This window comes from Lactuca saligna, chromosome 5 (assembly GCF_052625555.1).
Source record: "Lactuca saligna cultivar CGN05327 chromosome 5, ASM5262555v1, whole genome shotgun sequence".
NCBI lineage: Eukaryota > Viridiplantae > Streptophyta > Magnoliopsida > Asterales > Asteraceae > Lactuca > Lactuca saligna.
In genome coordinates, this window is record NC_136421.1 from 88,881,232 (window position 1) to 88,953,320 (window position 72,089).

Consider the following 72,089-nt stretch of genomic DNA (forward strand, 5'->3'; position numbering starts at 1 on the left):
GCTACTACTTGGAGTTAGAATAGATTGTTAAGAAATATGTAATAACATAGTTTTTCAATTGAATTACATTGTAAGGACAAATTTTTTCCGCAATAAAATGAATTTTGATTTTATCTTATTTATTTATCCTTGCAATGGCATGTATGAAAAATTAATGTTTGAATGCTTCTATTATTAGCAATAATGGATTTGATTCTTAATTGTATTATTTGTGGAAGTGTCAAGAATTTACCAAGTAAGGAGAGTTTCTCATCACCCAAGTTTCAATTTGACAGAAACTTGGAATCATGCAATGTGTATTGTATGATGAATGAAAAACTTTCACATTTGGGAAACTTAGACTAATTCTTTGGCAAAGTGTCAATTAAAGGACAAGGAGATCAAGTACACAAGGTTGTGTGTTGATCAAGTCCACCACAAGAGTGACAAAGATATTCGTCATGATTTACTAAAGCTTAGTAAATATGATTATACTTATAAGATTAAGTATAATTCTGAGTTGATTGAAAAAGTTTCAATGAATAGTAGAACGAATAAAGAAGAATCAAGTAGGCAAAAAGATAAAAGTTTCTCTATTCTAAGAAGAAGGGAGAGTAACTTTTATTGTGTTTTATGATAAGTCTTAATGATTAAGAACCATATCTCAATTGATCCTCTAAGTGAGTCTTAGTGCATTTGCATGTCTAAGAAGAGGTATCAAGTATTGTAGAAATGGATATATCAATAAGTCAATCATACTTCGTTCCAATATCAAGTCTTAGAGTCAAGATTGTGACATTGAGTGAAAAGTCTTAAGTAGGTTTATAACACTCATCAAATGTGGAATTTGGAAAAGTTTTCTTATTCTTGCACATTTGAAACTGGTAAGTTGTGCTGTCTTGGATAAGACAAAGACCAACTAGGACCAATTGTGTGAAGTGTTTTGTCTTGATAAAGGCTTCACTAACTCTTGAATATTTGTTTGTCAAGAAATGTTTCTTGAAAAGAGAATCTTATATGTCAAGAAGTCAGTGTGAGTCTTAATGGTCTTGAAAAGTTTCAAGAACAAATCAAGAATAAACCTTATCGATCATCACTAGCACACGACTTGAGGTTTACAACCTATCGTGCTGACATTGTTTTGTTTCTGTGCCATTCCAATTGAGTTAATTGTGTATATGAGTTCTATGAGTTCTCATTTGAATACACACTAAAGCCTTAGTCGATGGAAAGTAAATTGATATGTAAGGACAAGTTACTAAACTACTTGGAAGGCATGGTGGGCACTCGTGTTACCATAGGGCAAGAAATCAAGATTAAGAAAGTTCAGTCCATATGAGTTTGGATTTGTCGCAAACCTTGGTTTTGGCAAATTCACATGGATAGGAACTCATACACCATAAAATCTAAGTGTCATAAGATTCCCTCTTCATGAAAATGACTGTGAGGAAATGCTTTCACTAAGAGAGATTTTAAGAAGATAGCAATTGTGAAAATTGTATTCTCAAATTCGATTATGGTTACGACATCCCTTTCCATAGTTCGAATTGTGAGCTTTGGCAATTAGTTTCAACATTTGGAACTTAGTAACATAAGTTATGAATTGTTTAAACACACATATGAGCTATCTAAGGCAAAGATGTATAAGGTTAAGAAGCTTAGATAAAGGCTTATCGAAGCATCTGGTATTAGAAATATGAATTTCAGAAATTCAATAGGCATTGTTTTCTGGAAGTTCATTTGTTTTCTGAATACATGTCAAAGCTAGTGGGAGCATAAATGTTATGCTTATATGATAATCATCATGATAGTGGGAGCATAAGTGTTATGCTTGTATGATTGTTATGGCGAGTATTGCAAGTTAGCAATATTAATTATAGAAAAACAAAGATTCCATTTGCAAAGTTGCATGGGTTGAAAAGTTGTTTTGCTATAATTAAGGGAGAGAATATTATACTCCATTTCAAAATCTAAAGCTTAGATTAAGAAATTTTAATATTTTCAGTCAAAGGATACATTGTGTGTTCTTAAAATTCGATTATGATTACGGCATCCCTCTTCATAGTTCGAATTGTGAGAACATGACACATAAAATATTATGGCAAAAGATTGGTAAAGTATCATATCTTTATGTAAGACATTATGCATCGTGTCCCATACGCTTCGGGTATAGGATCGATTGTAAATGCTATAGTATTTTACCATTCTAAAATTTTCCAAATGTCTAGCGCATTAAGAGGGAAAAAGGAATAGATATGGTTTTGACTGAAAGAATTTAACAACTATCAAAGGACGATCCAAAGTTCGCTGAGGATTGATCGCTTGTAAGTAGTTGGAAGTATGGTATTGGATGGACCATATCGACATTATTATGAATAGATAAGATTCTATTAAGAATGAGTTGTCATATGGCAAATGTGGAAATGTTTCCATATTAGGAGTTGGATATTGAGAGTCTATGCCTAGATTAGAAACTTTTATGCAAGAAGGATGTTCAAAGGAATGTACTTTGAATGTGAGACTTCACATCTATGGAATTGTCTTGTAACAATTTCTAAGAAAGTACTTTGTAATTTCATTAGCTACGTCTTGGTGACTTTTGTGCTATGATTTTGCAAAGGGATAGTTGCATAAAATGTTAGAATCTAGCATATTCTAGTAGTGGCAAGAACCTTGTGTTCTTACACTAATAATTAGGATTAAGGAATTATGAAATGAGCATCATTGGAAAAGTTTTTAGGTGATCTATTTCACAAAGCATGGACCATAGGAAACAAAGTGTGCATGTTTAGAGCATGGGACAATTGTTGGTATAATTCAAGTAATGAGTTGATTATCCGAAACATTAAATGATAAATAATGAGTAATCAATATGGTGGATAAATAGAAGGGTTTTATTTACTCTCACAAGATTGGGGCCATATAGGATTAAGTATTGTTGTTATGTTTCACTTTGCATGTTTTGACTTCCAGAATAACTAGGTTATTCAAACATCCACAGTCGGTTATACGTTGGGAGTAGGTATGAAGAAAGACTGTCATGAATGTGTCTGTAGATTGTTTGAAGTGTTTAGACATTGCACAAGTTTGCTGCAGAGTTCATGAGTGCTTTGATAAGATTAGAGTATTGGATTAAACCCACGCTCACTTGGATCACTTCATGGTTTTATCACGAGTGATTAGTGAGACGATAATATTGTATATTCTTGAAACCGAGACATGTGAGTTGTTATTTGTTGGTCGGTTGCACATTGATAATAAGTAAACGCACCAGTAACTTGGTGTTATAAAACTTATTGTTGTGTGTGATTCGATCAGTAAATGCAAGCGAACATTTGAGTCAAAGTTTATCCATTCCTTTTACCCAAAGTGGGATAAAAGCGATATTTGTGGGCCTCTCGATGATTTAGTGATGACACCTAAGCGCTTGCCCAAGCCGGGACTAAGTTGATGTGTTCAATTGTAGTCTGTTGTCAGTCGTCATAAATCGGAAGTCGGGAAACAGTATAGAGAGAATGATTGAAATTCATGTCTTTTGTCTATACGATATCTTGAGAATGGAGGAATATATAATCCCTTATCTAGAGGACACGCTATCTGATAAGATTAGAGTTGACAGCGGCTTTTGAAAGCTACGATTGCTGATTAGGTTCTGAAGTCATACGGAAAATAGTTATTAGACTTATCCAAGTGGGAGACTGTTGGATTAGTGTCTAAGTCCATAACTATTTTGGTATGTACTTGACCCGATTATGAGCATGGTCCTTTTGGGTTGCCTTCACCATAGCAATATGTAGGATGATTTAAGGAGAGAAAGGTTTAAATATGATTTATTAATATATTATGAGAATAATATATTAAAGGAGAAATCATATTGTTTAATTAATATTAGTCAAGAATTAATTAAGAATTAATTTTGTGGCTAAAAGAGATTAATTAAATATAGGGGACTGGACTGCAATTATTGGATAATTGAGTTATTGGGCTAAGGAATGCTAAAGGAATAAGGGGTGAACGAAATTATGATGGAAGCCCATCATATTTTCGTCCATAGCCTTGTCCAGAAGGTTCCATGGACTGCTTAGAGTTTAAGTTGTCCATTAGGGTTTTGACTGAAACCCTAACAGCCCACACTAGTATATAAAGGACCCCTTAGGCCCCAAAAACGTGGACAACTGATTCTCATTAGGGTTTCCAGCCGTTTTGGTGCCTCTTTTTCTTCTCCTCTTCATCCAAGTTGCATATGGTGTTTGTGACTCCATTAGAGGTACTACACTTGTGGTACTTGCTTTCAAGAGCTAAGGAAATTCAAGGAACTAGTTGTTATTGCTATATAACAACAAAAGGTATGTATTCTAGCTTTTATATATGAATTTCGAAAATTATAGTAGCATGCCAGGTTTCTTTTTGTGTTCATAAAGCTGTATAACTAATAGTGAAAACATAGATCCAATACTAGGGTTGCATGCACACATAGGATTGTTTGTATAAGACTCATCAAAAACAAACAAACTGAAAACAATATTATAGGCCTGTCAATTGGGTTGGGTTCGGGTTGAATATATTGACCCAACACAATCCATATAATATATGGGTTGGTGGGTTGGCGGGTCGTGTGTTAGGGGGTTGAAAACATCATCCCAACTCAACCCATATAACCTGTATAAGTATATTGGTTCATGGGTTCGTGGGTCGACCCTAACCCGTATAACCTATTTCATAAGCAATACATTTTAAAATAAAATTACAAAATAAAAATAAAATGAATTCATAAAGTCTTAAATATTCAACATAGAGTCATAAACAGGAGTGACGACGACAAGTGGTGTGCGACAGCCAGAGGACGAGACGATGAATGCTGTGCGTGCGACACTGTGACAGTCAATGACTCGACGCCTCAATCGATGGAGACGGGAGACACGAAGTCATGAGTTTGGAGACTGAATATTGAATTTCTTTTTGATTAGGGGCTAGGGCATGCTATGTCGACTCGAAGATCTTTTGCAGTTTTGGAATTCGGAAAACGATTAAACGATAATGAAATATTCAAAACTGATAAATAATTAAATATATTTTTTAAACATAATATATATATATATATATATATATATATATATATATATATATGTATATATATATATATATATATATATATATATATATATATATATATATATATATATATATATAATCGGGTTGGCGAGTTGACTCGCGAATCCAAACAGGTAACTCAACCCAACCCATGAAATAAACGGGTTGGCAGGTCAAAAATCTCAACCCAAACCCGTTTATTTTCGTGTTGGGTCAGTATCGGGTTATGGGTTGGGTTGAGGATTATTACCCTACATACATATAATTACTAATGTCAACTTTATAATATTAATCGCAAAACAGTTATTTATTCATTACATTTGACTGTTTGCGGTATAGACTTCATCATCATTGATTTTTTTTTCCAGACTTCACTAATATATTTGTATTACCACGTGATGTCTCTCTTGTTAATGCAAAATAAAGTTGCCTATGCGAGAATACAGGGGTAGATATATACCTATATTAGAAATTGTTTATCCATAAGCTTTATTAGTTGCCATCGAAAAACATAATCGAATAGAAAATTGTTTTCTTTTCAACTTAAATGAACATCCTCATCCTTATGTGAATAGTTAATATTTATTTTAAGTCATATATGCAAGTCTATCCAATATCCTAAAGTAGCTATAACATATGTGTTTAGTATTGTGGTTGTAGGGTGTGTGTTCAAAATTAATGGAGATGATGTAACAAATTGTTTTTTTAGGGTATGTTTAATGACTTTTTACCTTTTGGACCAAATAATTTTTCTGAATTAATGTAAATAAATATTTATCGATTGATAGATTTTGATTTTGAACAAGTAATATGTTGAAAATTGGTTAATAGATGATGGTTTTTTACACCATTTACGTTTTTATAATTTATTCTTTTTTACTATTCTAGCAAATTAGTGTATTTTCGGTTAAAATATGTGAACATCAAATCCGATTACTGAAAACAAAAATATGTATGAAGTATATCATCGATCAAAGTACAACCAATTAGTATAATCGTTATTCTTATGTCGAACTTTTATCATGACATATACTTATGTTGTTTATTAAATTATCATAAATAATTATTAAATATTAAAAATATCATTTTACTGCACAACACCAAACACTACTAGAAAATTTGTGCAATAGCTACAACACAATCCGTAGTTATTTCGTAGCTATAAGCAGATAGCTACAGAAATGCTACGAAAAATTGGCTACAATCGTTATTCCGTAGCTATAAGCGGATACACATACATACATACATACATACATAAATTCATAAATACACATACACATACACATACATACATACATATTTCCATTTATTATAATCATTTTTCGTTATTTATAAATTAAACATAGATTATTTCACCTTATTGATGTGTTAAACGTAGTTTTTTTTTCGTTTAATCGTTTGTTTGTGTGTTAAACACATTTGTTACAATTATTATATATTATTTTGATGTTTATAAATATTATTAGTAATAGTATTATTAATATGATTTTTAATTGTTTGTGTCTTAAATATGTAAGAAAAAATGATCCAAAAAAAATGAAGATTCGAATAATGAAAATGATAATAATAGGAGTAATAATAATAATAATGGGAAATTATAAATCAGTAGCTATTTCGTAGCTATTCTGCAACTACTTTCTTCCGTCGCTAGCCCGTAGCTATTCTGTAGCTAATTAGCTACATAATAGCTACGAATTTGCATCTATAGCTATTCCGTAGCCATTTCGTAGCTAATGAGCTACAAGATAGATATGGACTAGCATCAATAGCTATTCCATTGCTAAATTAGGGCATTTTATTATGTAGCTAATCTATAGCTAATTAGCTACGGAACTTTTCCGTAGCTATTTTCCGTAGAAAAACCGTATGTATGTTGTGTTCAAAATTTTATGTATACTTTCAAGTTCTCTTTTCACACACTATATATAGAGGACTTGTTAGTAAAATATGCAAGCTGTTCTTAGGATGTAACGCCCCCAAACCAACGATGACAGAAATGTCCGGGGGGTGGAGGACTTCATGTGTTGTATCATAACAACAATTACAATAGTCTAAAAGTATAGACAACCAACATAAATATAATTGAAAAAGTTACATCAAAGTATACGTTTACATGTTTCCAAATCAATTACATTATGTTGACAAAAAGAAATGAAACGTTTGACGCCTTAGCGTTCCAACCTCAAAAGCGGCCGATTTCCTGTTTTATTTATTCCCTGAGAATACAAGTAGTTTTGAAAAGTGTCAACAATTAATTTGGTGAGTTCATAAGTTTTTGAAAGTGATACTAAGATCCTCTTCTTGTAAAAGTGATGTTTGTTTGACAAAAATCCAATATTTTCCTTATGTAATGCATTGTAATCTTAAAAGTCAAGATCGAAATGTATAAGTATTTTACCATACTTAGGAAGTTTATGCAAGTTTGAATGGACATAAAATCGTTAAATTTAGAAGTAGAACCCGTAAATCTTATGTTTTGTTAATACCCCAAGTGAGTTATTATAACCATACTATGAACCAGTCGGCCTCGTAATACAACGTTCTTCAGGCGTCGCCAGTTAAATGACACTTGTCACCACAGACCTGCCGGTCTAGCTGTTGCATGTAACTCAGGTGCGGGTTGGTCAGAACCAATATAGATCTATCCACAACTATCACGTTCTCCCTACAAGAGAATCTAGTTACAATTTACAGGATTTTTGATATCGTTACTTTAGATGTAACGCGAAGCGAATGTCTCACAAATTTATTGATGAACAGATTTACCTGAACTGAACTGAAAACCTCTTTTTGTATAAACACAGTACTTTCTGTTCGTACCCCATTTATATAAACTGGATACCTTTGGTAATGAGTTTGATATGTAATTGAAACATAAACTATACCTATTATAGTTTATCCAAAACGTTTGTAATGCAAATGAACCCCATTTTATGTGAGTCGAATGTAAAGCAAAAACGTAAACATGTTTATCATGCCTTATCTTGTATTATTTGTAATGAAAAAGGACTCTTACAAATCAGTGGGTAATTTACTATTATATAATTATACCACAATGGAAAAACACAGGTAAAATATGAAATCATCAAGATTAACACTTTTCTCAACATGTTACAAAGTGTGATGAAAGTTGTAAGCTGTTAACTTGTTTTTAAGATTACTACACTGTTTTGGAAAAATCACAGAAAAATCATACGACATCGAATACTAAATCCGTGAACTCTGAGTGTTTAGAAAATGTGTATAGTTTGTTCATAAATTTTTTTATGATTTTTAGATGTCTCTAACTTGTGTGAAAATGTCCATATTCACATATTGGTCCGGATTCGTAGCTACAGTGATAGACAGTTTTGTAAAAATCGCCATAAATTGTAGAAACATCGTATGGACATGTTCAAGTAGTCATTTTAAAGGTATAAACATGAGATATTTGCATCTAATACAATTTTGAAAACTAAAATGTTTAAGTTGACCAAAATAGTCCGTGAATGGAGTTAAACGTTTATGATGAAAGCTGTTGGATGAGTTTAGTTAAGTTGTTGGTGTTTTAACTTGTATCCCCCCCCTCTTAAAACTTGAGAAAAACATGAAAATATAGGGGTATGGACTCACCTTGTGTGTTTTCAGAAGATGGATGTGTGAAGAAAAGAAGTGTTCAACTCAAGAACACTTAGAAAATGCCTTGAAGGTTCCAAGATCTAACACAATGTGATGGAATTTGTATAAGTATTCTATGATTTTGGTAGAAAGAAAGTGGACTAATTATGTGAGGATGATAATACTTACCAAAAAGTAGAAGAAAAGCTTGGAGAATAGCCTTGAATCTCGAAATTAAGAGAGAGATTTGAGAGAGAAAGGTGTTTGTCTTTTGGAGGAAAAATGAGAGAAATGAGAGAAATGTGAGGAGAGATAAGAGTTTCTCCAGCCTTTGACTAAGAGTGTGGCTGGAAAATGGTGGGAAAAGGACAATGAAATGACTAGGTATGGTGGAATAGTGACTGAGGGTTGTACTATGAATGTATGGGGGAGGTTGCTTGTGTCATACTCTAGATAAAGTCAACACTCTACCCCAAAATATAACTTAATAGATTTTATTTTTAGGCAAGGATTTTCCCCAAAATATAATTAAAATATGAATATTTAGGGTTTGTTATGTTAAAATACGAGTTTGGGTGAAAATCTCGCGTTAAAATCACGAAAAACGGGCACAAAACGTGAAAATGGTCAAAAACCGGGAAAATATGCGAAAATCCGAGATCAGAGTCGGAGGTTCGGTCCCTTATGATTGGAACCAAAAGTAGGAGGGAGCCGAAGAGAGAGCTCGGTCAGAGGAGAGGAACCGAGAGAAAGGCTCGGCTGGGAGGTGAGAACCGAGAGCGAGGTTCGGCTGGAGACTTTCGCAAGCGAGGAACCGATCTCGGAAGAAGGAAGCGAAGGTGAGGTTCGACTCTGTCATGTTCGGCTGTGACAAGTTCGGTTTGGCTCCCAGGGTTTCGGCTGATGCGAGGTTCGGTTCCGGTGCTCCCTGCGAGGTTCGGTCTTGGCTGATCAGAGAAGCTCGGCTTCGGCTGCTTCTTGGTTCAGGAGGGTTCGACTCTTAAGGAGGTTCGGCTCCTAAGAGGTTCGACTCCTAAGAGGGTTCGACTCCTTAAAGCTGTTTTTCGCGTAAACTTCCGTTTTCGAGCGATTTTCGACCAAGTTAAGGGTTGAGATCCCCCAAGTGATTATAAGAAGTTGTGAGAGAGATCTTGAGAGAGATTTGGGAGAGATTTCACATACTTGGAAAGATTTCTCTCACGGAGAGAGATTTGGGAGATATTTCACATACTTAGAGAGATTTCTCACACAGAGAGAGATTTGGGAGAGATTTTACATACTTGGAGAGATTTCTCACACAGAGAGAGATTTGGGAGAGATTTCACATTCTTGGAGAGATTTCTCACACAGAGAGAGATTTAGGAGAGATTTCACATACTTGGAGAGATTTCTCACACAGAGAGAGATTTGGGAGAGATTTCATATACTTGGAGAGATTACACAGAGAGAGATTTGGGAGAGATTTCACATACTTGGAGAGATTTCTTACACAGAGAGATATTTGGGAGAGATAGAGATTGATAAAGAGGGATTGAGAGAGACTTAGTTTGTGTCCTTTTTGAGTGCTTAGCTTTGCAACGCATGGTCCGTAACCCCGTTTAACCCTATTTAAGAGTCTTACACACCCCCGGAAGGGTATGTGATAGTGTTTTATCGCTTTGTGACCTCACTTAGCTTTGACGATTGTCACATCATATCCCTGTTAGAAGGAATTTCGTCCCGAAATTTGCGTTTTGCCTGGGACTTCAAGAAATTGGGAAGAGATGTGGGTATTTTTGTTTCATTTGATCCTCGCGTTCCCAAGTGAATTCGGGTCCTCGTTTAGCATTCTAATGAACCTTCACAATGGGAATACGAATTTTGTCACACCCCAAAACCGATGGCGGAAACGTTCTGGGGCGGAGGACGTCATGTAGTATCGCAACCAATGTACATAGTAAGCATAGTAAGCACGAAACATTACATTACATAGAAATATTTACATTGTTTGAAAACAAAGTGTTACAAAAGTTAAACATATATATCATATGAACAAAAGTTAAGACGAGTCTTCTGTACGCTCCGTCTTCTCCAAAAGATCGCCGTGTGCCTGTCTAATGTGGACCTGAGAATACAAGCAGTTTGAAAATCAGCATAAAGCCGGTGAGTTCATAAGCGGTTTATTTTTGTAAAAGAACAAGTTTCCTTTGGTTTTTCTGAAAAAGTCGTTATCAAAGAAAATCCCATATTTTCTTATATGTGAGTTAGTTATTCGTTTATTCTACAGTTTGATTAGGAACAGTTTCTTATCTCAGGAATAACCCTTATTTTCCTATATGTGAATTAGTTATTCGTTTATTCTACAATTTCGTTAGGAACAATTTGTTATCTCAGGAAAAACCCTTGTTTTCCTATATGTGAATTAGTTATTCGTTTATTCTACAGTTTCATTAGGAACAATTCATTATCCCAGGAAAAACCCTTATTTTCCGAAAAGTCGTGGTTAGTTCTTGGTTTGGAATTCTATGTACTAATATCTATCCTACTTGTCGTATTAGTTAGGTATTCTGTTATCCTAGTTATCCTACACTCGAATGTCGAATATCTACTTTACTTAGCTGTATTTTTGAATGTTTGGAGACACTCAGAGACGTACATTAACTGTACATTCGAAGTTCTGGTGACTTCCAAAGGCGTACTTTAGTCGTATTTCCGAAGCTCTGTCGACATCCAAAGGCGTATGTTTTCGAAACTCTGTCGATATCCAAAGGCGTACTTTCGTATTCGTTTGTTACTTTCGTATTCGTTTCGTTACTTTCGTATTCATTTTGTTACTTTCCGGAGGCGTGTCTTATTAGTATTAATTCTAATTTATGATTAGTATGAATCTTTCGTAAGATTATATAATGAAACATAGATTATAACATTTTATAAAGAAATCTACATTTAGTATGAAAGCTAACTCTGCAATTCGAACTATTGGTTAATACGGTTTTCGATATTAAAAACATATAGAATATGAACATTTGAACTGAAATAAAAAGTTTGAGTACAACATTTCCTTGTACTTTTGCTTGTATTCCCCTGAAAACATTTGAAAAACAAGGAAAAAGAGTAGGGGTATGAACTCACCAATCGCGGAATGTGTCGGTTTGGATGCTAAACTTCAGTTCGGGGCTTGAACGCGTGCGAGGTTCCTATGTAATATGAAAAGATATACATTTGTACCTAATTAGGCTTTGTACTACTAATTAATTGAGAATATACACTCCGAGATGCGAAAACACTTCATTCCAAGTGTTAGAAGTGACCCGGGTAGTATCTAAAGGTGTGTAAGGTTTGGATATGGAGTTTGCTCTTCAAGAGTAAACTCCTAAAGGAGTTTACGGACCTAAGACCATGTCCCCATGAGTTTACGGCCGTAAACTCATGGTGGGGGTGTTCTTGGGTGCCTAATGGTCTTACAACTCTTGTGGGGTAATGCTAGGCTTGGTTTTAAGGCATTGGAAGGCAATTTGGACATCCTAAGGACCATTTGAGGATTTTACGGCAGTAAACTAGGAGTTTACGACCGTAAACTCTTTTGTACCCATTCATAGTGTGTTTTGGTGGTCCTAGGTCAATCACAAGAGTTTCTAGTCCAATATACAAGTCATAGGATGAAGTTAAGGCACCATTTGACTCATTTATAGGAGTTTATGGCCCAAGAACCCATCCTTGGGGGGTTTATGGCCGTGAACTCCTTAGGGGGATGGTTTCTATCAAGTTTAAGGTCCCTAACTCATTTGTGGTTGCTTCTAGACTTTATTCCAAGGCTTAGGAGGTGTTTAAGGGGCATCTTAACACCTTAGAAGGTGTTTACGACTCATGAATTGGTGTTTACGGCCCAAGCATATTCTTGGGCAGTAAAATCATGTTTACCCTTCAAATGTTAAGGTTTTGGTGTTCTAAGTCCAGTATGGTAAGTCCCTAAGTCGTATCTAAGCTTCAAATGTGGTTTGGAAGGGTTTTAGGGCTCAAAAACCCCATTTGTATGTGTTCACGGCCTAAGGCTGTTCAAGGGCCGTAAACACATGTTTATGGTCCTATTTCATAATCTAAACACGAATTTGAAGGCTAAAGATGTTAATCTATAAGCTAGGATAGTTATCTTACCGATTTGGAGCTTGATTTGGATGATTTTTGGATCAAACTTGAGTTTCTAGTGAGAGAGTAGAGAGAGAGAGAGAGAGTGGAAAAGCTTCAAAAGAAGCCCACTCAACTTTAAATAGGGTTCGGGTTTGGGGATCGGTGGAATTCTACCCGATACTGACGTTAGACGGGGCTTTTGGTCGTACCCGATTTAATTATTTATAACCCGACGGAATAAAACTAAAACTTTTCTAAATAATAATTTGGGGCATTTTCATGTGTTTCTAACGGGTTTGGACACTCACGAGGTTATTATAAAAGTCTCAAATTAAATGACCTAACCCAAAATGTTAACGGAAAATCTGAAAGATAGACGAGTTTCGCTGACAGGAACGGGTTATCGTGACGGAAAATTTTTCGGGTTGTCACAACTTTGCTTTGTTCTTTTTAATCTCTCGATCCATGATTTCAACTGGTTCTTCCACGAAGTAGAGATTCTCGTTAACTTCAATTTCCTCAAGTGGTATCATGAGGGTCTCATTGGATAGGCACTTTTTCAAGTTTGATATGTGGAAGGTAAGGTGTACGTTATTGAGTTCTTGTGGTAGTCGGAGTTTGTACGCCACGGGGCCAATCATGGCAAGGATTTCAAACGGCCCGATGTACCTAGGGTTTAGCTTCCCACGTTTACCAAAACGTATCATACCCTCCTATGGTGAGACTTTTAATAGCACACGGTCTCCAACCTGAAACTCCAATGGTTTGCGTCATTCATCGACATAACTCTTTTGTCGGTCACGAGATGCTTTTAGTCTTTCTCGTATTTGAACGATCTTTTCTGTGGTTTCCCTTATGATTTCAGGACCAGTGAGGGCGCTGTTTGGGACTTGTCCCTTGACCAGTTGAGTGTCCCCTACTTTGGCCCAACACAGAGGTGATCTACATTTACGACCATACAGAGCTTCGAACGGAGCGACCTTGATGCTGGTATTATAGCTATTATTGTAAGAGAATTCTATGAGTGGTAAGTGGGTATCCCATGATTTACCAAAATCTATTACACAAGCTTGTTGGGGTGCAACGTTCTTCATGTATGACTTTGTAAATGTTTGACTTTTGTAAAACCCACTTGCATGTGGTGCATTAGCCTTTAGACCCATGTGTTAATGAGAGTGAGAGAGAGACATGTAAACACCTCTATATAAGGTGGGTTTGTCTACTTGTAGAGGTGTGCTTAAGAGATGTAGTCATAGTGATTAGTGAGTGAGATATTTATGAAGCTCTAGACTAGATCCATTTTTGTACTCATTTACTATGATCAAATATATCTTTTAGCACCCAAATCACCATGTTCAATTGTGCAAACTTAAATTCCCCATGCCAAACCATGTTCTTTGTCACTACAATTGGTATCAGAGCGGGTCTTCAAGATCAAGGTGATATTTGAAGAACGATTCTCGGTTTGACAATTTTTGTCGCAATTTGATCAATTTTGGTGAGTCTCTCTCTATGATCTCTCTTAATTTCATTTGAATCATGCATTGCGTTCTTAATTTTCGATCATTTTGACTCATTGGATCAAAATTCTCTTGAACAACCCCATTGTTGATCCAAATTTGTTTTGATCATATCCAAAACCAAATCAATTCAAATTCAAGAATTATTGTTCATGAAACCCAAACAAAAGATAGGTACTGTTCATGTGTTTGTTATCAAGCCCAAAAGTATATGATCAGATATCTTAAAATCAAGAGCCCAATATTCGTTGATTCATAAGCCCAATAATGATTCATCAAATTCATTCTGATTACTTTTATTCTTTACATCTGGTTCTTATACTTCATTGTTTGTATCGATTATGTCTTCTTCATATACTTCATCTGTACTTTATCGTGCATCCAAATTCTTTAATCAATTGTCGATTGAATTTCAATTTTTCTTCATCATCATCTGATTGTTAATCAAAATCTTTAATTAACAAAGTAGTCAGGTTTTATATCTTGAATCGTTATATGATTTAATCTGGGAGTTTGTTTTTGGATCATTCTGGTTGATTGATGAAAAGCAAAAAGGTTTTCATATATAAAATAGGTCAATTGAATTGTTGAAGAACATATGAAAACTTTTTGATGTTGTTGTGATGAACTCAGTGAATATCATATGAATAAATACTGAAAAGGATTTGAAACTATTGGTTTGATCTAAAATCGAATTGGGATAATCGGTTTTAGCGTTTGTCGACTGTCGCAATTGCAAGTCAAAGCTAAAAGTCAAAATTGTTCGAATGGAATCGATTTTGGATGATTGAGTTATTTGATTCCGAAATCAGGTTATATTTGTTTGATAATAAACTTGAAAAGGGATTTGAGTAATCAATTCGAGGGTTGAAGCGAGAACATGTAGTTGATTTTGGATTTGAAAATGAAAATCGATGTTCAAAGTTGGAGCCAAGAAAGGTGATCGGAAGGATATTTGGATTATTGAACAAAAAAAGTTTTTGATTTGTTATTCGAAGGGAAGTTGAATGATTTTTGTGTATACATTGATATTGATTGGAATGAAGGATTGTTCGAATGGTCCTGTTTGTGTAGATCAAGAAACGAAGATGTTGAAAATTTCGTATGAAGGGTATTTTGATTTTGATACAAAGTTTTTAGGTTAAAAGACGAACAAGAATTGTAAGGAACGAAGACTGTAAGAACGAATATTTGATTTTGGGTTGGTGATTTTGATTAAAGGGAATCATACTAAGGGTGAAGTTCAGTTCATACGAAGGGGGATAAAATGCTATGTGTTTGAACGAAGGGGTTATTGAAAATTCATACGAAGAACTGTTCATTACTGTTCATTGGTTTGACTTCGTATAGCTTCGTTTTCGTTAAAATGGCGTGACGATTTTGTGCAAAGTGAATGATGGCTGGGAAATGAAATTGAAGAAGATGAAAAACTTTCATTTAAAAATGGTGAAAAGTTTTGTACGAATTGGGAAGAATATGGCTTCGTACGAATTGAATATAAGAAATCAAAGTTTCGTAAATGGCCTCTAAGATTCCGTTAGTTTAACACTTTTTCAAATTTTCGTACGAAGATGAGATGCTTTCGTACGAAGCGTTGCAATTTTCGTATGTTTTGTAAAGGAAAAGCAAAAGTTTCGAAAATGGCCCCTGAACCTTCAAATATTTGATACTTCGAAAATTAACTAAAGTTTTCGTACGAAGTGTGAATGTTTCGTATCTTTTGAAGACAAAAGTGAAAGTTTCGAAAATAGTCCCTGAGGCTTAGAATGTTTGGTGGTTCATACCCAAATTCGAAGAAGGACTAATTTTTGCTGACAATTGCAGAAAGTGCATTTGAGGCCCCTGCAGTTTGTGCAAATTGACGCTTTCTACCCAGATTTGGAAAAGGGGGAGAGTTTTACATATTTTGCTGTTTTGGGCGCAACGGGTCACTACAGAATTTTGAAATTAACTATTTCTACCCATTTTTGAGAAATTTTATCAAAGACGATCCGTGAACGGCAATAAAAATTGATTATTTTTGGGTTTTCCGGATTGAAGCACAAAGTTTATGCCGCATGTTAAGGGGGAGTTTTGACATGAAAAATTCCGAATAGAGCACATTCTTTTTCCTTTGGAGTTTTATAATCAAATTTCGATTATAAAAAGGGGAGAAGTTTTATATGGAAATTTGAACTTGAATTTTTAATATTACGCGGATTTGAAGACCGAAGTAATCTTGAAGTTTTGAAGCCACGAGATGATGCAATTGGAAGTTCGGAAGTGATGTATTCGAAATGGGTTTGGATTTATTGAAGATTTTTGGGGTGTGTTTTTATGCGCAACTTCTGGGTCATTATTTGGAGTTTGGAATACTCTTGATCATTCGTTGCTACTCGGTTTGTATGGTCTAACATCCTAGAGCCCAAATTGAAGAATCATGGAAGACTTGAAGATTGAAGTTCGTTTTGACATTTGTCACCTTTGAGGCTCGAACCGCGTAGTGCTTGATTTTGGAAGATTTGAAGTGGGTCATTCATTCCTAACTTCGAGGGGAGAATGTTAGAGTGCAAAGTTATCCATGATTGAATTTGTAAATGTTTGACTTTTGTAAAACCCACATGCATGTGGTGCATTAGCCTTGAAACCCACGTGTTAATGAGAGTGAGAGAGAGACATGTAAACACCTCTATATAAGGTGGGTTTGTCAACTTGTAGAGGTATGCTTGAGAGATATAGTCATAGTGATTAGTGAGTGAGTGTAACAACGTAAAATTCAAAACAAAATTTTCACATTTTTAAACACACTTTTCCAACACATTTATTAATAAAAACCCCATTGTATCATACTTTGTTTCACAAATATTTCCCAAGATCAAATACACAAAAATCCATGCGTGTGTACGAATCATGTCGGCGCCTTCCCGCGATCATCACTGGTACCTAAAACACATAACACATAACACTGTAAGCATAACGCTTAATGAGTTCCCCAAAATACCATACATAACACATACTAGCCACTCAAGGCTATAAGTCTTTGGGCCCGTGGGCCCTAACTCTGTGGACCCTCTAGTCCTAACTCTGTGAACCTTTCGATTCTAACTCTGATATACTCTGATATACACATGATATAAACCACATAGAAATAATGCAGTACAACACATCACATAATAGCATACGATAACTCTGTCATATAACTCTAATTATCACTCAAGGTTAAGTATAGTGAGAAGAATCGCCTCAGATGTCCCGGTAAATCACTGACTCGGTAGAAATATGATCTAGCCTCCGCCTAAACACATAAAGTAATACTCTCATAAATATAACTCTCAAAACTAGACTTAACCCTCTCTAGTCACCCTGAGAAGGGTAAAAGACCATTTTACCACTCCTTTGGCTCAAAGGCCCTCATTGTTGACCAAACCCTAAAAGTCAACCTAAGTCAATGGTCAAACTTTGACCCGACTCATCGAGTGCACTTGGGCAACTCGGCGAGTCCACATGTGTCCACTAACTCTTTAGTCCCATTTAACACATCGAGTCCCTCCCTTTAGTTGATAAGTCCCCAGGTATGAATCACGGGGCCACCCCGACTCAATTCGCCGAGTCTCAAGAACAACTCGGCGAGTACATGCCATGCTCTACCTCTCCCCAACAAATGGGGGTCTGACACCTCCTCCCATATAACAACTCAAAGAGTGGCATACTAATGCTCGAATGATGGTTGTTGTTGTAGGAAAACTCTGCCAAAGGAAAATATGTGTCCTAACTCCCGCCGAAATCCAACTCACATGTTCGGAGCATGTCCTCGAGTGTCTGGATCGTCTGCTTGCTCTGTCCGTCAGTCTGTGGGTGATATACGGTACTAAAATGTAGCCTTGTACCCAACTCCTCATGAAATTTCTTCCAGAATCTGGAAGTGAAACGCAACACATCTCGATCTGAGACAATTGATATCGGTACTCCATGTCGCGATACCACCTCTCTCACATACAACTCTGCCAGTCTCTCTGCAGAAGAGCTCTCGCTAATAGCAAGGAAGTGAGCGCTCTTTGTCAACCTATCTACAATCACCCAAATTGCATCAACGCCCCTCGCAGTCTTCGACAATTCGGTGGTAAAATCCATAGTAATCTGTTCCCACTTCCACTCGGGAACCTCTAACAGTTGCAACTTACCTACGACAGGTTAGGCATCTCTCAACAAACCATGCGACGTCCCTCTTCATATAGGGCCACCAATATTCCTTTTTTAGGTCCAAAAACATCTTAGTGGCCTCGGGATGGATCGAGAACTTCGATCGATTTGCCTCTTCCATCAAAATGGTACGCATCCTGCCCACAAATGGTACCCAAATCCGACCCTGAAATGTCATAAGCCCCCAGCTATCAATAACGAACTCCGATACCTGCTCGATAACTCGCTCCCTCTTTTGTTTTTCTGGTCTCACAGCCTCAGCCTGGGCCCCTCGAATGGTGTCCAACACCGGAGTCATCACTGTCAATCTTATACAAATGTCTTGCATCGGGACGCTCTCCATCCTACGGCTCAGGGCATCGGCTACCACGTTAGCCTTACCTGGGTGGTACAGGATCTCACAATCATAATCCTTCACCACATCCAACTATCTCCTCTTCCGCATGTTCAGGCTGGGCTGATCCATCAAGTACTCCAGGCTCTTGTGATCCGTGTATATGGTACACCAAACCCCATATAGATAGTGACGCCAAATCTTGAGGGTGAACACCACTGCCCCCAACTCTAAATCGTGGGTGGTATACCTTGCCTCATGAGGCTTCAGCTGCCTCGATGCATATGCTATCACACGTTCCCCCTCTGCATAAGCACCGCTCCCAACCCTGATATCGATGCATCACAAAATACCACGAAGTCCTCCATTCCCTCCGGAAGGGCTAACACCAGGGCTTCGCATAACCTTTGGCGAAGTGTCTCAAAGGAGGCCTGCTTCTCTGGTCCCCATGAGAAAGCAACACCCTTCCGAGTCAACTTGGTGAGTGGCAGGACGATCTTGGAGAAATCCCTGATAAATCTGCGATAATAGCCTACCAATCCTAGGAAACTCCTGATCTCTGTAGGTGACCTCGGCACCTCCCAACTCATCACCGCCTCAATCTTGGCCGGATCGACCAATATCCCTTTCTGGTTAACGAGATGCCCTAGGAACTGGACCTCTCGTAACCAAAAATCTCACTTGGAGAAATTGGCGTAAAGCCTCTCCGATCTCAAAACTCCGAGGATCTCTCTCAGATGTTCCTCATGCTGTTCTTTGGATCTCGAATAGACCAATATGTCATCAATGAACACAATCACCGAGCGATCCAACATCGGCCTACACACTCTGTTCACGAGGTCCATGAACACCGTTGGCGCATTGGTGAGCCCGAAAGGCATCACCACGAACTCGTGATTCCCGTAATGAGTCCTGAATGCTGTCTTCTAGATGTCCTCATCTCGCACCCTCACCTGATGATATCCCGACCTCAAATTGATCTTGGCGAACCAAGATGCTCCCTGTAACTGATCGAACAAATTGTCGATCCTCGGCAACGGGTAACTGTTCTTGACCGTCAACTTGTTCAACTCCCTGTAATCAATGCACATTCGGTGTGAGCCATACTTCTTCTTAACAAAAAGGATAGGTGCTCCCCATGGCGAACTGCTCGGCCGAATTAACCCCTTCTCCAGCAGTTCCTGAAGCTGCGAGGATAACTCTTGCATATCTGGAGGCGCAAGGCGATAAGGTGCCTTGGTGATAGGCGCAGCCCCTGGAACCAAATCAATGCTGAACTCAACCTACCTCTTGGGAGGCACACCTAGTAACTCTTCTGGATATACGTCTGGGAACTCACGCACTATCGGAACCTCATCATCTGACGTCGGTCCCTCTGAACCAACCCTCGTATCCATCACATATGCTACAAATCCCTTACAACCCTGCTGTAGACTCTGTCTCGCTCTAGCGGCTAAACAAAATGCCTACCCAGAACGCGTACCCTCGCCGTACACGGTAAGAACTCCCCCACTAGGCTCTCGTATGGTCACCAGCTGTCTCTCGCAGTCGATAACCGCTCCAAACTTGCTTAACTATTCCATGCCCACGATGACACAGACATCTCCCATCGCAATAGGAACTAAATCAATTGGAAACTCAACACCGAAAATCTCGAGTACACATCCTCGGATCACCTCGGTGGCATACACCGCTCTCTCCTCAGCTATGGAAACTCTCAGAGGTCGACTCAACGCCTCTTGAATAATACTGATGTGCTGAATAAAAGCCAAAGATACAAAAGACCGACTCGCACCCGAGTCAAATAACACCATGGTAGGTACATAATTCACAAGAAAAGTACCTACACATATTATAATATAAACACAATATCTCAACATAAAAGTAAATATATGAAATAATACATGCCAGCCTCGACATCGGGTGCTGCGCGGACTTCCTCCGCAGTCAACTGGAAGGCTCTCCCTCGCGCCTTTGGTACCTCGGCCTTCACTGGCCGGCTTTCAGTAGCTCTGATAGCAGCAGGGACAGATCCCTGAGGTGCTCCCTGGGTAGTCCCTCATAACTGTGGACACTCTGTCTTGCGGTGTCCGGTCTGGTTGTAGAGAAAGCATACTACAAACCCCTTGGGGCAATCCTTGGCTATATGCCCCTCCTTGCCACATTTGTAGCAAGACCCCGCTCTGCACACCCCCTCGTGTCTCTTGCCGCACTTGCCACAAGTGCGGCCCTTCTGACTCCCAGATCGCGAATCAACGGGCTTGGCCCGCTTGGCTGTCGGCTGAGACTGTGTCGGTCGCCGATCCCTCGCCTGAGACTCAGCCTCCTCCCTAGCCTAGGTCTCCAGCTCTATCTCCCTCTTCCGGGCATTTTCCTGAAGCTCAGCAAATGTTCGATATGTCGAGTTCACCACGAACTCACATATATCCCTCCTCAAAATGCTTAGATAGCGGCTCATACGTGCCTGCTTGGAGGACACGTGCTCTGGGCAAAACATCGCCCGCTCATGGAACTTCCTCGTAATCACTGTGACAGAATTAGTACCCTGCTTGAGGGTCAAAAACTCCTAGGCCAAATGCTTCTTCTCCACCTGGGGAGCATACTCATATCGGAACATAGCAGTGAACCTCTCCCAAGTCACTGCAGCAAGCTCAGCAAGCGAATAATGCATCGTCACAAACTTCCACCAATTCTTCGCTCCCAAGCGAAGCTGGTTCAGCGCGAACCGGACCTCAAATGCTTAGGAGATGAGCAGGTAAAGAACATCCCTCTATGTCTGATATCCACCTCATCACTTCAATCGGGTCCTAGGTCCCATCAAACTCCGGTGGTTGTGTTGCTAAACTCCCGGAACAACAATGTATCACCACCCTGCGGTCTAGCCGCAGCTACAACTACAGTGGCCGCATCAACAACAGCCTTAGAAAGTGCAGCATATCTCTCATCGAATGTCTCTATCAGGGTGGTCTTAATAGACCCAAACATCTCTGGAATCTCGTCGCGGATGGCAGCAGCCACCGCATCGTGAATCATCTGGCAGAGCTCCTCCTCGCTCACACCCCCTCCACTGGTCCCTGGTCTGTGACGTGTCCCTACCATGATGCCTCTCTGAAATAAAACATAAGATATTAGTAATTTTCTCAGATGTACACAAACTCGATATCCCAACCCTACTTGATCTATGGTACCCTAAGGATTCTTACTTGGGTTGTGCACTGACCTAGTGCCTTCAATAGTACGGGCCCAATACTACCGACCACACCAACTCAGCATTCACACCAATTCCTCCTCCCGGAGCCCCAAATCCCAAGTACTTTATTCTCTCTAATCATGTGCCACTCACTAGCAAATCTCTCATAAGCTCCTTGCTACTATCTCAACACTCTCAAGCATTCCTAATAGAAAAATCCCTAGACTAAGGCATCATATATCAGGCCACTCTAGTACTAATAAGAATACCTAGTCTTACTCTAAGATGCATAGTATAATTCATCATATAGCATAGCATAACATTTCTTTTACAACTTATTGTAAGGGTATTTTGGGAAATCACCGTTCGGGTGCTGGCTGATCGTACACACGGCTATGCTCTGTTTGTTTCAAAACTCTTTTTACTCCTTAAAAAAAGAATTTACTTTATTATCAAAATTTTCCTCAAATCCTCAGTTTGAGTTCAGATACGCCCGAAGATGCATCCGAATCCCTCAAACCAAGGCTCTGATACCAAATTGTAACAACGTAAAATTCAAAACAAAATTTTCACATTTTTAAACACACTTTTCCAACACATTTATTGATAAAAAGCCCATTGTATCATACTTTGTTTCACAGATATTTCCCAAGATCAAATACATAAAAATCCATGCGTGTGTACGAATCATGCCGGCGCCTTCCCGCGATCATCACTGGTACTTGAAACACATAACACATAACACTGTAAGCATAATGCTTAGTGAGTTCCCCAAAATACCATACATCACACATACTAGCCACTCGAGGCTATAACTCTGTGGGCTCGTGGGCCCTAACTCTGTGGACCCTCTGGTCCTAACTCTATGAACCTTTTGGTTCTAACTATGATATACTCTGGTATACACATGATATAAACCACATAGAAATAATGCAATACAACACATCACATAATAACATACGATAACTCTATCACATAACTCTAATTACCACTCAAGGTTAAGTATAGTGAGAAGACTCACCTCAGATGTCTCTAGGCACCCTCAGAAGGGCAAAAGACCATTTTACCCCTCTTTTGGCTCAAAGGCCCATATTGTTGACCAAACCCTAAATGTCAACCTAAGTCAATAGTCAAACTTTGACCCGACTTGTCGAGTGCACTTAGGCAACTCGGCGAGTACACATGTGTCCACTAACTCTTTAGTCTCGTTTAACTCATTGAGTCCCTCCCTTTACTCGACGAGTCCCTAGGTATGAATTGCGAGGCCACCCCGACTCAACTCGTAGTGTCTCAAGAACAACTCGGCAAGTACATGCCATGCACAAACTCCATTGACGTCCTAAGGTCAGATCTGTTCCTCTAATCCATTTATCTGGCCTTCCCAAGCATAATAATCACGTAAAGTCCAGACCTTGACACTCGTATATCATCTAGATGGTTTCATTTGGTGATTTAGCCCCAAAAATAACATTCTAAGCTCATGACTCCCAAGGTAATTCATAAAGCTCCAAGGGTTAAGGTCTCTGGACGTCTTTGAGTCCAGATCCAAAGCATAAACTCAAGAAGGGACCAATTGCTCCACATAACCATCCTCAAAAGAGGTTAGAAAACCCTAACTCTAAGAATCAATACCAAAACTGAAGAAGGTCCGAATAAATACCTCAAGTTGAAGTCTCTGGACTCTGAAACCACTGGAATCACACCTCCTTCAGTCTCCTCTTGCTCTTGGTCACCTTCTTCTTTCTAAACCAAAGATAGAAAGATCAAATATGGCTTATCCTTCCTCCCAAACGATTTAGCTCACTTATGGTTCTCTCAAGGGACTGGTAGTCGCAATGGGGGACTATGAGTGCCCTTAAATAGGCTCCAACCTAGGGGGATTAGGGTTTCATTAAACAGAGTGGACTCGTCGAGTCCACTATTGGACTCACCGAGTCCAGTCGCAAACCCGGATGATAATCCGCGACCCTACTCGGCGAGTCTAAGCATGAACTCGCGGAGTTCGTTCACAAATTCCAAAAATAAAATATTAGAATAATATACCTGGGAATCCGGATGTTACAGTGAGATATTTATGAAGCTCTAGGCTAGATCCATTTTTGTACTCATTTATTATGATCGAATATATCTTTTAGCACCCAAATCACCATGTTCAATTGTGCAAACTTAAATTCCGCATGCCAAACCATGTTATTTTTCACTACAAAGATCTTAGCATGTCTTCAAGTGTCTGAATGGTTCTTTCGCTCTGTCCGTCAGTCTGCGGATGATAGGCTGTACTCATGTCTAGCCGAGTCCCCAGAGATTTTTGTAAAGAATGCCAAAATCATGAAGTAAATCTACTATCTCTGACAGATATAATGGATATTTGCACTCCATGCAGTCGTACAATCTCTTTAATGTAGGTCGTGGTCAGTTTCTCCATCTTATCAGTCTCCTTGATCGACATAAAGTGCGCGGATTTGGTCAGCTTGTCAATGATTACCCAAATGGTATCCGGTCCACTCGTCGTCTTGGGTAACTTGGTTATGAAGTCCATAGTTATCCGTTCCCACTTCCACTCAGGTATATCAGGTTGTTGTAGTAGTCATGAGGGTTTCTGGTATTCTACCTTGACTTTGGCACAAGTCAAATACTTGCCCACGTAAGAAGCAATCTCTGCTTTCATGTTCGGCCACCATTATAACTTCTTAAGATCCAAGTACATCTTATCTGAACTTGGGTGAACAGAGTATGAAGTTTTGTGGGCTTCGTTCATGACAGCGTCTCGGAACCCGCCGAACTTTGGGGTCTAGATTCGATCCATGAGGTAACGAGCTCCGTCGTCCTTGACTTCAAAATTCTTATCCATTCCCCACAATGCCTCACCCATCACACTTTCCGGTTTCAAGGCTTCTAATTGAGTCTCCTTGATTTGTATGGACAAGTGTGAATGGGTTGTCATTGTTAATGACTTTACTCTTCGACCCAAATATTTCTTTCTGCTCAGAGCATCAACCACCACATTGGCTTTGCTCGGATGATAGCGAATCTCGCACTCGTAGTTGTTTAGCAATTCAACCCATGTTCTCTGCCGCATGTTGAGCTCTTTTTGATTGAGGATATGTTGAAGATAGTACACTTCGTTCGGTAAAGGTAGTGCCTCCAAAACTTCAGGGCGAATACTACTGCCCCTAATTCATGGTTGTATGTGGTGTAGTTGACCTCGTGCGTTTTCAATAGCCTTGATGCATAGGTAATGACCTTTCCTCGCCGCATGAGCACACATCCGAGACCTTGATTTGAAGCATCGCAATAGACCACGAAATCTTTGGTCCCTTTTGGGAGGGACAAGACCAGTGCGCTACACAATGTCTTTTTTAACGTCTAGAATGCGGTTTCTTGTTTATCTCCCCACTTAGACATCACACCTTTTTGAGTCAATGTGGTGAGTGGTTTAGCGATCTTGGAGAAGTTCTGGATGAATCTTCGGTAGTATCCAGCAAGCCCTAAGAATTGTCGGATTTCTGTTGGTGTTGTCGGTGCAGTCCAGTTTTCAATTGCTTTGATCTTTGAGGGATCCACATGTATCCCTTTCTTTCTAACCACATGGCCAGGAAATCCCACTTCTCAGAGCCAAAATTTTCACTTTGAAAGTTTGGCATAAAGCTTCTCAGTCCTTAGAGTCTCCAATACTAATCCCATATGTTGGATGTGCTTTTCTTTGCTTCACGAATAGACCAAGATATCTTCAATGAATACGATTATGAATTTGTCTAAAAAGGGTCAACACATAGTGCATCAGATCCATGAACACCGCAGGTGCGTTGGTTAGTCAAAATGGAATCACCACAAATTCATAATGGCCGTAGCACGTTTTAAAAGTCGTCTTAGGAATATCGTCCTCTTGAACCCGCAGTTGATGGTAACCCGACCTCAAGTTAATTTTTGAAAAGTAACTCGCTCCTTGTAGTTGGTCGAAGAGGTCGTCGATTCGAGGTAGGGGATATCGGTTCTTGACAGTAAGTTTGTTTAACTCCTGATAGTTGATGCACATGTGAAAGGATCCATCCTTCTTCTTCACAAATAGGACAGGTGCTCCCCAGGGTGAAAATCTCGGTCTGATGAACCCTTTGCTTAATAGTTTGTTCAATTGACTAGACAGTTCTTGCATTTCTGCTGGTACTAGGTGATATGGAGCTTTGGCTATGGGGGTAGCTTCGGGAACCAAGTCGATTCAGAATTCGACTTGTCGTGCGAGTGGTATACCTGCCAGATCTTCTAGGAATACGTCGGGGTAATTGCATACTTTTGGAATGTCTTTGACATCCTTCACCTCTTGTTTCTTATCTACGACGTGGGATAAGAAGGCTTGGTATTCCTTTCGTAGATACTTTTGAGCCTTGATGCAAGAGATGATTTGTAAGTTCGTACTGGGTTTATCACCGTAGATGAGAAGGGTTTCGCCATTTGGCAGATTTAGGCAAACGACCCTTTCATAACATATAATTTCGGCACGATTAGAACTTAACCAATCCATAACGATGATGATGTCGAAACTTTTTATTGTTACTGGCATTAGATCGATTTTGAATGAATGGTTGTCTAGAGTGAGGGTACACCCTGGGTAAATATCATTAGTGCACTCAACCTTTCCGTTTTCCATTTCTACAATGTAAGAATCTTTTAATGACTAGGGATTTTGTTTAAGTAATTGTTTGAATTGGTGGTTCACGAAACTCCTTTCTGCCCCACTATCGAAGTACGCATGCATAAGAGTTATTGAGGAGAAACGTACCGGTAACCATCGTGGGGTCCTTGACTACTTCTCTATGCCCTAAAACTAGGACTCTTCCTGTGCCCCCAACATTGGTGTTTTGTGCTTTTGGGCAGTCTCTTATGAAGTGCCCTGTCCCTCCTCAGCCGTAACAGGTTCGACTTGCTCCGGTGTTGGCGATCGGGGCGGCTTGATTGATGGATTGGGCTGACGCTTTACAGAATCGAGAAATGTGCCCCCTTATTGTTGCAATTACTGCAGTGCATTTCCCGACAAGCGCTAGTGTGGTGGAAGTTGCACTTGTTGCTTTTGGGGAGGGTTCCAACATATTGCCTTGGTGGTGTTGGAGTGGCAGGAGTAGTGGCAGCATGAACATCAACTGTCTGATGTTTCTTGGCGGAGTCTGGGATGATAGCCCCCAGAGGTATCGTTCCACCTTCTTCTCTTGTGGAGTGACCATTGCTAGACAGAGGAGTGCTAGGTCATTGAATCGGGCACTATAAGTTTCAAGATCTGTGCCCAACATTCTGAGGTTCCAGAGTTCTTCGAATTTTTGTACTTCACCCCTCGGGCAATACTCCTTTAGCATCAATGCTTTCAAGTCTTCCCAGCTCATGGAGTTAGCCACTGTAGGAGTAAGTGACTTAACCTGGCCATTCCACCAAGTGAGAGTTCTACTGGTGAAAGTGAATGTCACGTACTTGATTTTGATCGTTTCGTGATAAGCACAGATCTCGAAGACTGCTTCGGTTCTCTCGAACCATTGCATTAGTGCGATGACGCCCCCGCTTCCATTGAAAGAATCGGGTTTTCCATTCATGAAGTCTTTGTAAGAACACTCTCTTGTGCGCCCCTTACTATCCCCATGATTAGAGTGGGTAGCCCTGGATCCAGAGCCGTCGGCACCGTTGGTGCCCATCTGCGACATTGGTGTCGCCACGACTGCTGTTACTGCATCCTGGAACATCACGGAATCAAACTGTGTGGGTGGTGGCGAAGGAGGTGGTGCTGCGCTGCTGGAAGGTCTTGGTCTTTTCCTTGGCAGCATGGTTCTGTCATAAATTTTTAAGGACAAAAAGTTTGTGAGTTTTCAATTAGTTAGGACGAGTCAGGTGCTATTTGAGCTAAATTATTGGTGTTGTATCCAACTTTATTGTATTTTCAAATCGTTTGTGTTATCATGTTATGAGATCCAGTGCCAAACATCCAATAAAACGCAAGTTAATTTCATTTACATAAGTTTAGTTTATATTACTTAATAAAACTTGACCTCATAGGAGGTATACATTACATTAATGAAGTAGAAAATTTTAACAGCATAAGACCCTTCGAATAGTGTAATCACTTAGACGTAGGGTCGAACCTACTTGCAATAAAACTAGCACCAACACATACTCGAAGTCCTAATTTTATAACAAAATGGGAGCAGTGTAAACACTACTCGAGGCGGGTAGCATCTGGTCCACTGGAGCCTTGAGATGAGGTCGAGGCTCCATGAATCTCCGCAATCTGACATTCGGCTGCGATCACTCTCTTCTCGAGAGATGCATGCCTCACTTGGTACTCCCTTACCTCCGCTCAAGCGGTGGTAAGGTCCTCGATAAGTTGGTCCACGGGATAGAAGTCCCTATCCAACTCCCTGGTACGTGCATTGGTGGCTTCCATGACAGCATTGATATTTTGAACTTCATCTGCCATTTCCCTATTCTAGTTTCCCAGATTCGTAATATGCTGGACCATGATGGGGAGGGCTCTGCCAGCTGGTTCCCCATGGCTAAGGTCGTAGTAACCACGTTGGTCGCCATATGGTGATCGTTGGCGTTGTTGTCGGCTCCACCTCTCGATCACTGTTGCCCAACGGGGCTTAGGCCCGTTGTAGCCGAAATGGTTCGCAAGCACTCTGGCGATGTAAGGAGGGTTGATGAATTCCTCCTCTGGTTCTTCTTCTTCTTCTTCTTCGAATTCCTCTTCTTCGTCTTCCATTTCATCTTCCTCCTCGGGTTCTTCTTCTTCATCAACCTCTTCAGGGACTTATTCAGGATCCTCCTCGATCATTTCTGTAACAGCTCAAATTTTTAAATAAATTTTTCGTTAAAACAAAACATCATTATTCGACAACAGGGTTTATTCCAAGTTTATTTCAAAATATAAATAATAAATCTCCAGGATCTTCAACAGTGGCAGTGTGTACGTGTCACGCCGGCGCCTTTCCACGGTCATCACTAGTACCTGAAAAAAAATATAAACACAACTAGTAAGCATAAATGCTTAGTGAGTTCCCCAGTATACGACTTACCCACATACGCCTTCCGGCCCGGACCTTTCGGTCCACATAACATTGCCTTCCGGCCCGTAATATAATCGCCTTCCGGCCCATAATATATATCGCCTTCCGGCCCGTATTAGATTGCCTTCCGGCCCATAGTATTTTGCCTTCCGGCCCATGATAGTATAAAACATAACACATGTAACATAATACTCATAACACATAAATCATACATCATACCGTTCTTTCTATCACATAAAGTCTCGCCTTCCGGCCCGTATAAGCATACATCACATATAAGCACACATCACATATAAAGCATCTACCTCTCTAGACATAGCATGAATATAACACATACGACCTTCCGGTCTAACAGTCAAACCCTTCCGGGTGAAGTATAGTGAGAAGACTCACCTCGTAGTATGCAAGCTATAAACCCTTCGAGCTACTCGCACACGATCCGCTAATCCGCAGGTTCCCTATAATACCACATCCTTTGTTAATGATCTTATCAAACAAGACAACTGACCCTACTAAGTTATATACAGGTCAACGGTCAATCTTGACCAGACTCGTCGAGTGCAAAGGGTAACTCGACGAGTATAGACACCCTGACACCACTCGCCGAGTCTGAAGAACGACTCGACGAGTTCCAATAGATCTTCAACTACTCGCCGAGTCTGAAGAACAACTCAGCGAGTCCTAGTGAACCTTCAAGCTACTCGCCGAGTCTGATCATAAGACTCGGCGAGTCCTCGCCATGCAGTCAATCCGCTGCCTCCTGTATTTCGCATGATTTCGAAGTATATAGATATAGGGCTTCCTGGACTTCCACATATACTATTACAAGGGTTTTTAACACTTATACAACAATATAATCTAACAAATCCTTAAATGGGTTCCCTAAACCCTAAACTCGCATACAACGTAAAAGTTACAGATTTCGATCCGAAGATTACCTGGAAACGTGTTCCCTGTGTCTCCAAACCTCCAGTACTCGATTCCTTTGATCACCACCTTGCTCCTCCTTGTCTAACAATCTCTTCAAGCCTTCTCAAGTCCCCTCTCTTGCTTCAGATGCTCACACACTCCCAGAGGATCTTCAACCGGCCAAAAGACGCGACATGACGGCTATAAGATCGTTATATACGATCAGAATGAAACGGCTAGGGTTCAGCTGAAACAGCGTCGACTCGCCGAGTCCTTACTTAGACTCGTCGAGTCCAGTCGCGTATCTGCGACTGCGACCAAGACATAGCCCTACTCGGCGAGTCATGCACCTACTCGCCGAGTTCCCTCTTAAATGTGCCCAAAATAATTAAAGAAATACCTGAAATTCCGGGCTGTTACAACTCTCCCCCACTAGAACTAGACTTCGCCCTCGAAGTCTCTCATTCTGCGAATAACTCCGGATGTTGCTCCCGCATTTCTCTTTCCGGCTCCCAAGTCATCTCCGATCCTTTCCGATGTTGCCACTGAACCAACACCAGAGGTATCTCCTTGTTCCGTAGAACCTTGATCTTCCGATCTCTGATAGCTACTGGTCTCTCGGCGTAATTCAGGCTCGCATCCACCTGAATATCTTCTAACGGAACCACTGCTGCCTCATCGGCTATACACTTCCTCAACTGCGACACGTGGAAGGTATTGTGAATCTGACTCAGCTCCACTGGCAACTCCAACCGATAAGCTACTCGACCTACCCTTGCAATTACCCGAAATGGACCTATGAACCGGGGCCCCAATTTGCCCCTCTTCCTGAACCGAATTACCCCTTTCCAAGGAGAAACCTTTAGGAGAACGAAGTCGCCGACCTGGAATTCGAGCTCGGATCGGCGTCTGTCCGCATAACTCTTCTGTCGGCTCTGGGCGGTCAATAACCTCTGCCTCACCCGCTGAATCTGCTCGGTCGTCTGAAGTACAATTTCTGTACTGCCCATCACTCTCTGTCCCACTTCTCCCCAGCAAATGGGAGTCCGACACCTCCTACCATACAACAACTCAAAAGGTGGCATACCAATCCTCGAATGATGGCTGTTGTTGTAGGAAAACTCAGCCAACGGCAGATGCGCGTCCCAGCTACCCCCGAAGTCTAACACACACGCTCTAAGCATGTCTTCCAATGTCTGAATCGTCCGCTCGCTCTGACCGTCGGTCTGGGGATGGTATGCGGTACTAAAATGCAACTTAGTACCCAACTCCTCATGAAATTTCTTCCAGAACCTGGAAGTGAAACGTACATCGCGATCCGAAACAATCGAGGTCGGCACTCCATGCCGAGATACTATCTCCCTCACGTACAACTCCGCCAACTTCTCTGCTGATGAACTTTCACTAATGGCAAGGAAATGTGCACTCTTTGTTAGTCTATCCACAATCACCCAAATCGCATCGACTCCCCTGGCAGTTTTCGGCAATTTGGTGATGAAATCCATCGTGATCTGATCCCACTTCCACTCAGGGATCTCCAAGGGTTGCAATTTACCGTGCGGTCTCTGGTGCTCGGCCTTAACTTTACGGCAGGTCAAACACCTCTCCACGAACCAAGCTACGTCTCTCTTCATGCAAGGCCACCAGTACTCCTTTTTCAAATCCAGATACATTTTCGTAGCACCGGGATGGATCGAGAATTTCGATCTATGTGCCTCCTCCATCAAAATAACACGCGTACCGCCCACGAATGGCACCCAGATCCGACCCTGAAATGTCAGAAGTCCCCGCCCATCCGTAACGAACTCTGAAATTAACCCGACGACCCGCTCCTGTTTCTGCATCCCAGACTTCACAACCTCGACCTGTGCCCCACGAATAGTATCTAATACCGGAGTCATCACCGTCAATCTCAAACATACATCCCGCAATGGAGTACCCTCCGCCCTACGACTCAATGCATCGGCTACCACATTAGCCTTGCCTGGATGGTATAGGATCTCACAGTCATAATCCTTAACCACGTCTAACCATCTCCTCTGGCGCATGTTTAGGTTGGGTTGATCCATCAAATACTTCAAACTCTTATGGTCCGTGTATATGGTACAACGAACCCCGTACAGGTAGTGACGCCAAATTTTGAGGGCGAACACTACTGCCCCCAACTCTAAGTCATGCGTGGGATATCTCGCTTCGTGAGGCTTCAGCTGCCTCGATGCATAGGCTATCACATGGCCCCTCTGCATCAACACTGCACCCAATCCTGAAATCGATGCGTCGCAATATACGACGAAGTCCTCCATCCCTTCCGGAAGAGCTAATACTGGTGCTTCGCACAGTCTCTGACGAAGTGTCTCGAAGGAAGTCTACTGCTCGGGTCCCCATGAGAATGTAACACCCTTTCGGGTCAATTTGGTAAGTGGCACCGCGATCTTGGAGAAGTCCCTAATGAACCTTCGATAGTACCCTGCCAACCCAAGGAAACTCCTGATCTACGAAGGTGACTTCGGTGCCTCCCATCTCATCACCGCTTCCACCTTGGCCGGATCGACCAATATCCCTGCCTGATTTACAACGTGCCCCAGAAATTGAACCTCCCGTAACCAGAAGTCACATTTGGAGAATTTTGCATATAGCTTCTCCGACCTCAGTACCTCAAGGACCTCCCTCAAATGTCCCTCATGCTGCTCCCTAGACCGCGAATACACCAGAATGTCGTCGATGAATACAATCACAGACCGATCCAGCATCGGCCTGCATACCCTGTTCATGAGATCCATGAATACTGCTGGGGCATTGGTGAGCCCAAAAGGCATCACCACGAACTTGTAATGCCCATACCGCGTCCTAAAGGCTGTCTTCTGGACGTCCTCATCCCGCACCCTTACCTGATGGTACCCTGATCTTAAATCAATCTTGGAAAACCAAGATGCCCCTTGCAACTGATCGAATAGATCATCGATCCTTGGTAACGGATAGCGGTTCTTAACTGTCACCTTGTTCAGTTCCCGGTAATCGATACACATCCGGTGTGAACCATCCTTCTTCTTGACGAACAGAATCGGTGCTCCCCACGGTGAGCTACTCGGCCGAATAAATCCCTTCCCCAACAACTCTTGAAGTTGCGAGGACAATTCTTGCATCTCTGGAGGTGCAAGACGATAAGGCACCTTCGCAATAGGCGCCGCCCCTGGAACTAGATCGATACCAAACTCCACTTGCCTCGCAGGAGGTATTCCCGGCAAATCCTCGGGGAAAACATCTGGAAACTCGCGCACCACTGGAACCTCCTTCAATGTCTTCGGTCTCTCGGAACTCTCCCGCGTATCCATCACATACGCCACAAAACCGTTACATCCCTGCTGTAGACATTGCCTCGCCCTAGCGGCCGAACAAAAAGCTGATCCCGAACGGGTACCCTCGCCGTATACCGTAAGAACTCCCCCACTAGGGTCTCGTATAGTCACCAGCTGACGCTCGCAGTCGATGACAGCGCTGAATCGGCTCAACCAGTCCATGCCTACGATGACACAGACATCACCCATCGCAATAGGAATTAAGTCAATCGGAAATGCGACCCCGAAGATCTCTAGCACGCATCCCCTAAGAACCTCCGTAGCACAAATCACCCTCTCAGCCGCAATAGAAACGCTCAAAGGCCGACTTAACGGCTCACAACTAATGCCGATGTGCTGACTAAAAGCTAACGACACAAACGATCTACTCGCACCCGAATCAAATAATACTAGAGCAGGCATAGAGTTCACAAGGAAAGTACCTACACATACATTAACATAAGCATAACATTTCGACCTTTAATTAAATACGTGAATGATAACATACCTGCCACAACATCGGGCGCAGCGCGGACCTCCTCCGCAGTCAGCTGAAAGGCTCTCCCGCGAGCCCTCGGGGCCTCGACCTTCGCCGGTCGGGTCTCAGTAGTCCGGGTAGTAGGTGTAGCTCCCTGACGAAGTTGCGGGCACTCGACCTTCCGATGGCCTGTCTGGTTGCAGTGAAAGCAAACCATAAACCCCTTAGGGCAATCCCTGGCAATATGTCCCTCCTTGCCACACTTGTAGCAACCACCAGCTCGACACGCCCCCTCGTGACTCTTGCCGCACTTCGCGCAAGTGCGACCCTTCGAACCTCCCATCCTCGAATCAGCGAACTTAGTCCGCTTGGCTGCCGGCTGAGACTGGGCCGGCCGTCGATCCACCTGCCGAGACTCAGCCTCCTCCCTCGCTTGAGTCTCCAACTCAATCTCGCGCTTCCTGGCATTCGCCTGAAGCTCAGTGAAAGTACGATAGGTGGAGTTTGACACAAACTCCTGAATCTCCCTCTTCAAAACACCCAAATAGCGGCTCATTCGCGACTGCTCCGTAGATACCAGCTCGGGGCAGAACATTGCCCTCTCATGAAATTTCCGTGTGATCACTGCCACGGAATCAGTACCCTGCTTAAGGGTCAAGAACTCCTGAATCAATCGCTCCCTCTCTACCGGGGGAACGTACTCATCCCTGAACATTTCCGTAAACCTCTCCCATGACACCGCCGAAATCTCTGCCTGAGTGAAGTTCGCTGTCACGAACTTCCACCAATCCTTCGCTCCTAGACGGAGCTGGTTCAAGGCGAACCGTACCCTCAAGTGCTCCGGGCATGAGCAAGTATAAAAGCACCCCTCGATGTCAGCGATCCACCTCATAGCTGCAATCGGATCCTGCGTCCCATCAAATTCAGGGGGTTTCGTGTTGCTGAATTCCCTGAACAGTAATGAATCACCCCCTTGCGGCCTGGCAGCAGCCACCGCTGCGGTAGCGGCAGCAACTGCAGCTTCAGTAAGTGCGGCGTACCGCTCCTCAAACTCCTCCATCAACGTGGTCTTAATAGACCCAAACATCTCCGGGATCTCAGCCCGGACCGCCGCAGCTACCTCTTCCTGAATAATCTGACGAATCTCCTCGTCACTCGCACCGCTCGAACTCGCCCCATTACGTGTGATAACCATGATGTCTCTGAAATACAACATAAAATCATCAGAGACTCCACCAAGTACAATTGTACTCGATACGCACCCTTCCCAGTCTCCGACTTCCAGGGATTCTTATTTGAGTCTTCCACTGATCCGGTGCCTTCGATAGTACGGGCCCAATACTACCGACCACACCGTGTCAGTATTCGTCCCAAATCTTCCTCCCCAGATCCCGAATAATGAGTACTCTACCTCTAGTATGCACTATCTACTTGCACGCTACCAAATATCTCATATAAGCAATCTCTCTAGACTAAGGCATCACAAAACAGGCAATTCTAGTCCTATCATGTATACCTAGTCTTCTAGCATGCATAACAGTTCATAATTCAGTGCATAACATAACATCGTAAGGTATTCTGGGGATCTTTACCGTTCGGACGTTGGCTGCTCGTACACACTGTTCCACCCTTGTTTTTACCGCCTTACCCTTTATAAAATGTTATATCCTTATTATTTTTAAGGAAAGTTTTTCCTCAAATCCCCGGTCTGAGTTCAGTTGCACCCAAAAGTACCCCCGAATCCCTCAAACCAAGGCTCTGATACCAATTGTAACAGCTCAAATTTTCAAATAAATTTTTTCATTAAAAACAAAACATCATTATTCGACAAAAGGGTTTGTTCCAAGTTTATTTCAAAAATATAAATAATAAATCTCCAGGATCTTCAACAGTGGCAGTGTGTACGTGTCACGCCGGCGCCTTTCCACGGTCATCACTAGTACCTGAAAAAAAATATAAACACAACTAGTAAGCATAAATGCTTAGTGAGTTCCCCAGTATACGACTTACCCACATACGCCTTCCGGCCCGGACCTTTCGGTCCACATAACATTGCCTTCCGGCCCGTAATATAATCGCCTTCCGGCCCATAATATATATCGCCTTCCGGCCCGTATTAGATTGCCTTCCGGCCCATAGTATTTTGCCTTCCGGCCCATGATAGTATAAAACATAACACATGTAACATAATACTCATAACACATAAATCATACATCATACCGTTCTTTCTATCACATAAAGTCTCGCCTTCCGGCCCGTATAAGCATACATCACATATAAGCACACATCACATATAAAGCATCTACCTCTCTAGACATAGCATGAATATAACACATACGACCTTCCGGTCTAACAGTCAAACCCTTCCGGGTGAAGTATAGTGAGAAGACTCACCTCGTAGTATGCAAGCTATAAACCCTTCGAGCTACTCGCACACGATCCGCTAATCCGCAGGTTCCCTATAATACCACATCCTTTGTTAATGATCTTATCAAACAAGACAACTGACCCTACTAAGTTATATACAGGTCAACGGTCAATCTTGACCAGACTCGTCGAGTGCAAAGGGTAACTCGACGAGTATAGACACCCTGACACCACTCGCCGAGTCTGAAGAACGACTCGACGAGTTCCAATAGATCTTCAACTACTCGCCGAGTCTGAAGAACAACTCGGCGAGTCCTAGTGAACCTTCAAGCTACTCGCCGAGTCTGATCATAGGACTCGGCGAGTCCTCGCCATGCAGTCAATCCGCTGCCTCCTGTATTTCGCATGATTTCGAAGTATATAGATATAGGGCTTCCTGGACTTCCACATATACTATTACAGGGGTTTTTAACACTTATACAACAATATAATCTAACAAATCCTTAAATGGGTTCCCTAAACCCTAAACTCGCATACAACGTAAAAGTTACAGATTTCGATCCGAAGATTACCTGGAAACATGTTCCCTGTGTCTCCAAACCTCCAGTACTCGATTCCTTTGATCACCACCTTGCTCCTCCTTGTCTAACAATCTCTTCAAGCCTTCTCAAGTCCCCTCTCTTGCTTCAGATGCTCACACACTCCCAGAGGATCTTCAACCGGCCAAAAGACGCGACATGATGGCTATAAGATCGTTATATACGATCAGAATGAAATGGCTAGGGTTCAGCTGAAACAGCGTCGACTCGCCGAGTCCTTACTTAGACTCGTCGAGTCCAGTCGTGTATCTGCGACTGCGACCAAGACATAGCCCTACTCGGCGAGTCATGCACCTACTCGCCGAGTTCCCTCTTAAATGTGCCCAAAATAATTAAAGAAATACCTGAAATTCCGGGCTGTTACAATTTCCTCGGGTTCTGCCTCAAGCCATCCAGTGTTTCCCTCATTAGGGAAGTAAGGGTCTCCAGGTAGATGAAATCCTGCCATGTCATTTGTACGAGAATAAAGGTGTAAGAAATATGAAATGAATCTAAAATGTCAATTTATGAAGTTACAAACTACTCCCATAGTATTTTCAAATGTTATGTTTGATTTTTAGCACATTCATGATAAGGTGAATGTTATGTTAATAGATTTGTTTCCCACTACGACTATCCCCCGATATATGCAAGTCACTTCTCGGACAAATATAGTTGATAAGGCTATATCCATCCCAGACTTGACCACATATCCCAAGGCATACTCGTAATGCACGACTCCTCCTCTTTTGTTTTATGCTCTTCCTAGTTATGACACTACGCGAGCATGGATGCATGTACTTATACTTTTAACAAGAAACTATTTATTTTCTAAAAGTATAGTCATTTGAAAGTGTTTAAATCAGAGACTTTTAGTCCCAATTGCGTTTATAGTTTATATATCTTATGTGGTTCGATATACTTAGTTCACTACAAACATTGCTCTTATACCAATCCGTTACACCCCCAAACCAAGCATGGCGGAAACGTCCGCGGGGTGGAGGACTTCATGTGTAGTATCATAACAACAATTACAATAGTGCTAAAAGTATAGACAACCAACATAAATATAACTGAAAAAGTTACATCAAAGCATATGTTTACATGTTTCCAAATCAATTACATTATGTTGACAAAAAGAAATGAAACGTTTGACGCCTTAGCGTTCCATCCTCAAAAGCGGCCGATTTCCTGTTTTATTTATTCCCTGAGAATACAAGTAGTTTTGAAAAGTGTCAACAATTAAGTTGGTGAGTTCATAAGTTTTTGAAAATGATACTAAGATCCTCTTCTTTTAAAAGTGATGTTTGTTTGAGTAAAATCCAATATTTTCTTTATGTAATGCATTGTAATCTTAAAAGTCAAGACCGAAATGTATAAGTATTTTACCTTACTTAGGAAGTTTATGCAAGTTTGAATAGATATAAACTCATTAAATTTAGAAGTAGAACCTGTAAATCTTATGTTTTGTTAATACCCCATGTGAGTTATTATAACCATACTATGACCCAGTCGGCCTCGTAATGCAACGTTCTTCAGGTGTCGCCAGTTAAATGACACTTGTCACCACAGACCTGCCGGTCTAGCTGTTGCATGCAGCTCAAGTGAAAGTTTGTCAAACCTAATATAGTTCTATACATAACTATCACTCTCTCCCTACAAGAGACTCTGGTTACAATTTACAGGACTTTTGACTTTGTTACTTTACAGGTAACATGAAGCGAATGTCTCACAAATTTATTCATTAACAAATTTACTTGAATAGAACTGAAAACCCCTTTTTGTATAAACCCAATATTTTGTATTCATACCCCATTTATATGAACTTAATACCTTTGGTCATGAGTTTGAAATGTAATTGAAACATAAACTATACCTATTATAGTTTATCCAAAACGTTTGTAATGCAAATGAACCCCATTTTATGTGAGTCGAATGTAAAGCAAAAACGTAAACATGTTTATCATGCCTTATCTTGTATTATTTGTAATGAAAAAGGACTCTTACAAATCAGTGGGTAATTTACTATTTTATAATTATACCACAATGGAAAAACATAGGTAAAATATGAAATCATCAAGATTAACACTTTCCTCAACATGTTACAAAGTGTGATGAAAGTTGTAAGCTGTTAACTTGTTTTTAACATTTCTGCACTGTTTTGGAAAAATCACAAAAAAATCATACGACGTCAAACACTAAATCCGTAAACTCTGAGTGTTTATAAAATGTGTATAGTTTTTTCTTAAATTTTATTATGATTTTTAGATGTGTCTAACTTGTGTGAAAATGTCCATATTCACATATTGGTCCGGATTCGTAGCTACAGTGACAGGCAGTTTTGTAAAAATCGCCATAAATTGTAGAAACATCGTATGGACATGTGAAAGTATTCATTTTGAAGGTATAAACCTGAGATATTTGCATCTAATACATTTTTGAAAACTAAACTGTTTAAGTTGACCAAAACAGTCTATGAATGGAGTTAAACTTTTCTGATGAAAGCCGTTGGATTAGTTTGGTTATGTTCTTGGTGTTTTAACTTGTATTCCCCCCTCCTTTAAAACTTGAGAAAAACATGAAAATATAGGGGTATGGACTCACCTTGTGTGTTTTCAGAATATGGATGTTTGAAGAAAAGAAGTGTTCAAGTCAAGAACACTTAAAAGATGCCTTGAAGGTTCGAAGATCTAACACAATGTGATGGAATTTGTGTAATTATTCTATGATTTTGGTAGAAGGAAAGTGGAATAATCATCTGTACTTACCAAAATAGAAGAAAAGCTTGGAGAATAGCCTTGAATCTCAAAATTAAGACAGACATTTGAGAGAGAAATGTGTTTGTCTTGTGGAGAAAAAATGAGAGAAATGAGAGAAATGTGAGGAGAGATAAGAGTTTCTCCAGCCTTTGACTAAGAGTGTGGCTGGAAAATGGTGGGAAAAGGACAATGAAATGACTAGTTATGGTGGAATAGTGACTGAGGGTTGTACTATGAATGTATGGGGAGGTTGCTTGTGTCATACTCTAGATAAAGTCAACACTCTACCTTAAAATCTAACTTGATAGATTTAATTCTTAGGCAAGGATTTTCCCCAAAATATAATTAAAATATGAATATTTAGGGTTTATTAGGTTAAAATACGAGTTTTTGTGAAACTCCCGCGTTAAAATCACGAAAAACGGGCACAAAACGTGAAAATGGTCAAAAACAGGGAAAATATGTGAAAATCCGAGATCAGGGTCGGAGGCTGGGTCCCTTATGATTGGAACTGAAAGTAGGAGGGAGCCGAAGGGAGGGCTCGGTTGGAGGAGGGGAACTGAGAGAGAGGCTCGGCTGGGAGGTGAGAATCAAAAGCGAGGTTCGGCTGGAGACTTTCGCAGGCGAGGTACCACTTTCGGAAGAAAGAAGCGAAGGTGAGTTTCGGCTCTGACATGTTCGGCTCTGACAAGTTCGGTTCGGCTCCCAGGGTTTCGGCTGATGCGAGGTTTGGTTCCGGTGCTCCCTGCGAGGTTCGGTCATGGCTGATCAGGGAGTCCTGGCTTCGGCTGCTTCTTGGTTCAGGAGGGTTCGACTCTTAAGGAGTTTCGGCTCCTAAGAGGTTCGGCTCCTAAGAGGGTTCGGCTCCTTAAAGCTGTTTTTCGCGTAAACTTCCATTTTCGAGCGGTTTTCGACCAAGTTAATGGTCGGGATCCCCCAGGTGATTATAAGAAGGTGGGACAGAGATCTTGAGAGACATTTGGGAGAGATTTCACATACTTGGAGAGATTTCTCACACAGAGAGAGATTTGGGAGTGATTTCACATACTTAGAGAGATTTCTCACACAGAGAGAGATTTGGGAGAGATTTCACATACTTGGAGAGATTTCTCACATAGAGAGAGAGAGAGAGAGAGAGAGAGAGAGAGAGAGACTTGGGAGAGATTTCACATACTTGGCGAGATTTCTCACAGAGAGAGAGAGAGAGATTTGGGAGAGATTTCACATACTTGGAGAGATTTCTCACACAGAGAGAGATTTGGGAGAAATTTCACATACTTGGAGAGATTTCTCACATAGAGAGAGATTTAGGAAAGATAAAGATTGATAAAGAGGGATTGAAAGAGACTTAGTTTGTGACCATTTTGAGTGCTTAGCTTTGCAACGCACGGTCCGCAACCCCGTTTAACCCTGTTTAAGAGTCTTACAGACCCCCGAAAGGGTATGTAATAGTGTTTTATCACTTTGCGACCTCACTTATCGCGATTAGGGTTTAAGAAATCTAAAAATACAAACTTTTAAAGTGATGATTTCTTATTAAAATAGTGAGTTGTACAGTATTTACATAAAGTGGACCCTAGTATATACAGGTTGGGGGAGTTGACCGGTTTGACCGGTTGACTTTGACTTGATCGGAAATTGACGGTTACCACATAGGAGCATTTCATAGAATTATTATGAATTCTTGTAACGAACTGTTCTTCAATGCTTATTAATGGTGCAAAACATTATTTCTTTTCATGCACTCTATAGACAAGGTTTTCGATATTCGCTTGATGATGTGAATGGATTGATTTTGGTTTATAAAAATGGTATTTTTATATGTTTGAAGCTTTGCCTTGTAATGGTGTGTATGAAAATATGATTTGTGTTGATAGCTTAGGTAATAATGTATTTCATATTGATTCGTCTAATGGTTTAGATAAGGAATGCTTTTGGAATTGTCATCTTGGGAACATAAACAAGAAATGCATCGCCCAACTCCAAAAGGATGGATGGTTGGAATCATTTGACTTAAGGTCAGATGATGAATGTGAATCTTGTCTTTTAGGCAAGAAAAATCACCTTTCAGTGGATATTGTGAAAGAGGTGAATGTTTGTTGGATCTCATACACACAGATGTGTCTGGACCTTTCAGATCCACCATAAGGGATGCTAATCAATTTTATATGACATTTTCAGATGAGGCATTATCGAACCTCGTTAGACATGGTTCATTCCATGATGAGTCTAGCCTCTCTTCCTATTTCTTTCTGGGGGTATGCCTTAGAGACAGCTGCCCATATCCTCAATCTTGTCCCTACCAAGAAGGTTGACAAAACACCTCACGAGATATGGACAGGGAAAGTTCCTTCGTCAACACTTATCAAGGCCTGTGTTGTGAAGATTTCATTAGACGAGAGACTTACGACAAGCTAGAACCTAGAGGTGAGAGATTTATTTTTATTGGTTACCCAAATAAGTCTTTATAGCACGAAGACGAGTCTTTCACGAGAGAGAGAGAGAGAGAGAGAGAGAGAGAGAGAGAGAGAGAGAAAGAGAGCTCATATGGATAGAAGATGGTAGGAGTATAATTGACCTTGAAGAGATTCAAGATCCAACCATTGATGGAACCTTATAAGATACTAGCTCTCAACCAGAGGATAAGACTCTTATTGAGCCCATTGACAATTCATTACCTCTTCGCCATTATAGTAGAGTTAGCATGCCACCTGAATTCTATGGTTTCCATATAACTACAAATAGTGACACGTTTGTTAGTGATCATATACTGGTAAATTTAGATGAGCAAGTTAACTACAAGGAAGTGATGTCAGGCCCTGAGGCTGCCAAGTGGAAAGAGGCAATGGAATGCAAGATCAAGTCAATAGGATAACCAAGTGTGGAATTTGGTTAATCATGTACTAGGTCGTAAGACAATTGGGTGCAAATGGATCTTCAAGAAGAAGAATGACATGGATGGAAAGGTACACACTTTCAAGGCATGACTAGTTAAGAAAGACTTTACTCAAACCCTAGGGATTGACTATGATGAGACCTTCTCACCAGTAGACAAGATAAAGTATATAGGATAATGCTTGCCATAGATGCTCTTCATGATTATAAAATATGGAAGATGGATATCAAAACCTCTTTCCTTAATGGGAAGTTGGCTGAAGATGTTTACATGAGTCAGATAGAGGGTTTTGTGGATGCAAAGTTTCTTAATAGAGTGTGCAAGCTTGAGAAAACCATTTATAGATTAAAAAATAATCTCACAAATGGAATCTTTGCTTCCATGAGAAAGTCAAATAATTTGGTTTCTCTAGGAGTGAAGATGAGTCATGTGTGTATGTCAATGCTAGTGGGAGTATCATGACTTTTCTAATATTGTATCTTTATGAAAAACTCCTTATAGGAAACGCCATTTCAAGTTTACAAGAAGTAAAGTCTTGCCTTGAAAAGTGTTTTGCTATGAAGGATCTAGGAGAGGCAGCCTATATTCTTGGGATAAGAATTTTAAGGGATAGAAAGAAAAGACTAATTGGTATAGGCTCAGTACACACTTGGATAATGTACTAAAATGTTTTAGTATGGAAAATTCTAAGAAATGAGAGCTTCATATTCAAAGCAATGCTAAGTTGAGTAAGACTCAAAGCCCTAGTATAGATGAAGAGATGGCAGAAATGAGTCTAGTCCCATATGTTTCGGCTATAGGATTGATCATGTACGCTATGACATGTACTTGCCCTGATGTGTCTTTTGTTTTAAGCATGCTTAGTTGCGTTTTGGGAGATCATGGTAGAGCTCATTGGATAGCAGTGAAGAACATTCTTAAGTATCTGCGAATGAAAAATGACTTGGTTCTAGTCCTTGGTGGCAGTGATACGTTGAGAGTGAGTGGGTATAGTGACACCAGCTTTAAATCAGATAGAGACAACCTTTGTTCTCAATATGGTTGGGTGTTTATATCAAATGGTGGAGTAGTTACTTGGAAAAGTTCCAAGAAAGACATGGTGGCTGGTTCTACTTATGAGTTAGAGTACACAACTGCAAGTGAAGCATCAAAGGAAGAGACTTGGTTGAATAACTTTATCGGCAATCTCGAAGTAGTTCCGACCATTCAGGAGCCGATGGAACTTTTCTACAATAATAAGGGAGTGGTTTATTTGACCAATGAATTGAGAGATCATGGTCAATATAGACATATTGATAAAAAGTTCCATTACATCAAACATAGAGTTGAAGAAGGTCATCTTATAGTAAATAGAGTATCATCAGAAGTTAATCTTGCAGATCCTTTCACGAAGGCTCTGAGTAGGTTAAACATAATCAGCATGCTAAGAGTATTGGTTTGAGAGATGATACTAGTTTTAGTAGTTATTTGATTAGTTTGAAACTTGTAATCGAATAAAATGTAACTAATGTTAGTGATTGAATAATATACATTCTTTATGAGTTTGTTTACTACCTTTGTCAATTATTTATTCTAGTGTTTCAATTTGCATGTTTTACTTCCTAAATGATTTGATTATTCGAAACTCAACAGTTGCTCATACTATAGGAAGTAAGTAGTGAATGAAGACTGTCATGAATTGGATTGTAGATTGTCTAAGGAGATTAGACATAGCAATTGTGTTGCTACATCATTCATGAGTACTTAGAAAAATGGAGATTTTGAGTATTGGATAAACCCACGCTCAGAGAATTACTTCATGAATTATATCACGAGTAATTCTGAGATGATAATATCTTATATTCTTAAAACAGAGATATATGAGTTGTAATTTAGAAGCCAGTTTTACATTAGTATTGCGAAAAATGCACCAGTAACATGATGTTATAAAATGTAGTGTCATGTTTGATTTGGTGAGTAAAGGATACAAGCATCTAAGTCAATGTTTATTTGTTACTTTTGCCCTAACAGGAAAAACAGTATCTTTGGGCCCCTTAATGATTTGGTGTTGACTTATAGTGTTGGGCCCAGTAAGGACTAAGTTGATGTGTTCAAATAGAAGTCTTACGAGATCATCCTAAATTATGAAATCAAGAAACCAAATTTTGGACAATGAGAATGATTCTAATCCATGTCTCATGTTCATACGATATATTGTAGACTGAAGGAATATTTGATCACTTATCTTAGGACTAATGTTTGATCAGATAAGAGTCTGGAGTTGCTTTTGGAAGCACCCTTTGCTTTCTAATTTAGAAGTTATACTAGCAATTATAGTCATAGACTTATCCAAGTGGGAGACTATTGGATTAGGTGACTAAGCCAATAACTAAATTGGTATACACTTCAAGTACATCCACTATCTAACTCCATTATTTTATTAAGTTCATATTCATATATTCTTGATACATGATGTCATAGTCACATTTTGATGTTTTGTAGGATCTAAGAGAAAGAAGGAAACTTAAGAAGAGTAAGTTGAATCTGATCATAAGAGATGGATTTCAGTCGCATGGTTCATTGATCATATTTTGGAAGCTATTGTTTAGGAGTTATGATAGATTGCTTAGAAAATATCTAGAAACATAGTTTTCATATATTTGCATTGTAAGGATAAAATGTTTTCCATTTATTATCAATAAAAGTGAAAATTTTACTTTATATTTCCTTGCAATGGCATTTATGAAAATGGGTGGTTATTTCTATTATTAGCAATGTTAAAAGTGGATTTGATTCTTAATTATGTTGTTTGTGGAAATGTTATAATCAACCAATTGAAAAGGAATTCTCATCACCCAAGTTTCGATTAGATAGAAACTCGATGTCATACAATTCGAATTGTGTGATGTATGAGAATCTTAATCTTTGGAAGATTATGACTAATCGTTGATCACATGTTTATGTGAGTCAAAGTGAAGGACTATTGGATCTAGTAAATATTGATATGGACTCTCAGGATCCACCATAGAGGACGATAACTCTATTTGTCATGTCTTATTGATGTTTCAATAAACATGGTTGTGGTTATAAGATTAAACATAATTCTAAAACTTTGAAAAGTTTCAGACACTAGCGGAACGAATAAGAAGAATCTATTAGGCAAAGAGGTAAAAATTTCTCCAATCTGAAAGGAAAGGAGAATACTTTAGTATCATGTTGTGTGATCATCCTAATGATTGTGGTACTATGTCACAATTGATCCTTAAAAACATCTTAGTGTAATTTTTTTTTACTAAGAAGAGGAATTGCATTTTGTTGAAATGGTTCAATCATAAGATGGTTCATACTTCATATCTAGTTAAAAATTTAGAGTCATGCTCTAGTGACTATAAATCGTATCTTAAAGCTTGTTTCGTACTAATTAGGTTTATAACACCTCATGAAATGTGGAGTAATTATGTTTTCTTACTCTAGCATATTGGATTTGGAAGTTGTGATGTTTTGGTTGAAACAAAGGGAACGCTAAGACCAATTCCGTGAAGTGTTTCTTGTTAAGAATCCACTATGACTTTTGAATATTTATTTAAGCTTATCGAGGATTTTTCCTTAAAAGGAAAATTTATATGTCAAGAAGTTAGTGGGAGTCTTATTGATCTTGAAGAGTTTCAGGAGTCAATCAAGAATAAACCTTTTAGTTATTACTAGCACATGGCTTGAGGTTGATAACCTACCGTATAAGGTTGACACATTATTGTTTCTATGCATCTTCCAGTTGAGTTGGAAATGCTTATGAGTTCTATGTCTCTCATTTGAGTGCAAAAGACATAGCACATTGGTTAGTGAAAGTACATTGATCAATATGGGTGAATGGCTTAACAACTTGGAAGCATTGGTAGGCCCTTGTGCTACCAGAAGGAAAAAAATTAAGAATTAGTTAAATTCAGTCCATGAAAGGAAAACTAAACTTGATTTTGACTTTGTCGTCAACCTTATCTTATGATTACAGGTTGGAAATGATAAGATTCACATGGATGAGAACACATACACCATAAAATCTAGGTGGCAAAAGTTTTCGCTGTAATTCATGAAAATGATTATGAGGAAACACTTTTGGTAGCAGATTTTAAAGATTTGATAAATATCATTTTGGTTAGTGGTTGTGTTAATTGTGTTGTCAAATTCACAATATGATTATGACATCCCTTTCCATAGTTTGAATTGTGAGAAATGGCAGGAAAGGGTTTGACTGTTCAGGAATTATAGCTATAAGTTCCGAAAGGGTTTAAACACACACACACATGCTATCCAATGAAGGTTTATAAGCCTAAGAAGTCTAGATGAAGACTCATCGAAGCATCACATATCAGAAATCTATACTTTAGTAAGAAAGTAAAAAAGTATTGATTTCTGGAAGTATAGTTGATTTCTAAATACATGTCAAAGCTAATACTAGCATAATTGTTATGCTAAGTGTTGCAAGTTGGGAATACTATTTATAGGAAACAAAGTCCACAAATTTGGAAGTTGCAAAGTTTGGAAATTGTTTCGCTATAATAAGATTTGAGGGAGAAGAAACTCATACTTCATTTCAAATCTAAAAGTTTAGATTGAAGGGTTTAATAGAAGTTCGTCTTGGACATATATGAATATCATGTTGAAATAATTCAACATAGGAAATTCTATATATGGAAATATTATACAAAGAGACTGAACAAATATCAAGTCTTTATGTAAGACATAATGAATCGAATCCCATATGCTTCGGATATAGGATTGATTACATATGTTGTAATATTCACTTGTTCTAATTTTTCCAAATGCCTATAGCATTGTGAGGAAAAAGGACTAGAACATGGTGTGACTAAAGTTGTTAAAAAAAAACTTTTACGAACACTCTGAGGTTCACTAATGATTATTTTCTTGTGGACAGGTGAAAATATAGTATTGGTAGGAAGGACCATAATGACATGTTTTTGATTGAGATAATTCTTGATCAAAATTAATGGTTGTATGGAAATGTTTCCATAATGGGAGTTGATTATTAAAATATACATGTAAGTTAGAAACTTCAATGCAAGGAATGTGTTCAAGGTGTGTGTGTGTAACAACCCGAAATTGTTCGTCGCCAAAACCCGTTCTACCCGAAAAAGTCGTCGTTATCAAATTCGTTCCGTTTTCCCTTTGGGTTAACTATTTAAACTTATATGTTTATTTTAATTTAATGAGTGTCTAAATCACTCAGGAACTCATGTAATTAACCCAAAATTATTTATTTCATAAGTTTTAGAAATGTCCCCGCCGGGTGACGGTAACTTAATCGGGTGCAACCAAAAGCCGCGTTTAACGCCGGTATCGGGTAAAATTCTACCGCGTCCAAGTTTTAGGACCAATATAAACGTGTTTTAGCACCCATTTGAAGCTTTTTCCTTCTCTCTCTACTCTCTCTCTAACCTCTCTCCTAAATCCAAGTTTAAGGGTCCAAAACTCAAATTTAAGGCTTCAAATCTCTAAGGTACATTCCTTAGCTTGTATTGTAACCTTCTTAGCCTTCAAATTCGAATTCAAAACATGATTTGTGACCACATTCATGAGTTTACGGCCATGGAGCATTCATGGGCCATAAACTCACAATAAGTGGGTTTTTGAGCCCTAAAACCCCTCCTAAGCACTATTGGACTTTAGATATGGCTTAATGGCTTAATGGAATGGACATATAACATTTAAAATATGAGTTTTGAGGCATTTAAAGGAGTTTACGGCCAAGGTTCATTCTTGGGCCGTAAACTCATATATATGGGGTTTTCATGCCCTTAAACCTTTCCAAATCACTTATATGACATAGATATGAATTATAGAACATAGATATTAGCATTTGGACACATGAAACATGATTTTTGGGGGACTTATATGAGTTTACGGCCAAGGCTTGTGCTTGGGCCGTAAACTCGATGAAACATGGTGTAAATCCATTTCTAGGGTGTTTGAAAGCCATCCAACACCACCAAAAGCCTTGGAATAAATCAAAGGACCAACCAAAAATAGTTTTAGGGCTTTAAAAACATCAAAACCCCAAATTTGAGAGTTTACGGCCATAGAACATGTCTCATGGGCGTAAACTCATAAAAGGGTGTCAAATGGTGCCCTAAACTCATTTCTAGGCTTGTGGGAATTTTTAGAATCACATGTGATTAATTTTAACACCTTAAAAACACTAAATCAAGGAGATTTGAGAGTTTACGGCCAAAGATCCCATTCCTAGGCTGTAAACTCCCTTAAGTGTTGCAAATGGTGTTTTTAATTCAATCCAAGCCTTAAGTAAAATTAATCCAAGCATTTCCAAGTGTACATATCCATTTATGACCCAAATTTGCACCATAAACCACCCTACCATGAGTTTACGGCCGTAAACTCATGGGGAATGGGTGTTTTGGACCAAAAACTCTTGTATAAATTTATTCATGGGGAGTAAACTCAAGTCCCAAGTCCCTCGCTTCAATTCCCGTCCTTAAACGCCACCTGGGTCCCTCCAAACACTTATATCAGAGTGTTTTCGCGACTTGAAGCAATTGTCCCTATCCAACAATCAATCTAAGTCCTAATTAGATACAAATGTGTATCTTTGCATCAAAATTAGGAACCTCGTGTGTTTACAAGCCCTGGATTAACTCTTAGCATCCAAATCGTCACATTTCTCGTCCGGTGAGTTCATACCCCTACGCCCTTTTCACTGTTTTCAATGTTTTCAGGGGGGAATACAAGCAAACTGTAATTGTTTTCAAATCATAACATTGATGTGTTCAAATTATATCTGAAAATCATATAAACTCTTTTACTCCTTATGTATTATGCTGAGCATAAGGAATGATTTATCAATTACAACTAAATGGATTTTAGTTAAGGAAATAACAAAACTAATCAAATTATTATGGGAATAATTTGGGGTTCTTTACTATTCGTTTTATCACGTTCTGTTATCTATATAAGATTATTAGATAAACTATGTCTGATTCAGTTTATTTCCGTATCATTTGAATGTATTGTCAGATAATTTCATTGTATGTATCTATATTCACTGTATTACATTCGTAATCTTCTGTATGTCGATATCGTATGAGAAACCTGTGAATAGTTTAGTACTAGTTTGTGAGATAGTCACTACCCTTTATGGACGATCAGTAAATCCTCCCCGGAAGTGTAACCAGAGTCTCCTGGAGGGAGAGCACGGAATTTGTGAATAGTGTTGGATAAGGTGTCTAAGTCCATAACTTATTTGGTATATACTTGACCCGACCGGCATGGTCCATTTGGGTTGCATCTCATCCAAACTATTATGGATAATTTTATGAGAGTTATACACATATGTTTATTAATATATTATGAGTTATAATATATTAATATAAAGTTACGTTATTTAATTAGTTTTAGTCTTAAATTAATTATGGATTAATTTAGAGATTAAAAGGAATACTAATTAAATTATGGGCTATTTGTTTTATATAGTGTGGGCTAATACTCATTTGTTAATGGGCTAGGCTTATGTGGAAGTCCATGGATGATCCATGGAGCTTTTAACCCATGGATCCTTGGAATAGGAAAAGACATGGGTTATTAGGGTTTCACCCTAACCATGCATACTATATAAGCATGCTTATGGAGCATGAAAGAGAGCCTAAGATACACTAAGAGAAAGCTAGTGATCTAGTGTGTGTGTGTGCATGTGTGTGGCCGATTTATACAAGGTGTATACTCTCATCAAAGTTTTCCAAGAGTTTGTGGTGTTTGTGATTCCATTTGAGGCATTCACACTATTGGTGCTTGGCCCTCAAACTCCTTAGAACCCAACTCACCAAAAGGTATGTAATCTCTTCTAACTCTTTTATGTTGAAATGTTCCCCATGCCATGTTAGATAGGTTATAAACCTTGGAAAATTATTATTTTGCATGTATTTAGACAAACATAGATCCAAGGTTTATTAGGGTTGCATGCACACTTAGGAAGTGTTAGATTGCTCAAAACCCAACAGTGGTATCAGAGCCTAGGCTTGCTTGTTTGATACTTGATGCAAAATAGTGAAAAAAGTCGAAATCGTTGCTGTCTGCATGCTAGACTCGCCGAGTCCATTGGGGGGACTCGCCGAGTCCAAGGCAAACTTCAACCTACTCGACGAGTCCGTTCGTGCACTCGGCGAGTAGGATCGAAAGAATGCAGAATCTCGACTTTTGCTGCTGGAAATGGACTAGAAACATTACCCTAAATTGTTTTGGTGTTATAAAACTTATTTTAGTTGGTGTAATGGTTGTTCTAATCCATTTACAATAGCATATATCAAAATTCCATGATTTTATGTGTTCATATAATTCTTGAATTTTGATGATCATGTTCATGTTCTTATGAATTTAGAAGATGATAGGAATTATTTGCTGAATTGTTTAGGATTAATTCTTTATCATTTATGTGTTTTAATGGAGTCCATAATTTGTCCCCAAGTTATGGATTACCAAAGGTCACTTTCATTTAACACACACTTAAAACACATAAGTTACATGAAACTAAAGAGTCTTCATTTTTATGAACCTTTAATTCATAAGTTATGAAATGAAGAGTTTTGCAAAGTTACAAAACTTTCCCTCAAGTTTTGGAATTTGTAAAGTTTCACACACTTTAATAAACTTTAATTCCAAACCTTAGAGTTTTAATAGTTAAAATGCAACCCTTATACTATTTATAACATTAATGGTTAATTATTATATATATGTATAAGAATAAGTCGTTTTACCGTTAGTAGGCCTCATTCACGAAGCCGGTCTATAAGGTGGGTATAAGGTTGTTGCCTATAAAATGGCGACTTAATGGGTGTATACTCTCACCCACCGCTTGCTTGATCGGTGGAGGGTCGTTAGCCGAACGGGTAGAACAATGACTTTAAATTCTCATTAAAAGTATAATGAATATTATAAAATAACTAAACTCTTTTAATTCCCAATCTTAGTTATTTTAGGAAAATGTGAACATGGTGCTAATCCATGGAATTCACACTTTGTACCTTACCAAGTCGTTAGTGGAGCGTGTGTGGTTAACCGGCACACTAATTAGACTAGTAAGGATCACGAAGGGTAACTTAATGTTTGTCATAGATCAATGGAGCGTGTGTGGTTAACTGGCACATTGATTAGGTGATAATATTAAGAGTACCAAGTGAATTAGCATGGTTATTCACACCTTGTTTTGTGATCCTCGGCATCCCAGTCACAAAACTTGAAGGGCACAATCGAGATTGAAACATGCCATTGAAAAGTTCAATGAATCTCAAAAGAATCTAGGAATTTCAAATCCAATTAAACCTAATAAATCATTTCGTTTTCATGGTGGAAATTGGTGAATCGCCATTCACCTACCTTTCAAATATATTATTACTTAGATTACGGCATCCCTCTTCTAAGTGTAATATATTGTGATTGGATCCTAGCCTTAATATTACATTTGGGTGTCTTATTAAGGATCCTAAATATCTAATCTAAACTTACTTTCTTCTTTCAGATGTCTTCCAACACTAATGCTTCAGGCTCTAACCCAACTGGTTCTTTCTCTCTCATGAATCTTTGTGGGAGGGTCATCTTTGATGGTTCCAACTTCATGGATTGGATTAGGAACATCAGGATGGTTACTCGTTATGAGGACAAGGAATATGTCCTCGATAAGGAGCTAAAAGAACTTGATGAGTCTACTGCTACTCCTGAGGAGATCGCTGAATTCAGGACTCATGAGAGAGATGCTACTAAGGTGGCATGTATCATGATGGCCACGATGACAGCCGAGCTCCAAAAGTCGTATGAAGATTTCTACCCTTTTGAGATGCACCAAGACTTGATGGAAAGGTACCATCAGAGTGCTCGTCAGGAGCGGTATGAAATAATCTCCTCCATAATAACTACCCACATGAAGGACGGTGAATCCGTCACGGGCCACATGCAAAAGATGCAAAGGTATGTGGACCGTTTGCTGAAGCTGAATGTTAACATCCCCGAGGAGTTAGCAATTGACATCATTTTGCACTCCTTGCCTTCTTGTTATGATCATTTTCGAATGACATATCATATGAACAAGGAGGAAGTTACCCTCAGCAAGCTTCAAGGACTCTTGAAGACCGCTGAAACCGGTCTTAAGGGTAAAGCGGTTGTTACCTCTACTACTCCTACTCCAACTTCTACCCCTGTTTTAGCTATTGGGCAAGGCAAAGGGAAAAAGAGGAAGCACCCTTCGAAGGGTACCAAGGGAAAGTCTCTTGAAGGCTCCTCATCAAAGACTAAGAACGGTTCTGTCACTCCTTCTGCCATTCCCAAGGATGCTGAATGCTTTTATTGCCATGAAAAGGCACACTGGAAGCGAAACTGCCCTAAGTACTTGCAGGATCTAAAGGATGGGAAAGTGAAACCCACCTATGCAGGTATTTACACTATATTGTCTAATTACTCAACATATTCTAACTCTTGGGTGCTTGATACAGGATGTGGTATTCACATATGTTCTGATTTGCAGGGCCTAAGAAGAAGTGAGGATGTGGAGCACGGGAAGATAAACTTAATCATGGGGAATAGGAAGGCTTCACCTGTTTCCAAGATTGGAGTTTACACTTTGTTGCTTAATAATGGGTTAAAATTAGATTTGAATAAATGTGTATACTCGTCTGAAATGGCGAGGAATATTATTTCTTTTCATGCTTTGTACAAACAAGGTTTTACCTTTTCGTTTGATAATGAATGTGGTGGTATTAATGCTTTCTTTAATAATGTGTTTTATTTTAAAGCATTACCTTGTGATGGTGTGTATGAAACTGTGTCGATTGTAGACAACTTAGGAAATAATGTCTTGTATATTGATTCTTCTACTAGCCTAGATAAAGCATCATTGTGGCATTGTCGTCTTGGACATGTAAACAAGAAACGCATAGGCCAACTCCAAAAGAGTGGAGTCTTGGAATCATTTGATCTTAAATCAGATGATAGTTGTGAATCTTGTCTACTTGGAAAAATGACAAAATCACCCTTCACTGGAACTTCTGAGAGGGGTGAAGGTTTGTTGGACCTAATACATACTGATGTATGTGGGCCATTCAAAACCGCCACAAGGGACGCTAATCGGTATTATGTGACTTTTATTGATGATTTTAGTAGATATGGGTATGTCTACTTAATCAAAAACAAGTCCGAAACCTTTGAAAGGTTTAAGGAATTCAAACAGGAAGTAGAAAATCAATTGGGCAGGAACATTAAGATGCTTCGATCCGATCGAGGTGGTGAGTATCTTAGTACCGAGTTCCTTGACTATCTTAAGGAGTGTGGGATTGTCTCACAATTGACTCCTCCCAGGACACCACAGCTGAATGGTGTAGCTGAGAGGCGTAATCGTACCTTGTTGGACATGGTTCGCTCTATGATGAGTCGAGTTTCGTTACCAATCTCTTTTTGGGGGTATGCCTTAGAGACTGCCGCCCATATCCTTAATCTAGTCCCTACAAAGAAGGTTACCAAAACACCTCATGAGATGTGGACTGGGAAGGTTCCCAATTTGGACCACATCAAAATTTGGGGTTGCGAAGCTTTTGTGAGGCGTGAAACTCATGATAAGCTTGAACCCCGAAGTGAAAGGTGTATTTTCATCGGCTATCCATAGAAATCCTTCGGTTACCTTTTCTACAGACCCAGTGAGAATGTGGTCTTTGTAGCACGAAGAGGGATCTTTCGCGAGAAAGAATTTATAAGCCAAGGAGACAGTGGGAGGCAAATTGATCTTGAAGAAATTCAAGAATCAATTGGTGAAGGAACCTCAGACACTAGTAATCAACCTGAGGAAGAAACTCCTGTTGATCCAACTGACGAGTCTGAACCTCCGAGACGTTCCACACGCGTTAGGAACACACCTTCGTTTTATTATGGTTTTCATATTACTACGGAAGGTGATACGTTTATTAGTGATAGTACACTAGTAAATTTGGATGAACCTAGCAGTGTTAAGGAAGCCATGGCAGGCCCGGAGTCTGCTAAATGGAAGGAGGCTATGGACAGCGAGATACAATCCATGTATGACAATCATGTTTGGAACTTGGTTGACAATGTACCGGGCCGTAAAACAGTCGGGTGCAAATGGATCTTCAAAAAGAAGACCGACATGGAAGGAAAAGTGCATACTTATAAGGCTCGACTGGTTGCGAAGGGTTTTACTCAAACTCAAGGTGTTGATTATGATGAAACCTTCTCACCGGTAGCCAAGATTAAGTCTATTAGGGTTATGTTAGCCATTGCAGCATTTCATGATTATGAAATATGGCAAATGGATGTCAAAACCGCTTTCCTTAATGGAAAGTTGGCTGAGGATGTGTACATGAATCAGCCAGAGGTTTTGTCAATGCAGAGTACCCTAATAGAGTATGCAAGCTTGAGAAATCCATTTATGGATTAAAACAAGCATCTCGTAGCTGGAATCTTTGTTTTGATGAGAAGGTAAAAGAGTTTGGCTTCTTGAGAAGCGAAGATGAGTCTTGCGTGTGTGTCAGAGCTAGTGGGAGTATAGTTAGCTTCTTGGTACTCTATGTGGATGACATAGTACTCATAGGAAATGACATCCCAACCTTGCAGGAGGTTAAGTCCTGGCTTGGGAAGTGCTTTGCTATGAAGGACCTAGGGGAGGCTACCTATATCCTAGGGATAAGGATATTAAGAGAAAGGAGTAGAAGACTAATTGGACTTAGTCAGAGTATCTACTTGGATAAGGTGTTGAAAAGATTCAACATGGAGAATTCCAAGAAAGGAGATTTACCGATCCAAAGCAATACCAAACTGAGTAAGACTCAGAGTCCGAGTACAGAGGCTGAGTTAGCTGAGATGAGCCAATTACCATATGCTTCCGCAGTTGGCTCGATCATGTATGCTATGACTTGTACCCGTCCTGATGTGGCATTTGCTTTGAGCATGGTCAGCAGGTTTCAGGGGAACCCTGGCAAAGCTCATTGGACCGCGGTAAAGAACATTCTCAAGTACCTGCGGAGGACTAAGGATTGGGTCCTTACCCTTGGTGGCAGTGATGACTTGAAGGTATTAGGGTATAGTGATGCTGGTTTTCAGACTGATAGGGATAATTTCCGCTCTCAGTCGGGCTGGATCTTTACCTTAAATGGAGGGGCAATTTCTTGGAAGAGTTCCAAACAGGAGACGGTGGCTGATTCGACTTGTGAATCAGAGTATATAGCAGTGAGTGAAGCAGCGAAGGAGGCGATATGGCTAAAGAACTTCATCGGAGACCTTGGAGTTGTACCAGCTATTAAGGAACCTATAGAGATTTTCTGTGACAACAATGCTGCGGTTATCTTAGCCAAGGAACCAAGAGATCATGGCAGATCCCGACACATTGACAGAAAATATCACTTCTTAAGACACAAGATTGAAGAAGGACTCCTTGTGACAAGGAGGATATCGTCAGATGAGAATCCTGCAGATCCCCTTACGAAGGGACTGACGAGGGTTAAGCATTTTCAGCATGCGAGACGCATTGGGCTGAGGGACGATATTAGTTTTACAGATTAGATAGTTTTCCTGAAACTTGTAAAATGTAATCGATGTTTGATGATGAATAAAATTTGTGATTTATTTATGAGTAAAGTGTTACTATCATTGTCAATTATTTACTATTGTTTCAGTTTTGCATGTTTTGACTTCCAGAATAATTAATTTATTCAAACCTCCACAATCGATCATACGTCGGAAGTAGGTATGAATCAAGATTGTCATGAATTGGGTTTGTAGATGCCTTAAAGGTGTTTAGACATGGCAATGGTTGCTGCAACATTCATGAGTACTCATAAGTTATGAGTATTGGTATAAACCCACGCTCACTTGTATCACTTCATGGAATTTATCTCGAGTGATCGTGAGACGATAACATCATATAAATCTTTAAACCTAGAGATATGAGTTGTTACCTATGAGTTGGTTGTGCATTGATTGCACGTAAACGCATCAGTAACTTGATGTTATAAAACGTGCCTTTGTGTACAATTCAATAAGTAGTAGAACAAGCATATCAGTCGAAGTTTATCTGTTCCTTCTAGAAATAGAAGCGATATCCGGGCCCCTCGATGATTTTGTGTTGACCCATGTACCAGGCCTGGTCAGAACTAAACCGATGTGTTCAGTAAAGTTCTTCGTCAAACAAATCGGATAATCGAGAAACAACTGCTAGACAATAAGCAAGACATAGTTCCATGTGTTTGTCCGGCTGATATCATGAGAACAGAGGATTATGTGATCACTTATCTAAAATGGCGCTTCATAGTTCGACAGAGTCTTCATTGTTCGAGGGAGTTTTCGAGAGCTACGATTGTTGGTTGGTTCCTGAAGTTATAGGCAAATATAGTTATTAGACTTATCCAAGTGGGAGTCTGTTGGATAAGGTGTCTAAGTCCATAACTTATTTGGTATATACTTGACCCGACCGGCATGGTCCATTTGGGTTGCATCTCATCCAAACTATTATGGATAATTTTATGAGAGTTATACACATATGTTTATTAATATATTATGAGTTATAATATATTAATATAAAGTTACATTATTTAATTAGTTTTAGTCTTAAATTAATTATGGATTAATTTAGAGATTAAAAGGAATACTAATTAAATTATGGGCTATTTGTTTTATATAGTGTGGGCTAATACTCATTTGTTAATGGGCTAGGCTTATGTGGAAGTCCATGGATGATCCATGGAGCTTTTAACCCATGGATCCTTGGAATAGGAAAAGACATGGGTTATTAGGGTTTCACCCTAACCATGCATACTATATAAGCATGCTTATGGAGCATGAAAGAGAGCCTAAGATACACTAAGAGAAAGCTAGTGATCTAGTGTGTGTGTGCATGTGTGTGGCCGATTTATACAAGGTGTATACTCTCATCAAAGTTTTCCAAGAGTTTGTGGTGTTTGTGATTCCATTTGAGGCATTCACACTATTGGTGCTTGGCCCTCAAACTCCTTAGAACCCAACTCACCAAAAGGTATGTAATCTCTTCTAACTCTTTTATGTTGAAATGTTCCCCATGCCATGTTAGATAGGTTATAAACCTTGGAAAATTATTATTTTGCATGTATTTAGACAAACATAGATCCAAGGTTTATTAGGGTTGCATGCACACTTAGGAAGTGTTAGATTGCTCAAAACCCAACAAATAGATCTATTCGGGACTGACAATCCCACACCTTAACTGCTAGCTACAGTTAGGCGGGCACGCCTGGGGTGACAAATTTCTGGATATCGTTTCGATGTCTGACAAACATCAAGGAGGTGTCGTTGTTGTATTAGCATGGTTACCCGACTCACAACGTGTATTAATATTAGTTTATTCACAGTTTGGGTTTTAAAATCTATATCTCTTTCGGGATAGTGATCCCATGGTATTATCAAACTATTTTGTATCTAGTCCGGGATAGTGATCCCATGGTTTTGTATCTATAACTTGTATGGGATGTTTTCCCCATGGTCTTTAACTATATCTAGTACGGGATAGTAATCCCATGAATTCAATCTATATTAAGTATGTGATGATAATCCCATGGTCTAAGTCTATATCTTGTCCAGGATATTGATCCCATGGTTTTCAATCTATATTTCCATATATATCAAACTATCTCGTGTCTAGTCCGGGATGGTAGTCCCATGATCTTAAATTTGTACTTTCATATGTGTCAAACTATCTTATATCTCTTTCGGGATAGTGATACCAAGATTTTCATTATATAGTTTTGTGTATTAAACTATACTTTATGATATACAACTGATCTTACAATTAGGAAAATATGGGATTTTCCTGGGGTAAAGCACAACACGTAATCGAATTGGTAACAAATGATAATTAAACTAACCTTACATAAGAAAATATGGGATTTTCTTGGATAACAAATCTTTTCGGAAACTAAAGGAAACCGATACATTTTCATAAAACAAAACCGCTTATGAACTCACCAACTTTATGCTGATTTTCAAACCACTTGTATTCTCAGGTCCAAGTTAGACAGGTACCCGGTGATCTCTTTTTGGTGAAGACGGAGTGCGTGGAAGACTCGCCTCAACTTTTCTCAATATGATGCATATGTATATCTTGTATAACTTTACTTTTGAAAACAAATGTAAACTTTCATATATATGTAATGTATTGGTCGTTTAATGTGATTACTATGTACATTGGATTTGATACACAACTTGGAGTCAACCCCGGAGACGTTTCCGCCTTAGGTTTTCGGGGTGTGACAGTGTGACAACCCGAAATTTCCTTTCTGTACGGCATACCAAGTCAATAGAATTCAGAACAGTTCACTACTAGAAAAACAGCCTTTTACGACGCTCATTGCGCGTCGTAAAAGGCTCAGACGACGCGCAAATGCGTGTCAAGGAAGGCCATGTCATAAAGAGAGACGACGCGCTTTTGCGCGTCATCTATAGATGACGCGCATTCACGACGCTCATTTACGATGCGCAATTACGACACGCAATGCGTATCAAGGAAGGCCATGTCATAAAGGAAGACGACACGCATTCACGTGTCGTAACCTTACGACGCGCGTGTTAATGACACGCAATGCGTATCAAGAAAGCCCCTGTCAAGAAAGGCCATGTCATAAATGAAGATGACACACATTTTTGCGTATCGTAAATTTAAATGTTTAAAAAAATAAATTTATATATTTATTAATTTTTAAATTAAATTTGCATTTAATTTTCATAATAGAAATAATATACCAAATACAAAAAAATACAATCCATTGCATAATATAAAATAAAATTTCATACTAAAAAAATAAAATAAATTGCACAAATTATAATGTCATACAGAGAATCATTCAAATGTTAAACAAAAATAATACATTGCTAACATGGGTTATGCATTCCTATAAAACTAAAAAATAATCATACAACTCTATTTCTTACTGGAAAGGAATGCCAAACATGATTACAAGTCTCCCTTAATCTTGATTACTCACCTGCTTAAGTAGAATGTTGTTGTTGAGAAGGTTACCTAGCAACAGAGAAAAATACAACACCTCTCCCACCATCCCAACATCATTTGATTTAAAATATAATAAAATAAATTATCTTTTTTGTTACCTTATGGGGCTTGTCAATTCCTGGGATTATAGGTTCTCTTGCTAGTATTAGATAACGAGTTATGTTATCTAAATCATCCTGAACATTCAATATAACAATTGTAAGACAAAAGGAGAAATGTATATTTGAAAATACTATGAGATGTGATTTTTTTAATGTTATCAATCCATAAATTAAGCGCAACAAATAGTTACCTATCTTTTTTAAAAACATTTATGGGGGTATAATGACCGAAATGACCTTGTATTTATATACATGTAATAACTAACTACTATTTAACATAATATTAAAAGGTATTAATTGTAAATTCTTAATTCACCTTATGATCTTTTCATGTTGTGTCTCATGAGCATACACAAGCATCTCAACTGCGTTCTCACTAGCGGAGAAGTCTATGAAAGAAAGGATGGACAGCATCAGCAACACCTGCAATCAGAGAAGTCTTGTAAGAATACCCTTTTCCATAAAAATGTTAATGAAACTATGAAAGAAAGGATGGAATTATAAGAACAAGAAAAGTCAAAGTCTTGACTCGCCTTCATCCGTGAAAAGTGCATTGTACAATGGTCCTTATGTGTTTGTTTATTTATGTTTGAGGATGATAAGATGAGCAATTTCTCATAGAGCAACAGTCTCTACGACCTTTTGGTGACTAGTCAGTTGAAGTTGCCCTATATGAGTTGTTGTAGGAGGAACCTGATTTACACGACCATACATTGATTCATATCAAAGTAGTTACCCCTGTTTTAAAGAAATTCAATAAAAGAATAAAGTCTTTTCATTTTCGAACTCATATAAAATAAAAAAAGAAACAAATATTACCATGTTTGGCATGCAATAATCTTGTAAAAGAAAGTAATAGAAAGAAATTAATGGAATAAAAAATTGGTAGTTCTATAATTTCAAGTTTAATAAAAGTGAAAATTCAAGAAACAACAATATACTTACATTTATTTCACCAAATAAATAGCAATTTCCATCCTATAAAAAGAATAAAATAATTCTTCTTCTTTTCTCATGTTTATTCAGGATTGTATGCAATTTGAGATCTTTTTAAAGCTTCTTGCTAAATTGGAAAAACACAACGAGATATTTTGATTGAAAGCAAAACTTATTACCATGGTTTAACATCACGAAGATCTATAAATAGGGTAAGAATTTTCTAAGCTTGTTATTTTCTGATGGACAAATTGCAAAGAATATACTTTTCCATGAAATTTTTTCCTAAAAATATGGACTTTTGCTATTAAAAAATACATAAAGATTAAGAAATCATGATAAATGAATAAACTCTAGGGGATGGTTTGGCTGTTTTATCAAATGATGAGCTAAAATAAATACTACCTATTAGGTTAAGTTTTAAACATATAACTAGGGTCTTTTTTTGTTTTTCTGTTTTTGTTAAAATGTCTCAGAGTGTGTCAGAATTAAACAATATTACTCATGTGGTCAATTGAAACATCTAGGGGGAGCAACCTGAATGATGGAGTGTAAAAAAGTCATTTTAATGTAAGTAATCATATAACAAGTTAAAAGACAAGTTTTAGTTTAGTACCTTATTTGCTTCCAATGTAACCCCAGCGATATCATTTATGTATGTTAGAGAGACCTCCATATCGTAGGGTGATAGTTTAGGGAAAATGTAGGATTTTCCATCAGAATATATTACTTTAACTGGCTCCACTTCAAACTTTCATTCATAGTATATAGAGAACATTGTCACCTACAATTAATAAATACATGCATAATTCTATCAATACACTTGTTCTTTAAAAATCATTTAAAAGTATGATTAAACACTTAACCATTGTGTTCAAGACAATCTTGACCTTTGTCAAATCAGTGGCTGTGCATTCAATGAACACGTTCTTGGTATTTGTAGAAATAGTTGAGTGGGCTCCATTGATTATTGGAGGCAGAGACAATACACATCTGCAAAAATTAATTGATCCTTTATAGATTATATCACCATCAAAATGGAAAACATGGTAAAGCAGGAGTTACAAATTAGAGTTACATATATGCAACAAATAGCAAAATGCTTTCACTGATTTTTTTATACTTTAATTTCTTCTTTTTGTAGCATTGTACTCTCGGATCAGTTTGTGGAGGGTGTCACAATTAGGGAACCACTCATTCAACCCACTGTTTGGAGACAAAGGAATGACCTCATATCGTTGAAGTGCCCCCGCTGCCCGTTCTGCCCTTCCATTTGCATCAATAGCTGCCCGCTCACGTGCCTCAACTTGTGCTCTTTGAACAACAGCCCTTTCAGACTTCAAACGAGCTTCAGCAGCTTCTCTGTCACGTGCTTCATATGCTGCTCTTTCACGGGCTTCCCTTGTTGCCCTTTCCACAGCTTGCCTAGCCTTTTCCCTTTCAATCTCCCTCATTCTCTCTTTTTCAAGTCTACTTTTTTTTCTCTCTCTCTCTCTCTCTCTCTCTCTCGCTCTCTTTGTGTCTCTTTGTCTCTCTCTCTCTCTCTCTCTCTTTCTCTCTCTCTCTCTCTCACTCTCTCTCTCTCTCTCTCTCCATTGTGTTGCCAGTTGATGTTGGCACTGTCTCTGAATTTGACCTATGAGAAAAGTATGATATTCCGCATTAGACTTTTCATATCATTCAATGTTCACCATCTTAACACATTTTAAAATCAGATTGGCATTCTTCTGTAGGCAAAATTCAGAAGCATAAGGGAACAGAAACAAAAAAGCAAGAGCTTCTGCATCTATTTATGCGCTCATTATAATCCCGGATTAGGGCAGGAAATTGTAGAAATAAAATACCAGAGAAGTAAAATGTGGCATATTTAGCTTTAAAAAAAACAAAAGTAGTTGAATCCTTGAAAAGCTAATAACTTATTGGAGTTTGCATATCACTAGAATCCTTTATCATTAATTATATTACCATGGAATTCTTCTAGTGATATCAGTTCTGTAATGTGTAGGATAGCAGTTTGTTTCAGGAACATAAAGGCAAGCAATTATGATTCCACTTAACTTATGACTAATGATTTCTATGTTTCTATAGTTAATTCACAAACTCTTACAAATGATTTTTCTTAGTAACAAATATAAGTTTTCACTTGCGATAGTTGATCCATATGAAAACCTAGCTATGATGCTAAATACTAAATAGAGTTATACAATTTCAAAACCAAGAGCAGATAAATTCCATAAATAAGTGGATTAAACAACTAAAACGTAGTTAAATCATAGCACAGTACCTGCTACTAGATGGATAACCGCCGCTTCCAAAGCCAGGAAGCAAATCATCGAAACCTCTTGAACTCTTACAGGCGGCGCGTAGGTCAGCGACGGTGGCGGAGAGGAGAGATGGGTTGGAGGATAGCTACCGCTGCCACCAGTCTTGTCAGATACGAATACAACTTCTCCACCATCGCGGTTGTCAAAGTCGTTGTTTCTTCACAAACATAAATCATTATCTACGGACTATAATCATGAAGAGGTGTGGCTAAAGCTGAAGGACAACCACCAGCAGCGCCAGCACCTCCATAGGCGGAGCAAGAGCTTGATGGTGGAGTAGAGATAACTGGCGAGGGCTCGTTCAGATTCTGGTGGAGGCTGTTTAGGGCTTAGGGCTTGAAAGAGAAGGGAGAGAGAGAGAGAGAGAGAGAGAGACAAAGAGAGAGAACTAGAGAGAGAGGGGGGAAGACAAGCTGCTACGGACTATAATCATGAAGATGTGTGGTTGAAGCTAAAGGACAACCACCAACAGCGCCAACACCTCCATAGTCGGAGCAAGAGCTTGATGGTGGAGTAGAGGTAACTGGCGAGGGCTCGTTCAGATGTTGGTGGAGGCCGTTTAGGGCTTAGGGCTTGAAAGAGAAGAGAGAGAGAGAGAGAGAGAGAGAGAGAGAGAGAGAATGAAAGAGAGAGAGAGAGAAATAGAAGATAGAAAATATGAGGCAGGTTTTCAAAATTTTAGGGATTTCATTTCCCCCCTTGTCTACTAAAAGCGCGTTTCATTAAAATTATAAAGCGACAGGTACAGACGACGCGCGTTTAAGATAAAGTGCCCTCCGTGTTTTTAATTTTTTTTTCTTGAGACACTAAATTAAGGGCACGCAGTAATGCGTGACGTGAATCCTTAAATTTTTTTGGAGAGATAACACTATTTTAAGGGCACTTCCTTTTGCGTATCATTAATCAGTGCGTGTCGTAAAAAGCGCGTCATTAAAGGTCTGTTTTCTAGTAGTGGTTAATGCTAATTTTCAGACTATTTACAATAAGTTTGAGTATTCTATGATTAACACTTTAGGAGATACCAGGAGAGAGGATGCCCTAGGGTTTATTATGCAACAATAAAATTCCATAACTCCAAGAAATTGGAGTTTATGACCCAAACATGGAGTTTGAAGTCGTAAACCCCAAGGGGTATATATATGGCCCTTAGCCATTTATAGTCATTTGTTCCATTTTCAACTAGAGAAAAACCTGATTCTCTCTCAAGGATCTTCAGTCTTTCATCCTAAATCGTAAGTTCTTCCATCTTAGAGTATAATAGTGCTTGTTATATGTCTATACATCAAGAAATCATGAGGAAACGCCAAGATCAAAGAGTTTACGGCCCAAGAACACCTTGGACCGTAAACCGTTTTTAAGGGCCCTAGTCCCTTCCTTTCCTTGTGAAACTAGTCTAGACTCATACCTTAATGTGTATGGGACTTGAAAGCACAAAAATACCATGGTCCATATGAGATTATGGCCGCAAACCCAAAGGGAATTGGTCTTAGGGCCGTAAACCCCTCAAATGAGGGAAATGGTGCCCTAACTTCTTCCTTAGGCTCATGCATCAAATGGAAACACTTCTAAGGACTTATAACGCTTCAAACCATCAAATGATCAAAAAATTAGAAGATTACGGCTGTAAACTCAAGGGTTTACGACTGTAAACTAAATGAGTTATGGTCCTTGGGGAGTAAACTCAAGTAAGGGGTTCTTTGAAACCCTAAACCCAATAGCCTTGTCCTACAACAACTTAGATGCAATCCTTGGGACTTATAACACTTATATAAGGTGTTTAGCATGTCCTAGGATGTCTTAACATTGCCAATTGGTAGTTTAAAGACTAATTGGATAGATATATGTGTGACTATATGTTAACTAGGATCTTTGAGTGTGTACAAGTCTTCACTTGACACCTAGCAATCCTACATCATTCAGTTCATCCAAACCACCATCTACAGGTGACTTCATACCCCTTCATCAATGTTTTAAATGATTTTAAATGCTTTAATGGGGGGGGGGGGGGGAATACAAGTAGAAAACAACATGTTATAGATTCAATCGCATTTGATTTATAACTGTGTTTTCAACCAACTGATTTCACATACTTCAAAATGTGATACATGAAAAGGTTTTCTGTCTTAAAATATTTTGTTATCAAATGAATTAATTTTGAAATGTTTTATAAAATGACATCAATTGATTGTTATTTATTATTCAAAACTCTTAAATGTTTTACAAAACCTCTTTCATTTTCTTGATCAAAACTATATCTATACACTTATGTTCATATATATATATATATATATATATATATATATATATATATATATGTATTGATATGATAGCTTTCATCCTTCATTCAGTTCCCACACTCTTGAGTAGCAAGGGTGTATAAACCTTCTTGGACATCAAACACATTCCAGTAAACTATTATAGGGATAGTTTAGGGGATACAAAACATTATTCCTATTAGAAGGAGTCACACCAGAGTCAGTTCATTCATGAGTCTATACTAAATGCTATATGAAGAGATACACTTACCTGGATCCTCTTACATGGATACACTTACATGGATACTTGTACCTAGATACTATATGATGAGATACTATTACATATTATACGTGTAGATTAGTTTGTCTATCCTAGTACAAAAGGATAACATACGGGACTAACCATTACGACACCCACCTGTTAGCAACATAGGTAATGAACATCTACGGATGCCTACGGTTAATACTTATACTAGGGGTACCTTTACGGGACTAATCATCCCTACGCCCTGGTGTTAGCTACAGAGGATAATGAACATCTACGGATGTTCAAGGTTAATAATATTCGGCAGTCGCGATGTCGGGTTTATCCTACCACAAAAGGATAATACTTACATGGCTATATTTTCCCTATTACTTTTATTTTGTGATACATTCACATAAACGATGAGGTAGACTATATATATTGTTAATAGTAGTCATACAAGGGAAAAACCATCTTTATTACTTTCAAAACATTCAAGTCTTGGTAGAAGACTACTTTTATACTAGTAGGAAATATGGGATTTTCTAGGCTTTTCACACTTATATCAAATGTTTCATTCAAAGATTTACATGGCATTCATAACAGCTTTCCAAAACAGAGTAATGACACTTAAATACTTATGAATTCACCAGCTTTATGCTAATCTACTCTCTTTCAAAATAACTTGTATTCTCACATCACCAGTAGACAGGTACGATGACCAGGTTTTGAGAAGACGGAGCACAGACAAGACTCGTCTTTTATTTTGATTACATATTTTGGTGTCTTATTACTATTAAAGAACACACATGTATTAAAATTTTACTTTTAATGCAATGGATGATGTTGTTGCTTGTTTACTACTTTACACTGTTATGATACTTCACATGACATCCTCCACCCCTGAACGTTTCCGCCGTTCTTGGTTTTGGGGTGTGACAGTGTGTACCTTGAATTTGAGACTTCATTACCATATAATTGTTTTAAGTAACAAAGTTTCAATGGAATACTTTGTAATTTTGTTGGATAAGTCTCTGTGACTTTGAAACCTCGACATTACAGAAGATCATTGAATGAAAGATTGAACTCTAACGCATTCTAGTAGTGACAAGAATCTGGATTTGTGAAATAAGCATCATTGGAATAGTGTATGGTTGATTTGTTTATAAAGGAGGGACCATAGAGAAACATAGTATGCATGTTTATAACATGGGATGACTGATGTTTAATTCAAATGTTTAGTTGATTACTCGAAACATTATATAATGAATAGAGTCTAATTATTATGGTGATTAATAAGAGTTTTATTTCTATTTAGTAGTTTTGAGACCATAGTTAATTATGTTATTATTGTGTTTCAATTTGCATGTTTTAATTTCTGAATAATTGGATTATTTAAAACTCCACAGTCGATCGTACTTTTGGAAGTAAGTAGCGAATTAAGATTGACATGAATTAAATTGTAGAGTGTCTGTGGAGATTAGACATAGAAATAGTTTTGCTGGAATGTTCATGAGTACTTGGAAATGCATATTTTAAGTATTGGATAAACCAACGCTCAGATAATTACTTCATGGATTTTATCACGAGTAATTTTGAGGTGATAATAATTTATATTCTTGAAACAGAGATATATCAGTTGTTGTTTACAAGTCGGTTGCGCATTGTGTTGAGAGAAAAACTTGGAGACACACTTGAACAAATGTTAGAACAAGTATATTTCAGAATGGAGTTAATCTTAAAGGATCTAAAAGCTCAATAATAATATAGTTAGATAGTTAGACAGTTAGTTGCGGAAAGTAAATAAATATAAATGACAACCATTGTTATATCAAGAATACACTTAAACTGATTCATAATAAGGAATGCATTCACTCCGAGTTAGTAAGCGAGATCAAGTTTATTGATTAAGTCTAGAAGACTTACTCCGAAGAGAGGTTATATTCCAGTAGCAGTTTAAGTATGAAGAGTAATAAGATAGAGAAATGAAGAAGATAACTTAGAAAAATATATTCATAAGTTAACAGTAAGAAGTCGTAGAAAGAAGTAGTTTTGACACAAGAGAATGAGTCTCTAAGTTAGAACTGCAATGGAGACCAATGATGGTCTGCGGTAGCTAACACTTCATAAAGAATTATGGGTCCGGATTCATCATTCCCAACATTTGTAAGAATGCATTGAGTTTTGTAGAGTCAAGAGCTTTGGTGAAAACATCAGCAATCTCTTCATGAATAGGAATAAAGATGATTTCAATATTACCTTTCAGAATATAATCTTTGATGAAATGATACCATAAATCAATATGTATTTGTCTTGAAGTGTTGAATAGGATTATGAGAGATTGCTATAGCACTTTCAGAGTCACAGTAAATTCGTATCCCCATCATTCTGTACCCGTAGTCTAACAATTGTGTCTTCATCCAAAGAACTTGGGAACAACAGCTGGCTGCGACCACATATTTTGCTTCTGTAGTAGATAGAGATACACAAGTTTGTTTTCTTGAGGACCAGCTTACAAGTCTTCCTCCTAGGAATTGGCATCCACCGGATGTACTTTTTCTATTGAGCTTACAACCTGCATGATCTGCATCAGTGATGGCTTGAAGACTGAAGTCGTTACCTGCAGAATACCATAAGCCCATAGATTTGCTTCCTGTAAGATACCGAAGAATTTGTTTGGTTGCGGTCATGTGAGACACTTTTGGATCAGCCTGGTATCTTGCACACACACCAGTTGCGAAGACAATGTCAGGTCTTCTTGCGGTGAGGTACATCAGCGAACCAATGATACCTCTATAAGTCTTGTGATCCATAGATTCGCCAGAGGGATCAACAGAGATCTTATACCCGAAGGCCATAGGGACCTTAGCAGAAGAGCATTTGTCCATTGAATATTTCTTCAGAAGATCGGTGGTGTATTTTTCTTGATGAGTAAAAATTCCTTGCTGAATTTGTTTGACTTGAAGACCTAGAAAGAAATTAATCTCTCTATTCATGCTCATTTTGAATTTGTTGGTCATGAGCTTAGCAAATTCATCCACCATTGATCAGTCGATCCGAAGATGATATCATCCACATATATTTGTACGAACATAAGGTGGTCACTATTTGCTTTTCTGAATAATGTGGGATCAATCACTCCTCTTTTGTACCTGGATGAGACAAGAAATTCAGAGAGTGTCTCATACCAAGCTCTTGGGTGTTGTTTCAGACCGTAGACTGCTTTTTCAAGCTTATAGCAGTGGTCTGGAAATTCAACATTTTCAAAGCCTGGAGGTTGCTGAAGATAAACCTCCTCTTTTAGTTCACCATTGAGGAAAGCACTCTTAACATCCATTTGGTGTACCTTGATATTTTTGTTCACTGTGTATGCTAGAAAGATCTGGATGGCTTCCATGCGTGCTACCGGAGCATACGTTTCATCGTAGTCAATTCCTTCTAGTTGACTGTAGCCCTTAGCAACAAGTCTTTCCTTGTTTATGATGATTGAGCCAGATTCGTCGAGCTTGTTCTTGAAAACCCATCTTGTACCAACACTAGTATGACCTTGTGGAAGAGAAACAAGTTGCCATACTCTGTTTCTTTCAAATTCTTATAATTCTTCTTGCATTGCGGCTATCCAGTTTGGTTCAAGCAATGCTTCTTTGATCGTTCTAGGTTCAACCGAAGACATAAATGTTGCATAATGGCAGTGGTTAGATAAGTCCTTGGAAGACTGAGTATGGATACCTGTGGATGGGTTACCAATAATATGACCTGGTGGGTGGTCTCATGTCCATACATGAAGTCGTGGCATTAGATGATTAGTAGCTGCGGTAGAAGGAATATCTTGAATGTCAGAGGAATCAGCGGTTGGGGAAGGTAGTCCCCCTTGGATTTGAGAGCATCCTGCTGAGTCATCTTGATCTATTGGAGTAGAATTTACTTGAGGAATCGGCAGAGATTGAGGTTCCCACTGGATTGCGGCTGGGAGTTCCTCTGGAACCTGAGAAGGTTCCCCCTCGAATCCGGATGGGAGAGTGATAATTCTAGGATCAGATCTAGTGTCAATATTCTCTATGACTTCGTCATCTGAGTTCTCCGAAGGTTTGTTTGATGGAGAAGCTTCAATTCGGACAGGAATGTAAGCAACATCAGGTACTGGAACCTCAACGGTTGCAAAATGATCCAGAGTAGAGCTTTCCCCTTCAACCGGAGAGGTGGAAGTATTGAGCGATACTACTTCAGATATAGATGGGCTAGATACATCTGCATGTTGTTGTTGAGCTGCTGTTGACACTAGGACTTCAGACAGTTTTTCCGTTTCAATGGGATCAAATAGATCATCATAATTGATTTCAACTAGATTCAGAGGTCTGGAAGTGGCTGGAATGTCCCTTTCCATGATTGTAGTGGTTTCGGTGGATGGAGATGCACTGCGGATGTGAGAGTCATCAAATTTCACATCAAACCTTTCGATGATCAACCTTGTTCTTCTGATGAGCACTCGATGTGCAACCTTGTTAGTAGAATAACCAAGGAAGATACCTTCGTCAGACTTTGGTACAAAATTGTTGAGTTGGTATTTGTTGTTGATCACGAAGCATCTACATCCAAAGATATGAAAGACACGAACATTGGGTTTGCGATTGCTGAGACCTTCATATGGTGTTTTATTGAGACGCTTGCATACAATACTTCGGTTTTGAACAAAACATGTTGTTGCTACTGCTTCGGCCCAGAAGTAGAAAGGAAGTTGGGTGAAGTTAAGCATGGATTTGGCTGCTTCAACGAGAGTGTGGTTCCTTCTTTCTACTACATCACTTTGTTGTGGTGTATAGGGTGCTGAAAATTTGTGAGATATGCATTTGGAAACTAGGAAACTGTTCAGAAGATGATTAGTGAATTCAGTTCCATTGTCACTGCGGATGCGTCTGACTGGAAGCTTGATTTGAAGTTCGATTTCTTTGATGAAGTTAATGAAGATTTGAGTCTAAGAAAGAAGACCTATGTGAAGCGTGTGTAGTCATCAACAATAACCAGTATATATTTCTTGTGGTGAAGACTGGCTACGGTTGAGGGACTGCAGAGATCAATGTGTAATAGTTCCAGTGGTTCAGAGATAGAAGAATCCATTATCATAGGATGGCTTGCTTTTGATTGTTTACCGCATACACACGCTGGACAAAGAGTATCGTTGCTGAATTTGAGAATGGGGAGACCATGGACTAGTTCTCCTATGACGAGGTTGTTGATGTAGCGAAAGTTGAGATGAGTTAGCTTGTGGTGCCATAGCCAGCAGAATTCGGATACAGCTTTGGACAGAAAACACAACTGTAATTTACCAATGATGAGAGAAACATCAAGAGGGTACATCATGCCTTCGGAACGATATTTGATTAAGCAAGTGCTGCAATCACTCATCATTATGTAACAAAATTGATTGTCAAATTCAACATGATGTCCTGCTTACATAGTTGGCCAACACTGATGAGATTATGATTAAGACCTTCTACATAAGCAACCTTCTGAATGGAAAAGTTTCCTATAGTGAGAACACCGTAACCTCGGATGACACCGTTTGCATTGTTGCCAAACTAACATTTCCAACATTGCATAAAGGCCTGAAATCCCGAAGGTACTCTAACCTTCCGGTCATGTGGAAGGAGCAGACACTGTCAATTAACCATTCGTCTTCTTGTTCCTCTTTGCACAAAGCCTGGTAATTACACGGTTAGTTTAGGCATCCAAACAAGTTTGGAGCCAGGGACGATTGATGTATTCTTAAATGATGCATGGTCCGAGGTTGCATTGACAGGTCTTTTGTCAACTCTTAGACCTAATCCTGGGTGTTTGTTCAGATTTGGATTATTATGAGGTTTCTGAAAAGTACGAGATTTCTGACGTTTATTTGACTTGTCATGAGATAAAAACTTTTGACAGCTGCACTGACATTTACAAAAAGAGGGTTTGTCATTGAATCTGACATTGTGCTTGGTCAGTGGTTTATGGAGTGAATTGCACTTGAAATTGGTCCGAGGTGGGTAATTTCTGAAAGATTTGACATTTGATTTCTGAAAAGTTTGTTTTGAATGAGGTTTCACACGTGGAAATCTTTGAGTTCCTCTAGGTGGATTTGGTAAAATTCCTTTCCACTTTTTTTGATGTGATTTTAAAAGTGTTGGAGTGGATAAAATTCATTTCAACTTGGGGTCATTTTGGAAATAGACCTGGAAAACGTAGTTTCTTACAGATTTGACACCTTTTTGGGTTGTGTCAAAAGTAGCAGGAGTGGCTCTTGAAACTGAACTTCCCTTTTTGTTTGTATTCATGAAAAAAGAATTTTTTGAAATGTAATTTGTGAAAACAAAATTTTCTGGATTCCTGGATTTTGGAATTCTTACATGTTTCTTATTTTCTGAAAAACTTTGTCTGTTTTTGTTTGAGATCTAATTTCTTCTTTGAAAGCTCTTTTTGCCAAAAAATTTGGTGAACCGCGGTCATTGTTATTCAATTGTGGTTTTCTGAGATTTTTTGAACAATTTTGAAAACGCAAACTAGAATCATCAGAACTTGAGAATTATGGAATTTTAGAGCATTAACCTACTTCAAAATTTTCTATAGGTAATTCGTGAAAAATCGGTTGAAGAGTTGTAGTTCCTTGAACTGAAGAGTTGCAGTCATTGTTGTTCAATTCTGGTGAAGACGATTTGACTACCGCAGAGTAGGTTTTTGATGAGACTGCGGTGGGACACTTCTGGGACAATTGACTATAGTGTGGAATACTATGGTCTGAGGACAAAAATGGAAAGTCCTTTGAGACTTCGAGGTTTTCAACAACAATTTCTTCATCAAC